This window comes from Salvelinus namaycush, chromosome 2, assembly GCF_016432855.1.
Source record: "Salvelinus namaycush isolate Seneca chromosome 2, SaNama_1.0, whole genome shotgun sequence".
NCBI lineage: Eukaryota > Metazoa > Chordata > Actinopteri > Salmoniformes > Salmonidae > Salvelinus > Salvelinus namaycush.
Window position 1 is genome coordinate 11179921 of NC_052308.1, and position 71212 is coordinate 11251132.

Here is a 71212-nt window from a genome sequence, read left to right on the forward strand (position 1 = left end):
AACTGGTTCTACTCTTTACTTAAAAGCAGGTAAACTGGTTCTACTCATTACTTAAAAGCAGTTGAGCTGGTTCTACTCATTACTTAAAAGCAGGTGAGCTGGTTCTACTCTTTACTTAAAAGCAGGTGAACTGGTTCTACTCTTTACTTAAAAGCAGTTGAACTGGTTCTACTCTTTACTTAAAAGCAGGTGAACTGGTTCTACTCTTTACTTAAAAGCAGGTGAACTGGTTCTACTCTTTACTTAAAAGCAGGTGAACTGGTTCTACTCTTTACTTAAAAGCAGGTGAGCTGGTTCTACTCTTTACTTAAAAGCAGTTGAGCTGGTTCTACTCTTTACTTAAAAGCAGGTGAGCTGGTTCTACTCTTTACTTAAAAGCAGGTGAGCTGGTTCTACTCTTTACTTAAAAGCAGGTGAGCTGGTTCTACTCTTTACTTAAAAGCAGTTGAGCTGGTTCTACTCTTTACTTAAAAGCAGGTGAGCTGGTTCTACTCTACTTATAAGCAGTTGAGCTGGTTCTACTCTTTACTTAAAAGCAGGTGAACTGGTTCTACTCTTTACTTAAAAGCAGGTGAGCTGGTTTTACTCTTTACTTAAAAGCAGGTGAGCTGGTTCTACTCTTTACTTAAAAGCAGGTGAGCTGGTTCTACTCTTTACTTAAAAGCAGGTGAACTGGTTCTACTCTTTACTTAAAAGCAGGTGAACTGGTTCTACTCTTTACTTAAAAGCAGGTGAGCTGGTTCTACTCTTTACTTAAAAGCAGGTGAGCTGGTTCTACTCTTTACTTAAAAGCAGGTGAACTGGTTCTACTCTTTACTTAAAAGCAGGTGAACTAGTTCTACTCTTTACTTAAAAGCAGGTGAGCTGGTTCTACTCTTTACTTAAAAGCAGGTGAGCTGGTTCTACTCTTTACTTAAAAGCAGGTGAGCTGGTTCTACTCTTTACTTAAAAGCAGGTGAGCTGGTTCTACTCTTTACTTAAAAGCAGGTGAACTGGTTCTACTCTTTACTTAAAAGCAGGTGAGCTGGTTCTACTCTTTACTTAAAAGCAGGTGAACTGGTTCTACTCTTTACTTAAAAGCAGTTGAGCTCGTTCTACTCTTTACTTAAAAGCAGGTGAGCTGGTTCTACTCTTTACTTAAAAGCAGGTGAGCTGGTTCTACTCTTTACTTAAAAGCAGTTGAGCTGGTTCTACTCTTTACTTAAAAGCAGGTGAGCTGGTTCTACTCTTTACTTAAAAGCAGGTGAACTGGTTGTACTCTTTACTTAAAAGCAGGTGAGCTGGTTCTACTCTTTACTTAAAAGCAGGTGAGCTGGTTCTACTCTTTACTTAAAAGCAGTTGAGCTGGATCCACTCTTTACTTAAAAGCAGGTGAGCTGGTTCTACTCTTTTTGGCCATTTTCTGTTGTTTTGTGGTGGAAAACTGAACGGATCGAGCATAAAATGTAAATCCTGTTACCATAGATAGACAGGCTAGAAACGGTTGGCTGCAATTAGATACATGCTCCACAGAGCCATCCTTCCATAATTGATGCTGTTTCTAGGATATCACTAGCAAGCAATACCGTTGCACAGTATGGTGACTGGTGTAGTATGTAGTGCCTTTAAATATCCCCTTTCCTTAATTTGGTATACTACGAAAGCAATTGGTGTTCATATCTGTTTATAAGCATGAAATTAATCTGACTGTGAGTATTGAATTAACTATGAAGGGGCTTCATAGTTACCCAACATTTATGCTAAAATATTCCTTAGTTTGAAATCACACAGTTAAAAATAAAGAATCTGTGCAGAAAGGGCTGTGAAAGCTGTAGTTTATTTCCTTGTGTTTAAATAGTGACTATGTGTTACATTAATTCCATTTGTGTACAATATGTAGAAAAGTGGTGTTCGGTCCCCAGATGTAAAAAATAACATTAGCGAATCCTTCATTCATAGCCTTTTTGAACCTCAAAGTGATACGGAACAAACCACACTTTCACTTACAACAGCGGTCACCAACCTTTTCTGAGTCAAGATCACTTTCTGAGTCAAAATGCAAGCCGAGATCAACATTAACCAATTAAAAAAAGTTATGCAGCAATGATGTTTGTGCAGTAGGCTATAGGCCTAATACATTATCACAGCATATTGGCTATGCTTGAATTGCCCTGCCAATGTTGTTCTTCTCAGACCATTTTGAAATGATATTGAAAAAAAAGTATATGATCACACTAGTAATAGATAATTTGTTGTATTACTTGTGAGGCACAGATGATGGAGCATAATAATTAGCTTTTTTTACTGGACTGATGGTCAGTCTGAGGGGTGGGATGGAGCAGCGGGTAGGCTGCCTCACCTGACCAACCATCCCTCTACTCTCCCTCCCTCCGCTGAGAAAAGGAGAGACAGCCTTCCAGCTGATGGCGAAACTCAAGTAGCACTTCATTATTTCTGCCTCATGCACCAATTCATGTTGTTACTCCTATGACATTGTCCAGAGAAAGTGACATTTTTCTCGATATTAAAAAAGACAAGCCGCTAATAATAACAACGGATGTTTATCGAAACACTTTGCTACTCATTCATTTCAGCTGCAGTGCTGTTGTAGCGTGAGTGGAACTAGGGAGAATGCACATTTTATGGCTTACAAAAGTGTTGAACAAAGTGTTGACAGTGCTGAATAACAACTTAAACATTACTTATAAAATCAGAAGCTTTTTGGTGTATTCGTTGAGTCTCTCTCTAGTCATAGTTTTTGAAATCTCAGTATCAACTTTGCTGTGCATTCAAGGCTTCTTTTTACAGTCTAGGCTTGAGGAAGCTGTGCAGACATGGTGATCTGAGCTATCTGATTGGCCAGTGGTAGGTCTATACATAGCCACGGGTGCTGAGGATGCTGCAGTACCCCCTGATAAGATATATTTTTTTCAACAAATGATTACTCCTGTATGAGCAACGAAAAATACTTGTCAGACAAAAATTATACGCAGCACCTCACAGAAGTGTTTAGTGGTCAACTAGGAATGCCTTGGAGATCCGTTTGGAGAAAGCGATTGACCGGTTGGTGACGACTAACTTACAACATTGAGAATGATTAAGTGCTATAACATTTCAAGACAATGGGACTATAAGGTTCTAACTGTAGCTATTTGAATACGTAAATGATAGACTCAGAACACATCACCAAATACATTACGACATGTATTATGATTAGATAAATGACTTACTTTATGATTACTGACAGGTTTGTTTTTTGCTGCCGTGCCATTATTGCTGGCTAGACCATACTTAGAGGGAAATGTCAAAGACGTGTTCTGATTGGTCTGTCTGTATTTGTTCAGGTTTGTGATTGGATTGCAGAAAGAACCTTACAGCGCCAAGTTCAAATGGGTTTATGCAGATAGAACTTATATATACAGTACCAGTCAAAAGTGTGGACACACCTAGTCATTCAAGGGTTTTTCTTTATTTTTACTATTTTCTACATACTAGTGAAGACATCAAAACTATGAAATAACACATATGGAATCATGTCGTAACCAAACAAAAAAGTGTTAAACAAATCAAAATATATTTTAGATTCTTCAAAGTAGCCACCCTTTGCCTTGATGACAGCTTGCAGAGTCTTGGCATTCTCTCCACCAGCTTCACCTGGAATGCCTTTTCAACAGTCTTGAAGGAGTTCCCACATATGCTGAGCACTTGTTGGCTGCTTTTCCTTCAGTCTGCGGTCCAACTCACAAACCATCTCAATTGGGTTGAGGTCGGGTGATTGTGGAGGCCAGGTCATTTGATGCAGCACTCCATCACTCTCCTTCTTGGTCAAATAGCCTTTACAGAGCCCAGAGATGTGTTTTGTCTCAGTGTCCTGTTGAAAAGCAAATGATAGTCTCACTAAGCGCAATCCAGATTGGATGGCGTATTGCTGCAGAATGCTGTGGTAGCCATGCTGGTTAAGTGTGGCTTGAATTCTAAATAATTCACTGACAGTGTCACCAGCAAAACACCTTCACACCATCACACCTCCTCCTCCATGCTACACGGTGGGAACCACACATGCAGAGATCATCCGTGCACCTACTCTGCGTCTCACAAAGACACCGCGGTTGGAACCAAAAATCTCAAATTAAGATTGATGAGACCAAAGGACAGATTTCCACCGGTCTAATGTCCATTGCTCATGTTTCTTGGCCCAAACAAGTCTCTTCTTATTATTGGTGTCCTTTAGCAGTGTTTTTTTTGCAGCATTTGACCATGAAGGCCTGATTCATGCAGTCTCCTCTGAACAGTTGATGTTGAGATGTGTTTGTTACTTGAACTCTGTGAAGCATTTATTTGGGCTGCAATTTCTGAGGCTGGTAACTCTAATGAACTTATCCTCTGCAGCAGAGGTAACTCTGGGTCTTCCTTTCCTGTGGTGGTCCTCATGAGAGCCAGTTTCATCATAGCACTTGATGGTTTTTGCGACTGCACTTCAAGAAACTTTCAAAGTTCTTGACATTTTCCGGATTGACTGACTTTCATGCCTGAAAGTAATGATGGACTGTCATTTCTCTTTGCTTATTTGAGCTATTCTTGCCATAATATGGACTTTTACCAAATAGGGCTATCTTCTGTATACCACCCCTACCTTGTCACAACACAACTGATTGGCTCAAACACATTAAGGAAAGAAATTCCACAAATTAACTTTTAACAAGGCACACCTGTTAACTGAAATGCATTCCACCTCATGAAGCTGGTTGAGAGAATACCAAGAGTGTGCAAAGCTGTCATCAAGGCAAAGGGTGGCTGGCTACTTTGAAGAAGCTTTGTTTAATACTTTCTTGGTGACAACATGATTCCATATGTGTTATTTCATAGTTTTGAAGTCTTCACTATTATTGTACAATGTAGAAAATAGTACAAATAAAGACAAACCCTGGAATGAGTAGGTGTGTCCAAACTTCTGACTGGTACTGTAACTTTTTCAAAAACCGAACTTCACAGGCACATGAAGAGCCATCTAAAGATCAATTATATGTGACTAACAATTTTTTAACCAAAATGTCAGATAGAACCTTGTATCTACAAACATCAAATTGAAACCTAATCGAATCCTCTTCACAAGCACCATAAGTATATTAAACATACACCTCTTTGTATAATTAGGGCTGGATTCCATCCGTATCGCAGAAGATCTGCATTATAACTCAATAGAAATTATAAAAAGGCAAAGTTCCCGGGATCACTGAGACTGCATTCGCGGTGAATGCTACATATGTCAGCTCAATCGGAAATTACAAATGTATACGTGGAGCTTCCGCGATACGGATTGAATCCAGACCTTAATTAAGGTAAACGTAGTGAAACGGTTCGACCAACCTTCATCAACCTGTTTTAAATCTATTTTAAAAGTATTACATTTGGAACGTCACAACTTCTAAAACCACATACAAGCACCATTTCACTTTCTCACATTAAAATAGGAAGTATTAGGAAATACTGTGCTGGCTTATAGGGAAAATTGCACCCATTAGGGTCAAAGGCTGTGGACATTTTACATAGATATCAAGTAATACATTTGATCATCATTTTAGTTTTTTGAATTCACGAGCACTGATTAAAACAAAAGCAGCAATGGATCAGAATGTGCTTTGTGGTAATTTAATCTACTGGATAGTACATTACATTATGCAGTTTGATTTAATTTGTCATTGAGGCACAAATACAATAATACATGGCTATAGCCTACATTATCTGTTGACCATTAATTTTTACCTAAATTATTGGCCTTTCACAGTTCAAAATCCCCTTTTAACAATCCTATTCTATGCTGGTTCAGTGGAGAACAGGTAGCTTTATGAGAAAATATACTGTTTTTACAACTATATAAAATATAGTTAGTCTTTTAATAATTATTCATTATCTGAATAACAAACTTCCATATCCACTTTGCTTTCCTGAGATAAAAAAATCATACTTCTTTAAAATACATGCGTGCATCACACACACACCACATTAACCCTACATCTTGTATATTGAAAAAGAAAATATATACCACATCTACCTTCAACTTTAAGTAAGGTGCACGGAATCAACAGAACTTTATCATTACTTTACATTCTTGGTCAAAATACAGCAAAAGAGTAAAACTACAGCAAATCATTAATTTAATCCATTTAAATGTACATCATTTCATTGCTACAGTATCCCCTATCCTAAAAGAGCATCATAGTCTATGTACCATACTAGCCTGCCACTGGTCGGCCGGATCCCAGTGATGGGCCAATTTTTTGGGTTGTCCTTGACTCGGCTAAGCTGAGTGACCAGCTCATGTTTGCTCTTACCCATCACCAGCACACCTACTTTCTGGGCCTGGTTGATAGCCTTGAGGGTGAGGCTCATACGCTGGTGAGGCTTGGCTGGGCTCTCGGTGAAGGCTACTAGACTGTTCCCACGTGCGTCTAGTTTGCTGCCTGGGAACAGAGAGGCAGTGTGGCCGTCGTAGCCCACTCCCAGCAGGACAAAGTGGAAGCTGGAAGCATTAACCAACTGGGTGATGTCGCTCTCATAGAGCAGCGCTCCACTATCCTCCTCCACACACAGCCGCTGGTTCATCTGCACCGGCATGGGGTGGATGTTGAAGTAGGACATCTTCACGTGTTGGAGCAGGTGGTCGTGCAGGGTGCGGAAGTTGGAGTCCAACTCTGTGAGAGGCACGCATCGCTCGTCCACCATCCACACGTGGGTGTCCCTCCAGGGGAAGGAGTAGTGGTGATGGGCCAGCCTCTGAAACAGAGCTAGGGGACTGGAGCCCCCGGAGAGGGCAAGGTGGAAGCGTCCGCCCTCCCTTACTGCGTTCTCCGCTGCGACCTGCAGGTCTGCGGCCAGCCGCACGATGAGCTCCTCGGGCCAGGCAGACACCATGTCAGCGCTGCGGTACTTCCCCTGCATCACCTGGAAGCTCTCCGTCCCAGACCCGCCCATGTGGTCCTGGGTGACCATGACCACTGCCTCATTGGCGAAGGTCACCTCCCGTCCCAACAGTTTGAAATCCAGCATGTTGCCATTGTCCGCTCCCCCGGGATACAGGCGGGTGAAGGTGTCGGCCAGGCTCTGCAGGAGAGGTGTCCAGAAACTCCAGGAGGCCAGCAGGTTCTCAGCACTGATAAAGCTGTCCTTCCGGCCTTGGAAGATGTGCAAAATGAGTTCTGCGTAAGCCTCCCTCTCCACCGTTGGCGTCAGCACGTAGTAGTCTGAGATGGGCAAACCTAATACACTGACATCTTTGTGTTCTGTTACCTCCTTCCACTCAGTGTCCATCAAGTCTGGCTTGAACAGGTTCTTACTCACGAGAATGGCTGGGTACTGCAGAGTGCCGTGGCCAAAGTAGAACACAATCTGCTTGGGCTTGCAGTGGACGCTGCTGTGGCTCTGGATACAGAAGATGTCATTCTTGAACAGAATGCGAGCGTAGCCTACGCGCTCATCCAGCATCTTCCCTGAGGTCAGAATGACTGGCACGCCCTCGTACTGGGCTAGGTCAATGTGCACCATTATACCTAAAATAGAAAAAGCAGTTTTATCACTGATTTTTTTTTTTTTTTTTTAATTATCTATGTATCACATGTAGGGCCCTGTGTTTTGGACTATCATGTCACATGACTGAGACTTTAACCTTAATTTTAAGCCGTTTCAAGAAATCAGAATTACACCAAAAATGAAAGCATTTGGCTGAGGATGGTGCTAGAACATCTGACATAAAAAGAAAGGGGGATAGTTTGATGAAAAAGCTTTAAATAAAAGGTTAACAACCAGATCATGTGACATGATTGCCCAAAACACATGGCCCTAATCATATGTTATTACTATATGACAAAACATTTCTCCTTTAATAAGCCTTTAATGCACAGGCTGAAGAGAAGAACTCCTACAGACAAACGTTCTCATGACACTTACCAGCGAAGGTGGGGGTGAGGCTGAAGTACTCCTTTGTTTTGCTCAGTTCTTCCTGTACCTCTGCATTGTAGGCCTGGTACTGACCAATGGCAGCACAGTTCCTGTCCAGGTGCTGCAAGGCACTGAAGATCTTCAGCTTGTTCTTGAGGACCTCCTTAGTGTTGCTCAGGTTGGATGGGAGCTCCATGGTCAGAAGGGTCATGACCTCAGTCAGGTGGTTCTGTATCACGTCCCTGATCACGCCATACTGTTCATAGAAGGCGATCCGACCTGTGACAAAGAGAGAATAAATCAAACAATCCAAAACTCCCTGACAGGTGATGTTACTATCCCCATCACATATTTTATAGAGGGGGTTAATACACTTGCTTTAACTATACAGTACCTTTGGCATCCAGGGTCTCCTTCAGTACAATCTCAACTCTCTCAATGTGGTGCTTGTTCCAGATAAGATCCAGATGCTTGCTGTTCTCCCTTCTGAATGGCAAAATCTTAGAGACAACCTTTTGAGTATAAAAACAAACAATAGAATAAAAACCAGTTGAGTTGACAGTCGTTTTGCACTGCTTCGCTAAGGTTTTAGTCATCAATCTTGCAAAAGGGCAGAATTGTATCAATGTAGTAGTGTCCCCCCTATGACCTTTGGCTTTCACCTCTAATTGTTTATTTATGTCTGAGAAAAAAAATACTTTTCAACCCATATGATCTAGTAGGCAATATAAGTATAATAAAACATTTACAAATATAATATGATAAAAATACAAAATTATCTCAATGGAGCCTTTTCATATTTTATAATGTCCATACAGTATAAAGTTAGAATCTGTTTATAACTATCTACCCAAAATATTTCACCTTCTTTATTACTTTACCAAACATATCATGACATTAGTGATGTTCACAAATTTAACAGATTTTGGACTGTCTAAATCAACATTTAGGCCATTTAAACAGCGTGTGTTCCTCCTGTAGACAAAGGGAGAAGGGCTATGTAAAGGGATCCATTTTGTTGTTCTGAGCATATGCTATGTGTCTGCCTCCGATGTAAAACAAATGTTTGACTTCCACACAAATGACTTCTTTTCTTTTAGGTTTAAGGAAGTGTATAGCCATGAAAGTTATGTATTTAGATCCACCTCCTCGAGACAAATTCAGCGATTGCTTTGCCATATGTGTGTGCCGTGAAGCAGTCAAGCTAGATAAATGTTTTTCTAAGGACCACCCCCCAGAAGATGTTTACATAGTCCTAGGAAACTCAGGCTGTCTTCTGACTTATAAAACGGTGGGAAATCAATAAAATAAGTCATGTCAACATTTAAAAAAATGTTAAAGTAATTCTAGTGCACGATTTCAGGAGGGTCAGCTTAATTAAACCAAAGACCTGCTTCAAATGTGAAGTATTGTGTTAAAGTGTAACCTACTATGTATGGACTGATCAAGAGGCCTACATCACCTGCTTCCCTAAATAGTGGTCGATCCTGTACATCTCGTTGTCTTTGAGGGAGGCACCCAGTTGAGTGGACAGGAGTTGGGCGCTACTGAAATCATGGCCAAATGGCTTCTCCAGCACCACCCTCAACCACGCCCCGTCGGTCGGCCTGCAGCTGTTGTTGATCTTTTCTGCAATGTCCGCATAAGCGAAGGCTGGCACTGACAGGTAGAACAGCCTGCCTGCCTCCACTATGCCCTCCTGCCTCAGCTGCTCTGTCAGGTGTTTGCCCAGGGCCTGGTAGTCCTCTGAAGTCTTCAGCTGCCGATACTCAGCCAGCCTCAGGAACTGCTCCTTCACCAGGGCACAGCGCTCCACAGACAACTCCCGAGGACAGACCACTCCCTTCAGCACTTCAAACAGGATCGGCGTGGCCTTATCGTTGGGCGACAGGCCTCCGCCATAAAAGGAGAAGCTGTAGCCGCTACTGACCTGGTTAGCGTACAGCTGGAAGAAGCCCTGCCACAGGTACTTCTTAGCCAAGTCACCTGTACCTCCCACTATGACCACTGACACGTGCCCTAGGCTCTGTGCTCCCTTGGCCTCCTTGGCATAGCCTCTCTGGACACACACGGTGGCCAGAAGCAGCAGTGCTGCCCACACAACCTTCCACATTCTCTGGTCCAACACAGATCAGCTCCTACAGGAGAGAGACAGAGCAAGAACAATCAGAGAACTTCAAAAAGGGGATTTACAGACCGGTTGTGGATTGCTAAGTATTTCCACGTTATTAACCCATAATCACAGTGGCTGAATTACCCACTTAAAACACACATTGATTACAGTCGTGGATTGGTTTTCCGCCAATGCAAGCAGGAATTCTGTGAGGCAGCCTAGCCTACTTTTATAATGTGGCATATTTGGTTTGTGGGTGCAAGGTGTCAGCTCTTAGCTATTCCATGAACTACAACATCACCCCCCAACATAATCTTCTTACATGTCTCTGTCATAGGTTCATCTATAGGTAAAAGTATTTATTTTTTGTGTCAAAGTGAGGGAACTACTCTGTCAGTAGATAACATGTCAATCCTGTGGTAAATGTTCTTCACATTGATTGTATTCAAGTGGTTGAACCCCGAGGCCTACGTTTTGGGGTGGAAAGTTAGAGACAACCGGACTGCTCAAATTGCAGAGAGAGACAATGGTTTCTAGACTGAGCCCATTGAAAAGAGTGTGGCTAAGTCAACATTTACAAGATAAACAGACGAGGCATCTACCGTAAACAGCTTGCGTAACTTTACTGTAACGTCTGAAATCATAGTCTAGTATTGAAGTTTACACAGCAAACAACAAAAGTCAATGCCGCTGAATTCTTCTGGGAATCAAATACTATTGGAATGGATGGAAACTTATTAAAACATTTACATTTTTAGCTGACAGTAAGTCAAGATTAAGGAGTGGTCCTATCCAAACAACCCAGATCACAGCTCTGACTGCAGGATGTTGATCAATAAAAAAGAGGAGTAAGGATAAACATAGGCCGGGTCATTCAGTGTGAACAAATATCCATGGCATTAAGTTCCTGAAACTTTGGGTAACCAAAACCTCCTTTACCACACTTAAGACCACACATTGTATAATGATTTCATTGACAGTGACATAAAGACTTGCTCTGTACTGTATACACATTGTAAGTTAGACTAGTGGCAAAGATATAGGAACCATCTCAATAATAATTTGAGATACCTATCCCACGTGTCTAAATCCCAATCCCCCTGAGAAAATGCCTTTGACCTTTCAGGGAAATAAAAAATTACATGGATATATAGTTGTCCCATTTTCATACAGAACGACTCATTTATGACTATGAGGGATCAACTCAGTCCCAGTAAATAGTGTACAAAATACTATAAATACATATTTTGAGTAACGATTAAGTATTAACTCATGATAAGTGCAGAACTAACAAACCATTGAATTTATAACTTCTCAAAAGTTCTATTGTGGGGGAAAAACTAGATAGCCCATAGCAGCCTGATGAATAACAACAGTGCTCACATTGTTAACCCAGTCTGCCTCTGAGGACATTAGAGAATTGCAACACAGTCCTCCAGATGATCTGAAAGGCTGGATATTGGAAAGTCAAAAATGTACCATCCTGAAATTATACAGTAGCCTACACTCAATAAATGTGGAACTTTGTAGAAACTCATAACCCACCCAGTGCAAATGTATTGAGCCTTGAAGCCTTCACTCAACTAAAAAACAGAACCAAATGGTTTAATATCCACCTTCTGTCTAGTGTGTTTATCACATTTACATCCAAATTATATGTTAAACCTTGAAAAATAAGCAATAATAGCTAGCTTTTGGATACTATTTTCTCCTACTATTAATTTCTGACTGAAATACAAAAAGGGACTAAATAACCCTGGCTAAAATATGATATATTTGTTATGAATAGTGTTCTCTCACCTATGGCCCTGCCAACACAATCTATGCCCATACAATAGGTCTGACAGTTACACCTGCTAGCTGTCTGACTTCAGCCATGCAGTAGATGGATACAATGTTACCCAACAACAGCGTTTCTGTCCATTTACAATCACAATAAATTCATTTTGTATAGCTAATCCATCTCACTCAAACTATTCAAACGAACCTAGTCTGAACATAAAAAATTATAAACTAATCCATCTCACTCAAACTATTCAAACTAACCTAGTCTGAACATAAAAAATAATAAACTAATCCAGCTCACTCAAACTATTCAAACTAACCTAGTCTAAACATTTTTAAAAAATACAAAAAAGATATACATTCTATGGAAATTAAGTTTACCTTCTCCCTCGACAGTCGAGTTCGATGAAAGATCGCATCCATCGATATTTATGTCAAAAGACACTTCCTAGAGCAGTCATGTGACATCCGAGCGCTTGAATAAATTATGCGTTTCACAGTTATGTGACCATACCAAATAGCCCGTACATTTCACCAGAGGCGTAATTGTTCAGTCAGTTACATTGGGATCCTGCATTAAACCATTAGGTCGGATGCAAATGCATTTTATTTGTGTTGCTCTAGATTTCTATGAAAATTTTACAAGAAAAAAAAGAGTGCGGTTGTTCACCTGAAACTACACAAAAGTTACGTCTGACAGTTGTTGGGAATTGAAGAAGAAAACGAAAGCCGAGCATGGCAGTAGCCTGTCGCCTAGGCTATTAGTGAAATAGTGCGTCTGAACTGACATAGTCTTGCTAATGCCAGCTTCTCTGACAATCAACATAACATGCTTTCGGCATTTGAATGTGAAAGAGGTTAATGGTATTCATATCATATGCTACAATAGTAGTCAATTATTCAATAACACTGTTTAAAATCAAACAAATAATGACAAATGTTGACCCTCTAATCTATATTATCCCATTTATTTAAAATCCCAGTTTAGTTGATACCACAGGAGGCTGGTGAAAGGAGGACGGCTCATAATAAATTATGGAATGGAGTTAATGGAATGGTATCAAACACATGGAAACTATATGTTTGATGTGTTTGATACCAGTCCATTCCAGCCATTACTATGAGCGCGTCCTCCCCAATGAAGGTGCCACCAGCCGCCTGTGGTTGACACCTCTGGCCCTTGTCTTCAGGGCTCCCATCTCTCCAACTTCTACACATGACTGCCCTCTACTGGTGTACTACAGTTATTTAGAATTTCCAACTGAGGTACTGTACTTTGTAGAGTCACTTTGGTAACACTCTACCCCCCTGCCTTTTTCTTTTGTTATAGAATAATATATACAATAAATAAAAAATAAAATAACAAGATTATAAAATATGGTAAAAATGCCTGGCCTACATTACATCATGATCATGTATTGTTAAATATTGAGAAACTAACTCAAAATTGCCATACAGTAAATTCAATATTCTTTAGGAATTAGTCTTGGCTATGCACCAGAAAAAGAATGATACAACAACCAAATAAACATTTACCACCAAAAAAATAAACATTTACCACCACATATTTTCTTTAACTAGATAATGACTCTTATAAGATATTCAAATAAATGACATATTTGGTTTTGTATCCTGAAACATTTGTTCGTACTGCATCAGCTGATCAGCCGTCTCATGCCATCATTCAGTGCCTATGGAACCAAGAGCAGGTGGAACCAAGAGCTCTTTTGGCCTTTTTTCAATACTTGCAGTCTTTACCACATGACAGATTTAGACTGTAGTCATCTTAAATCAACCTCCCTGCACAAAAACTATCAGATAAGGTCATGCAATTTTCCCTGAAAACACCATATTGACCTTCAACTACACGAAAGCTACTTATAACACTATATTAAATCTTGCCAATACACACACCACACACACTCAGCTTTAGGTCCAGTGGCCATACCCCAGAGCCCTCCCAAGTAGCCTTCCACTGTGAAATGTAAACAGTGCTTCCTGAGTATGTGTGTGTGTGTGTGTGTGTCTGTGTCTCTGTGTGTGTGTCTATGTGTGTGTGTCTGTGTGTGTCTGTGTGTATGTGTGTGTGTGTGAGAGAGAGAGAGAGAGAGAGAGAGAGAGAGAGAGAGAGAGAGAATGGGCCCATACAGAGTTTGCTAGCCCAGCTGTCCCTGCCATAACCCAAGACTTGAGAGCCGCAAGACACAGCTGGAGGGCCACTGTATTCTAACACCTCCTCCCACCAGGCCTTCTACCCAGCCCCTAGCTACCTTCCTTCCCTTTGTTCAGACTTCAGGGCAGACGTCGTCAAGCCGAGCACACAAACGAACGCATATGAATGTCTGCTCTCATCTACATTAGGCCCCCTCGGCCAACACACATCACATTTACTACGGCTATTTACCAAATTACATTTCACTTTCGTTTGTGCTCTGGCTCCCCCTCTACGTTCCACACTAGATCTGGGGGCAGGGACTGAACCTAAAAACACAAACTGCTACTCATCTTCATCTGGTAGAATGTACTGATACAAAGGACAAGTGCAAGATAAGAAAAATATGTCTCATTCAATTTGTTATTAACTTTCTTTGTAAAGTAAATACTGTAAAATGTAATTACAGTTTTTGTGATCTCAAATAAAACACTTGCCCCTTCAATTACTTCAAAACTCTCTCATTTGGATTCACTGTTATTTCAATTATTTTATCATTGCATATGTATTTGGCACCACACTACAGGAGGGGATTTTAACATGTTACCCTGGACTGACTCTTAAACTTGATAACCACCATCACTGTGTCTTTCCTAAACACAATGTGCTTTGTCTAAACAGTTCCATCAACTCATTCTAGAAGTCTTTCATTCTGCTAACCACCAATCAGCCGTGATAGGTAATATGCTGCAGTGATGCAGATGCTGGCAGTGATGATGACTGTTCAAAGAGTGAAGTCATAGTTAAACTTCTCCCTTGTGTGAGTAATTGTTTGTGTGTTTCAACTGCATACTCACATTTCTTGCATCCATAGAGTGAAAACATGTCCGAACAGGCTCTTTTCTTTGCTTCTGAACACCACCCTTAAAAAAAGTCCCTTTCAAAACACACACAAACGCCGCCCAAATTCCAGTTGTGAGAGGTGCTGAAAAGATTTGGGTTTCAGTGTGATAAACTTAAGAGTACATTGTAAGACAAACAAAGCCCCTCTCATTCTTAGATAATACATGGGGTCCTTGTTGACAGGTGTGCAACACCACTCTATACTATAGATGGAAATCTAGAGGTACTTAGCCATGGACCTAGCCCCCATTTGTTTTACTGGAGCAAGTGACTTGCGAAGAAGATTTTCTGTTAACTAGTCCTTCAGACGCTTTGTATGTAGTTTGGTCCTTCAACTTTCCCCCAAACACACACAATCTGTTTTAAGGATTATTTAAGTGATTAACAATGACTGATAGAGTATTCAGCAACCAGAACAAACTCAATAGAAATCACTGACAGAGGCGGTGGCTTAAATTTTACGTTTCATCAAACTGGCAAAGGTTCATCATTGACTAACTATGTGTCTGGGCACCCTAACCGTGAGAACTGTGCAAAACAGTAGGCGCATTTCATGTGAGCATTACACAAAAACTCCCCGGCCTTCACAATAGTGCTCCACCTCTCTGTTTGCTCAAAGCACGAGAGATGCAAGAAAAGCTGTGGGTCTGGGTGTGGGAGAGCCTGAATGACATGGCATTGATGCTGCCGCTGTTCGCTGACCCTCGAAATGCAGGCCCAGCCCCCAGTGTGAAGTGTCTTTGTGTTGGCAGATCCCAAAGTAGCAGGGAACCAGCAGAGAGGGGGGGTGGGATGGGTACCAGCCGGGGGAGGGGGGAGGGGGGAGGGGTTTAACACTCTTCTCTAGCAGGACGCATGCTCCATAGGAGGATTAGGAAGACTTTATTATAATAGATCATTTGCATACCTCCAGAGGGTGTTAACCTTTGACACCTCTCTAGCAATTGTTAGGAATTGTTAGGTTAGATTACTTGTTGGTTATTACTGCATTGTCGGAACTAGAAGCACAAGCATTTCGCTACACTCGCATTAACATCTGCTAACCATGTGTATGTGACAAATAAAATTTGATTTGATTTGGTTTGATTTGGTTTGATTTGATTTGATTTGAGCACCACTGACAAACTGACAACAGAAACCGCCTCACTCAATATCGGAACCTTTCAATACATGAAGCAGATCTTGCAGACAGAAGAGTGTAAATAACTAGAAGCCTTTTATGAATACCCAGATGCAATGTTCTCCATGTGCATGGAATGTCCACATTTTCAAGTTAATCAATATCTTCATTTTTTAAAATGATTTTGAAGCCTCTCATTGAATCATCCCATATGAAATTACACTTGTTTGAAAGAAAAAAGTGCATACAGATTTTTTAAAACATGCCATTGATGACATACACACTGATTCTCACCTCATGTTCTATCAAGTGAGCTCAACAGGACCTAGATGTGTGTTTATGGTTTGATTTTATTTTATTAGGATCTATTTTAGTCCTCATTTTGGACGAATCTTCCAAGAGTCCCTAACAAACTTGAAAATGCAATTTACATTTTCACAAATAACACACTGTTACAAACAACAGATATATCACACTGACATACTGACAAAAACAAAAATGTAATATATAAAAAAGTAGATAAGAAAAAGAGGATTGTGTCGAGGCACAGATCTGGGGAAGGGTACCAAAAACAATTCTGCAGCATTGAAGGTCCCCAAGAACACAATGGCCTCCCTCATTCTTAAATGGAGGAAGTTTGGAATCATCTTGACTCTTCCTAGAGCTGGTCGCCTGGCCAAACTGAGCAATCGGGTTAAGGGCCTTGGTCAGGGAGGTGACCAAGAACCCGATGGTCACTCTGACAGAGCTCCAGAGTTCCTCTATCGAGATGGGAGAACCTTCCAGAAGGACAACGATCTCTGCAGCACTCCACCAATCAGGCCTTTATGGTAGAGTGGCCAGACGAAAGCCACTCCTCAGTAAAAGCCATATGAAAGCCCTCTTGGAGTTTGCCAAAATGCACCTAAAGGACTCTCAGATGGTGAGAACCAAGATTGAACGCTTTGGCCTGAATGCCAAGCGTCACGTCTGAAGGAAACCTGGCACCATCCCTACGGTGAAGAATGGTGGTGGCAGCATCATGCCATAGGGATGTTTTTCAGTGGCAGGGACTGGGAGACTAGTGAGGATCGAGGGAAAGATGAACGGAGAAAAGTACAGAGAGATCCTTGATGAAAACCTGCTCCAGAGTGCTCAGGACTTCAGACTGGAGCAATGGTTCACCTTCCAACAGGACAACGGCCATAAGCACACAGCCAAGACAATGCAGGAGTGGCTTTGGGACAAGTCTCTGAATGTCCTTGAGTGGCCCAACCAGAGCCCTGACTTGAACCCGATCGAACATTTCTAGAGAGACCTGCAAATAGCTGTGCAGCAACGCTCCCCGTCCAACTTGACAGAGCTTGAGAGGATCTGCAGAGAAGAATGGGAGAAACTCCCCAAATACAGGTGTGCCAAGCTTGTAGTGTCATACCCAAAAGACTCGAGGCTGTAATCGCAGTCAAAGGTGATTCAATAAAGTACTGAGTAAAGGGTCTGAATACTTATGTAAATGTAATATTTCTGTTTATTAATTTTTTTCATTTGCAAAAAACAATCTAAAAACCTGTTATTGCTTTGTCATTATGGGGTATTGTGTGTAGATTGATGAAGGAACATTTTAATTTGATCCAATTTAGAATAAGGCTGTAACGTAACAACATTTTGAAAAAGGAAACTGGTCTGAATACTTTCCGAATGCACTGTATAGTCCAAAGCGTACTTAACTTGTTAATACATTTTTAACCAACAACGTTCCTTCCGTCTGTTGTATGATTAATGTCCATGTATGGTAACATAAGACAAGACAATGTCTGTCTTCTTCAGTAGATTTTTCTGTGTCTTTGTGAGGACGGCTGTCTATGTTTGGCTCTCAGCTCAAGGGGCTCTCCTGTCCACGTACACGCTGCCTCACAAAGAGGACTTGACACTGAAATTCCTTCAGATGAGAGTTGCTAGGTGATGCCATTGTTCATGCCTTTTTTGTGTCCCCATATTCATACCCAAATTCTAAAGTTCTTTATGAAGACCATCTCATTAGTAGTCACATATTCATACCAGCCCACTCCTCCACTTGACCCCTCCCTTTCCTAGGGTGGGAAAGACCTGTTTTAAATAAGATGGTTTGTGGAAGATGCTTCCAGCTACTTGTAAGACTGTCCAACAAGATAAGGACTCTTATCTTAACACCTCAAGATGACCACAAGTAATACCCACTGGTTTCTTCACTCTCATTTGCTCTCTTACCGAAGTAGTACTAGTAGTAGGTGAGAAGAAAATGTTTTACATTATAAATCATGTTATTACTATTGATAAGGATATAAGAATATAATACAGATATAATCAATATTCAATTAACAATTCTGGGGCAGGGGACTAGGTATGTGTGTATGTGTGAGCACGTGTGTGTGGTGTGTTGAAAAAAATGTACAAATAGACATAGTACAATATTGTATTTTTTTTCTAAAAGCTAAATTACTAGGGGGATAGCCTACAGTCGTTTCACTGAATGTACATCCGCACTGCACAGGTAGTATAATCTTATGACTTGACCCCACCTCTACCGCATACCATATATGGATTGTGCCCACATTCCAAAGGCGGAGCTCATCATGCCACCTGTTTTTCTATGGAACTTTCGGCTGAAACGAAGGGCGGTTAACACCGGTAGTGCTCACAGAAGTTCGGCGATATTCCGAGATCAGATCAGAGAGGAATTGCCGTCAAAAGGTTTTTTTTAAATGGATTTCCGTCGTGTTACTTTTTATTCTTTGTTTTTGTATCTATTTATTAACCATATATGTATTACTCTTCACGCGAAAGAACGTACGTACTCTATTTTTCGTTTTAAAATGCGATAGTAAAGAGCCTTGCTTTGTGTTTTATGAGTTGGGGGATTGGGCTGTGACATGGTATTCTTGAAGTTTTGTAATATTCTTGCAATGTTGTCTATATTACAGTGTTATACAGTCTTTCTTCCAATATTTCTATTTTCTATTCAAAGTATTTCTTTTTCTATGATAACTAACTTGTCAATATGGGGAAAGATCCCTCAAACAATTCCATGGGCTTGTTCATGTACTGTTCAGTTTCTTTTTTGATGAAAATAATTGTAAATTGTTAAATACAAAAAATAATTAGCCTATGTTGACTTAAATAAAAGAAAGGCAGTACATTGTAGGCTAACTTTGCTACTTTAAACATGCAATAATGATACTTTTCATTATTCTTAATTTATACAACTTGGTAATGGTGGTATTTGATCATGATTTAAAGGAAGGAATTTTACTTCACAATGAGGACTTGACACTGAAATTCCTTCAGATGAGAGTTGCTAGGTGATGCCATTGTTCATTCAAAGTTTTTAGTTTCAGTATTGGAGTGGACAGGGTCTTGTACTGAAGGGAGAAGGGATGGGAGTGTAGGCTGTGATTGACTTGCATGGGTTCTTAGAGATGTTCCCAACAATTTTCACTCCCTATATCATGCTATTTAAATTCCCATACTTTCCTCTGCCCTTTTCATGCAAACACGGGGGTTGAAGGACATGGTAATTCATAGTTTACTTAAATGGACATGGCTTATTTGATCAGATTTGTCATGCCAGGGCATGTCCTCTTGAAAGCCATGGATGGCGTTATATTGGGCCTATTTGGTGAATCTAGGCCTGGCAATTTCTAGCAGGCTACTTTAATAATTGTTGTCTCAGAGAAACAAAGTAACTTTGATAATCCAGTTTACTTGTAGAGTACATCGCTTATTACACATGTTCAATTTCTTATAACACATCAGAACTTATGCCTATTATTTTCTAATGAAAAGGCTCCTCATATGAACTAAGAATGTTTACTAATAGTGCTCTAAAATGATCTCTGTAGAGGTGCTGCTGGATATGAAAGCTTCAGGAGGCGAGTTGGGATGGTTGACCTGGCCATATGAAGAAGGGGTGAGTAGTTACCATACCATATAGTGAGAAAATATAAGGATTGCAGTAGTCTAACCAGATGGATGGTCTACACATGATACACCAGATGGTGTGAAACTTAGGCTAGATGTCACACAATGTAGATTCCAAGCCACATTTTGAATTGCAGATTTTTGAAAGGTCACATGCAAGACATTCTCTCCTCGCTCATTCCTTCAGAACAGTTTTCTGTGAAAGATGTAATGAGTGGCAGCTCGCAAAGTTTTGGCAAAGCTAGCCTACACTGGTTTTAGAGCAACCCTTTCATAATACAACTATGAATGTCATAAAATGTCAGCGTAAGAGCTGCATCTGAATTTACAGGACAAAAGTACATTTTCTAACTGAAAATAGCCAACAGGTTGTCATCATTCCAACAATATTCCACCAAAAACTTTTTTGTTGTTGCTGTGGTAATATAAATTTGGGAGGTTCCTGTCAGTCAAACTAGAACACAAGACTGATGGAAGGAGAAAGGAAGGGAGACTGGGTGGAGGGGGAGAGAGGCATTCCTCTATCTATAGTAGTGTGGTTGACTGTGTTAAAAAAGCAACAGGACGTGGTCAGCGTCAGTGCCCTAACTGCTTTTCTTTTGTGACCGTGAAGTTTACAGATCCTCCAATGCATTCTCTATGTATTGGGTAGGATTCCCCCTATTTTATGATGTTTTGTCTATTCTCACCAAACTTATGGAACACATTTACATTTGACTTTGGAGTGGATGTTTTAATAATGCACTTTGTTCTTGATCTATATCTATCTTCTCTTCCTTCTCACACTCTCCCTTCTCACACTTGGAATAAAGCACTCACTGTGCATGGTCCAATGAAATATGCCTTTATGGAAGCCATCTGAGGGGTTAAATGATTTCATGATGGTTATGCTTTTAAAGCCATGTGCTTAATTAATGGATTCCTTTAAATCCTGCTACCAGGCAAGCATTTCCTTATTTTCCCTCTCTTAAAACAGACTTAATCACAGCCAATATTGCTGCCATGTCTTTTCCATGAACTTATAAAAAAAACTTTAACTGCCATAATGCTTGGTATTCCACAAAAGTATTTGTTTTAGTGTTATGTCTGTGTCACACAGGCACCCACGTCAGTTCGTGGAAACCACACATGTAGTGAGCAATCCACGCGTCCAGACTAAATCCTTCCCTGGCGTGTGGAAGAAAAGTAGCAGGAAAGCTTGAGCAGTTTATAGGCTTCTCAGCAGGCAGACAGTTGTTTCATCAATAAAACAGCAACTGATCCTTGACGAGAACATAATCCCCTTAATCTTACGCTCATTCTCTTAAAACCCTCTCTCTCCTTCCTTCACTTGTTGTGTCTTGCCCTGTACATTGTGTTAAACTAAACCTCTGTTCTCTCTCTGTTTCAGTGGGAGATAGTCCAGACAGTGGTGAATGGCTCCCTCCTCTACACTTACAGTGTGTGTAACATCGACGCGGGTGAGCAGGACAACTGGCTCCGAACCACCTTCATCCAGGGGCGCCCAGGGACCACCCGCATCTCTGTGGAGCTGCACTTCGTTGTGCGGGACTGCAACACCTTCGACGGCGCCTCGCTCGCCTGCAAAGAGACCTTCAACCTGCACATGTTCGAGGCCGATGCCGACGTGGGCACCAGCTTCCATAAGGGCCAGTTCCGCAAAGTGGCCACCATCGCGTCGGACGAAATCACGCGGGGCCGCGGTGTGCTGAAGGTAAACGTGGAGACACGGACAATGGGCCCTCTATCCAGGAAGGGCTTCTACCTGGCCTTCCAGGACATGGGAGCGTGTGTGGCACTGCTCTCTGTGAGGGTGTACTACAAGACTTGTCCGTCCACCGTGCAGAGCCTGGCCGCCTTCCCAGAGACGGTAACAGATGCCCTGAGGGAGGTGGAGGGAACATGTGTGCAGAACGCCATGAGCCAGGCCACCCCACGCATCTACTGCACCGCTGAGGGAGAGTGGGTGGTGCCCGTGGGACAGTGCCAATGCCGCGGAGGCTATGAAGTTGTTGGAGACTCCTGCCAAGGTAAGACTACAGCCAGGCTTCACGTAATGCATCTCCCTGCACACCCCAACACCCTACCTGTTGTAATGTTAGGTGTTCGTTTTCAACAGCAGCTGTATTTACAGAAGTGCAAGGCCTAACCACCACCCTGGCTGGGTTTTAGAAATGACTGCACACTGTGCACAAGAATGTTAATTGTGATTTAAGACACCTCACAGACATGAATGTTAATTTTGATTTCAAACATCTCACAAACAAAAATAAAAGCAGGTCAGGTGTAGAATGATTTACAGGAATGAATGTAGACAAAACAGTGAAAGGTATTTGGACATGTTTTTGTTTGTTTTGACAGCAATACCAAGAGATGTTTAGGATTGTAACACTATTTCCAAACATAATATGGGAAAGGGACTGCATGTGGGAGAATGTGGCAGAGGTACAAGGCATAAGGGAATTTTGGGGAAGTTTTGACTGCTGTAAAGAGCACTCCTGGTCATGAATCATTCTACCTGTTAGTGTTGGCCAACATTTTCTTTCCACTGTGTTTGTCTCTCAGGACTTAGAAATGGGGTGGGGTGAGGAGGATACTGTTTTATGGACAATGAAAAATGTACGAGGGAAATCTGTTGTAGACTATAGGGGCATGAGGCGTAAAAGTTTGTAGTTTAAGTAGGAATGTTGTTTAAGAATGTTTGAATGCATATAATCCGGATACATCTGTTTGTTTGAGGCAAGGGGACTGGTAGAGGCATTTGTTTTTTTTATGTTGTAGTTGAGAAACACTGAGAGTACGCCTAGATGGAACACATTGCAGTAATGAATTGAAATGTAAATGATTTTTTGCTCACATTGTTTGTATGAAAGTTGCCATGTCTTTGGTATTCCAGGGTGTGGTGTGTTGAGCTATCAGGAGGAAACTGGAAAGGAGGGGGGGGCAGGGAGGGAGGAACATTACATTACTTTACGCTCAGTGAACTGGGGATTTCTGAAAGGAATTTGTTCACCCTCACGTTCCCTCCCGTACTGATTGGCTAAGGAGAGCCATGTGACTTGATGTGCCAGCTGAAGAGTACCTTTAGCAGTGTGTCTTCTCCACACAGCTATTTGTGTGCGTCCATAGCCCTGGCTGAGGCGAACCACAGATTACAGGGACTGTGCCATCACGCCCATCTCAGTCAGGAAGGTTATACTGAGTCAGTCTGTGGTTTATGACGGGTCAAGAGGCTCCCTTGTTGAAGCCAGAGATCCCAGTCACCTTGGGTGGTATAATTACTTGGATTGTATCCCTTTGACTCCCTATTACAGTAAAATATAGCCAATAGGCTAGGCAACCAGGTTAGCTCATAGATCAGGGATCATCAACTAACTGAACAAAAATATAAACGTAACATGTAAAGTGTTGCTACTATGTTTCATGAACTGAAATAAAAGATCCCAGAAATGTTCTATATGCACAAAAAGCTTATTTCTCTAAAATTTTGAGCGCAAATTTGTTAACATCCCTGTTAGTGAGCATTTCTCCTTTGCCAAGATAATCCATCCACCTGACAGGTGTGGCATATCAAGAAGCTGATTAAACAGCAAGATTAATACACAGGTGCACCTTGTACTGGGGACAATAAAAGAACACTCTAAAATGTGAATTTTTGTCACACAACACAATGCCATATATGTCTCAAGTTTTGAGGGAGTGTGGATTTGGCATACTGAGTACAGGAATGTCCACCAGAGCTGTTGCCAGAGAATTTAATGTTAATTTCTCTACCATAAGCCGCCTCCAACGTCGTTTTAGAGAATTTAATGACCCCAAGCATACAGCCAATGCAATGCTGGAATGGTTTCAGAACAAGAATGTGAAAGTCCCTTTGTGGCCCAGCCAAAGCCAAGACTAGAATTGAAAATCTGTGGAAAGACTTGAAGATTACGGTTCACCGCCGTTCCCCATCTAACTTATGAGAGCTTGATCAAATATGCAAGGAAGAATGGGAGAAAAAACCCAAATCCAGATGTGTCTCTTGTGGATACAGACATACCCAAGACAACTCAAAGCTGTAATCGCCGACAAAGGTGCTTCTACAATGTATTGACTCAGGGGTGTGAATACTTATGTAAATGAGACATTTCTGTATTTCATTTTCAAAAACATTTCTAAAATGTCTAAAAACTGAGGGCCAAACCCGGGCCGCAGGCCGCCAGTTAGGGAACCCTGTCATAGATTGTTATGTTGTTACCGTACTACATTAAAGAGACATTTATCTTAACATTGAGAAAGTATTCCACCATACCATAGCTCCAAGCCTGAGGAAGGGTACCCCGAAGGGTCTGATAGTTCCAGCCGAAGGGGGAAGGCCAAGCTCAGGAATGTACCATGTCCAGAACTGTTGGCAGAGGCATCTGTCAGTGCTGCTGTGAATCGCATCACAAGAGACATGCCAAACAGAAGATGTATTAAAAAAATACATTAATGATGCAATTTCAATGCTGTTTGAGTTTCTTTGTGGATCACCACATTTGCTTGAGATGATTTTACTGCAACACTGCTCACTGCATCCAAGTTTTTTGACATAGGCGTTTCAAAGAGCTGTCAGTCAAGGCGAGCTCATGAATATAAGTTCTCCGCCACTCAGCCTGTCTTTTCAAACTTCCTGGTAGTAAGCCATGAGAGAGAAATGCCATTTTCCCTCAAAAATTTCAGCATTTCTACCCCCCAAAAATATTATGGGTGATATTTTAGTCACTCAAAAGGCCATTTTACATGGGAGGCTACCCGAAACAAACGTTTCGGGTAGCCTTCCACAAGCTTCCCACAATAAGTTGGGTGAATTTTGGCTCATTCCTCCTGACAGAGCTGGTGTAACTGAGCCAGGTTTGTAGGCCTCCTTGCTCGCACACGCTTTTTCAGTTCTGCCCACAAATTTTCTATGGGATTGAGGTCAGGGCTTTGTGATGGCCACTCCAATACCTTGACTTTGTTGTCCTTAAGCCATTTTGCCACAACTTTGGAAGTATGCTTGGCGTCATTGTCCATTTGGAAGACTTCCTGACTGATGTCTTGAGATGTTGCTTCAATATATCCACATAATTGTCCTCCCTCATGATGCCATCTATTTTGTGAAGTGCACCAGTCCCTCCTGTAGCAAAGCACCCCCACAACATTATGCTGCCACCCCTGTGCTTCATGGTTGGGATAGTGTTCTTCGGCTTGCAAGCCTCCCCCTTTTTCCTCCAAACATAATGATGGTTATTATGGCCAAACAGTTCTATTTTTGTTTCATCAGACCAGAGGACATTTCTCCAAAAAGTACTATCTTTGTCCCCATGTGCAGATGCGAACCATAGTCTGGCTTTTTTATGGCAGTTTTGGAGCAGTGTCTTCTTCCTTGCTGAGCGGCCTTTCAGGTTATGTCGATATAGGACTCGTTTTTACTGTGGATATAGATACTTTTGTACCTGTTTCCTCCAGCATGTTCACAAGGTCCTTTGCTGTTGTTCTGGGATTGATTTGCACTTTTCGCACCAAAGTACATTCATGTCTAGGAGACAGGACGCGTCTCCTTCTGAGTGGTATGACGGCTTCGTGGTCCCATGGTGTTTATACTTGCGTACTATTGTTTGTACAGATGAACGTGGTACCTTCAGGCGTTTGGAAATTGCTCCCAAGGATGAACCGGACTTGTGGAGGTCTATAATCTTTTGATTTTCCCATGAAGTCAAGCAAAGAGGCACTGAGTTTGAAGGTAGGCCTTGAAATACATCCACAGGTACACCTCCAATTGACTCAAATGATGTCAATTAGGTCATCAGAAGCTTCTAAAGCCATTACATAATTTTCTGGAATTTTACAAGCTGTTTAAAGGCACAGTCAACTTAGTGTATGTAAACTTCTGACCCACTGGAATTGTGATACAGTGAATTATAAGTGAAATAATCTGTCTGTAAACAATTGTTGGAAAAATTACTTGTATCATGCACAAAGTAGATGTCCTAACCGACTTGCCAAAACTATAGTTTGTTAACAAGAAATTTGTGGAGTGGTTGAAAAACTAGTTTTAAATACTTCAACCTAAGTGTATGTAAACTTCCAACTTCAACTGTATATATATATTAAAAGATGATAAAGCCAGAAAAGACCCAAACAGGGTTGCCATGACAAACTTGTTCAGTTCATTATTATACTCATTTATAATACTGAGTCATACCCTAATTCTCTGTACAGTCAAGCAGAAACACATTCCTGTCAATGGCAAGGGATTTATGTCTCTAAAGGTCCAGAGAACATCTTCTGGGAACGAGGAAGTAAAGGGGAAGGTTGGGCCAGGATGACTCAAATAAGATGGCTGTTCGTGACTCAGTATGAAGTCATTAGGGAGGGTAGTTGGTGGTTAGTGAACAGTTGGCGGGCACATGAGAGGTTGGTCAGTTAGATGTGTGGAACTGCCAGGAACTTAGTTAAGTTAGGCAAGGGGCGGTAGGTAGCATAGTGGTTAGAGCGTTGGACTAGTAACCGAAAGGTTGCAAAATCAAATCCCCAAGGTAAAAATCTGGCGTTCTACCCCTGAACAAGGCAGTTAACCCACTATTCCTAGGCCATCATTGAGAATAAGAATATTTGTTCTTAACTGACTTGCCTAGTTAAATAAAGTTTAAAAAAATGTTATCAAGAGGATTAGTGTGGAGCAAAAGGACAGCTGTTTGTGAATGATATGCCCAACTTCACTCCTCTTTGCTCTTTCATCCGGTTGTTAACACACGCAATGAGCTCTCTAAACCTTGTTCCCACTCATTAGAACAATGGGCCTACACAGAGATCAAAACATAGATGAAATTAACAGATACATTACTGCCTCCACCACTCCATTCATTCATAAAGAGCACTGCCGTGTCCAAAGGGACTGAACAGGATAATGTGAGGCATTATTTCAGTTACCACTTTGTCAGATATTTTTTTTTCTTTCTTTAGTTTTGTAAGAAAATCTATTTTTTTTACTCTTAATGCAATTCATCAATAACAAACAACCACATTAATATGTAATAATTCTGTCAAATTCCTTTTTTAGTCTTGTAAAGTTTCACTCACTGAGATTCAAACATTCTCAGAGTGATCTTGAAAGAATGCTGTCACTGATATATGCAGCGCACATGCCACCATTTTAGGGCTCTAATGAATAAACACAACATATTTATGGAACCACTCAATCCAATCCCAGTCACAATAGATGAATAGGGGTAGGGGTGCTTTGATACATGGCAGGAGTCCTGCTGCTCCTTCTCCAGATGAAACAGGCTAGCCCCCTTTTCTTATGCGTTCGGAGCACTATACACCCCTACACTCCCAGAGTGATTCCCCAGAGAGAACTTCTGTTAGTACTTGAGACCCTAAACCATCCCCCATCCATCTATTCTTCTCAATCCCCCCTACTCAAACTCAAAACTCATATCCATTGTTCTATTGTGGGGCTGGTTGTTACGCAGCGGTCCTTCTGCCATGGTGGTTAAGTCACCGGCAGATCCCTCTTGTCCATCACAGGTCACCCTCTTCACTATAGAGGCCTGATGAAAGACTTATCCCCTGGGGAGACATTAGAATAAAGGGTGAGAGAGAGGAGATCGCTTCTTAAAGTAAACATTCACATCGATTCTCCTAAAAAATGTGTATTGATTTAGGCTCCAACAACACGGTCGGTCAACAACATCTCCCCTTTACCAGTTCTACTTCCTCCAGACTTCCTCTCCCTTGCTCCATCCTAGCATGTTGTCACCGGAGGAAGGAAGGAGGTACAGTTTCAGACTTGCAATCCTTGCATCCTGGTTTCTGTCCAACACACACACACACACACACACACACACACACACACACACACACACACACACACACACACACACACACACACACACACACACACACACACACACACACACACACACACACACACACACACACACACACACACACACACACCCTCTTTATATCCTACACAGGTCAATTGAATATCTTCAGCAGTAACCATTTTGCTATTTCCGTTAGGCTCCTCAAACAATACCCACACCAGCATTCACAGTGCTGATTTTGCAGTTCAAAAGGGAACGGTTGTACAGAGTGAACATCTGCTATGTTGAGTGTTTCCGTGGCATCCGGTTGACTGTCAGTGCAACTTGAGAATGGAACTTGAGGCGCAAAGGACAAGTGGAGGCAAATCGTCCGGAAAATCCCATTCCATTCTGTTTAAATACAAAGCCTCAGTGATTACAGTTTAACCACAGCCTGAGTTTCCTGTCAAGCCCCAGGGGACTGACAGAGATATCGTTTTAATGTATTGTAACTCAATCACACACTCTTTCCCTTGTGTACGTGTGGATACTAATAATACTATAACTAATAAGCATCCTCCTGTTTCTTTCAGCATGTACGCCAGGCTCCTTTAAAGACTCTATGTCCAGTGAGTCCTGTGAGGTTTGTCCTGAGAATACTGAGCCATCCACAGCCGGCGCCCTCCTGTGTCCATGTATGGAGGGATTCTACCGCTCCCCATCAGACCCTCTTATGTCAGCCTGCTCTGGTAAGAACAATGGCCAGATAGTCAGCTACAGCCAGGCCTATCACTAACAAAGGATTAGCCAATTCTACAGCCATTCCTTATTTTATCCTGTGTCCTCATAGGCTATACTGTCTTTATGTCATCATCATTGTTGATAGAGGGATCTGAGCGTTCTTCATCTGGTGTATTAACATTTGGAATGTCTCATAATAACTATTGTCTACTTTCTGCCTCCTCCTTTAGCCCCACCCAGCGCCCCTCGTGACCTGGCCTCCACCACTCTGTCAGCGGACGGCAGGCTGCAGCTGTCCTGGAGCCCCCCACTGGTGACAGGAGGCCGCCGGGACATCTGCTACAGCGTGGTGTGTGAGCGCTGCACCGGGGCCCTGTGTGTGCCCTGTGGGGAGAAGGTCCGCTTCCAGCCCGACCCCACGGACCTCCAGGACACTGTGGTGACTGTCAGCCAGTTGGAGCCCCACCTCAACTACACGTTCACTGTAGAGGCCCGCAGCGGAGTGTCTCAGTACAGCAGCCAGAGACCCAGCAGCACCATCACCACCTCTCTGCACTTCACTGATCCCCCCAAGGTGACATCCATCCGTCTGGACGAGCGGAGCCCCACCAGCCTGTCTCTGTCCTGGGCTTTGTCCAGCCGAGCACCATCCCATATCACCCACCGCTACGAACTCATGTACCGCAGGAAGGCAAGACAGACAACTACACTCCTCCCTCTCTCTTCTCTCCATGTCAGTCACACATTAAACACAACATATATATAATAGTATTAGTATATCTCTATAGTGAATCCCCTCTCAGTGCTCCTCTCTCTCCCTGTCCCGTGCAGGAGGACGACAGTGAGCGTGATGTCACTGCATACACAGTCCTGGTTTTGGACAAGAGTACGGTGCAGATCAGTGACCTCTCCCCTGACACGGCCTACGTGTTCAGAGTCCAGGCTCTCAGCCCTGAGGGAAACCCAGGGGGATACAGTATGAAGCATGAGTTCAAAACCTTGCCCATTGGTAAGTGTGGCCCTAGAGACACCACACTGTTTGTCTCTAATATCCAGACAAGACGTTTAAAAATGTGAGTGTATTGTGATCTCACTGTGTTGTCTGTGGTTGTGTTTCAGCAGAGTCTCAGGTCCAGAACTACACAGGGGTTATGGGAGCTGTAGTAGGAGGAGGAATCATGCTGCTCGTCGTTGTAGTCCTTCTACTGCTGCACAAACGGTTAGAACACACTAATCCTATCATATCCCTCTGTCCTAAGATGTAGTTCACATTTGGTATTTCATTACATTTCCATTTCAGTAATTTAGCAGATGCTCTTATCCAAAGCGACTTAGCGACAGTTAGTGCATTCATCTTAAGATAACTATGTGGGACAACCACATACTGTATCTCAGTCATAGTGAGTAAATGTTTTTCTTAATAAGCTGATTGAGAATGTAATGCCATGTCATCTCGAAGAGGGTTTTTATCAGTAACAGCCAGAGTAGCTGTTAAAAACTGTAACTGTAGCTGACTGGGTCTGTGGCTGAAGATGATGCTGCCCTTACTGATAGGGCAGCCTGTCTGTATATACGAGTATAGGACGAGTCAACAACATTATCTGGATATGAGTTAACAGAATATTTCACCGGGCAGTTTAATGATACCTTACATAATAAGAATGTCTTAACATTGCATATTGTCTGGCCAATCATAATAGTGACTGTGCTTCCTAACAGGAGAATGAACTACCGTCATAGACAGGGATCAGAGGACCCCTACTTCTTCAGCACAGGTAGGAATCACAGCATCCAAGAAATACACTACATGACCAAAAGTATGTGGACACCGGCTCGTCGAACATCTCATTCCAAAATCATGGGCATTAATATGGAGTTGGTCCCCCCTTTGCTGCTATATCAGCCTATACTCTTCTGGGAAGGCTTTCCACTAGATGTTGGAACATTGCTGCTGGGACTTGCTTCCAATCTGCCACAAGAGCATTATTGAGTTCGGGCACTGATGTTGGGCGATTTGGCCTGGCTCGCAGTCGGCGTTCCAATTCATCCGAAAGGTGTTCGATGGGGTTGAGGTCAGGGCTTTGAGCAGGCCAGTCAAGTTTCACACCGATCTCAACAAATAATTTTTGTATGGACCTCGCTTTGTGTACGGGGGCATTGTCATGCTGAAACAGGAAATGGCTTTCCCCAAACTGTTGCAACAAAGTTGGAAGCACAGAATCGTCTAGAATGTATGCTGTAGCGTTAAAATGTCCCTTCACTGGAACTAAGTGGACTAGCCTTGTTAACTCGAAATGACACAACGACAAGGTTCCAGTTTAACAAAGTTTACTCTACTATATGAACACACTACAAGGTAGCCATTACACTCCAGGCTAGGTCCAACAACGACAAGACTTCCTGCGCATGCTCACTCTTGACTGAGTGATAGCCCCGTAATAACAGAAATATAGGGATACTTAAAACATGAACTTAACAATCTCCCCCTTTTCTTTAAAGACAAATAAAACATCAACAACATAGTTAAATGTCCAAGTATTATTCAAGATCCCCATTACAAATGGGTTGTGTGACAGTTCTTATTTGTATTACTCAAGCTGCCACTTTCCATTACTGAGAGCCTGTAGGAGCGAGAGCCTGTAGGAGCACAAGACCGGATGCTCCTTTTTTAGTCAGACAGTCAGCAAGCTGTTCCTTTGTGGTCGACCACAGAATCCGCTGGATTCTCTGTGCTTGAATAAATTCCTTGATGCTGCTAATCTCAAAGTCTTTTCTCTGTGACAGACTTGGTTGACTTCACAGCATCAACTAATGAGTAGTTGTCAGTGACACAAACTACAGGTAGGAAGTGCCGTTTTGTCCCACCAGTGATAACCTAGCGAAGCATCATGGAAGACAACTAGTTTCAAAGAGTCATCTTTTCCAACATGCTGAAACTTAAAAGTCACTTGTTGTGATTTCAGTTTACGAACAACTTTGTTTGCCTCATGAATGGTTTGTACAGTAGCGTGTTTTGTGTTAGATGCCAAGTTGCAACCATCAAACCAGGTCTACTCTGTCTCGCAGCCCATAAAATTTGTCCCATCTTTGACCTCAATTGACCAGCTTCAATTCCACAGAGGGGAATTCCTTTGTACGGCTCTTGAAGAATCCATGTGGATAGGTTGAAGATTCTTGATATAGCTCTCCTGTTGCATCAGTATTTTTCCATCAACTGTAATAAACTCTATGCCAACATAACAAAAATGATCATGCTCCTCACGGCCAACCTAGAAAACAGCTTTGAGGTGTGGAATCACAGTTGAATCAAAGGTCTGTGAGCCACCCCAGATAAAGTCATCAACATGACAGGCAAGTACTCCAGTCACATTGCAGTCTTGATCAAGCCAATAGAAGACTGCAGGATCCACTTGTGACATTTTTCCACCTGTATTCAGCATTGTTGCCTTGACTTTGTTGTACCAGTAGAGTGATCCATCTGCCAGTCCATACACACACTTTTTTATTTTCCACAGTGTTCCTTCGCTTTTAGCTTCGGGCGGAGGTCGGATGTGAATGTCCCTTGACAGCTCTGTTCCCTGCAAAAATCCAGATTTGATGTCTATGGAATTAAGTTTCCATTTTTTCTGGCAGATCACTGACATCAGCAATCTGAGTGACTCTGAGGCGCATGTCGGTGAGTCTTTTGGGAGTTCTTTAGCAGCCAGCTCCTCAAAACCTCTAGCCACTAGACGTGCTTTGGGCACTATTCCAGTTAAGGATTCTTTAAGGGTACACACCCACCTTGTTGAGACGCACTTTTGGCCAATGTCTTTGACTTCCTCAAACACTCCATTTTTCCTCCAATTACTGAGCTCATCTAGCTTAGCTGAGTCAAATGACACGTCCTTTGTTTCAAGTACATCATCATTTTGAATGTCATTCTGTTTTTCTCGATTTTCCATTGGTTCAATTCTGATATTATCTACAAGTGGCAGGTCAGCTGACCCTGTTGTACCAGAAAGTGTAGCTGGTTCAGAGTACTGCAAGTTGTACCAGTTCTTGTGTTTTGCTTGTCCTGCTCGTCCAATGACGGTTGCTGTATGTGGAATACCACTTTCTCTGTCCGTGTATTTAACAGTTTGTCCAGTTTTCAGATTGGAACAACCATGTTCTCTTAACACATGTGGCTGTTGAATGTTTTCCTCATTTGAACGCTCAACAGTATTACCTGTGGCATGGTTGAAGGTCTCTGCTCCATTTCCTGTGTTAGTTTCGGTGTCCATATCATCGGATGCGACATCTGGTAGGTTTGTGTCTGTTACTGTGTCCTTTTTGTCATTTTCATTAGGAGACTGATTCTCAGCAACAGCCCCTCTATCTTGTTGATCATTTACTTTCCGCAATCTTGAGTGATGCACCCTGACAATCATGCCTCCGTGCCTCACAAATATCACCACACCATCTTGACCAATGACTACTCCCGGTCCTTTCCACTCTTGACAGTCAACTCGTTTGTAGTACACTTTGTTTCCAGTTTCGTACTTCTCATCATCATTATTCCCTGAACTGCTGAGTAACTTCTGATGTCTGTTAACTGTATCATGTCCAAACTGTTTGTAAAGCTTTAACAATACTTTGTGTTTTTCTTTAGTGCTCATGTTCTCTGTGACTGTCAGAATCTTCATGTGCTCTGTGTCAGTCAGAATCTCATTTTTGCATGGACTCTGTGTGATGTCTTTGTCTAAAATGTTTACACAATAGTGGCCTGAGGTAGTAAGTTCAAGAGTCACTGGTTGTTTAAACATCACTGCCTTGTCATTTTTTATGTCTAGTACAGCCTCTGCCTTCTTGAGGGAAGCTTTGCTTAATAGTAAGGGGATATCTGTAGGGACCACCTCTGTTTCAATGTGACACTTAGTCTGACCAATTTTTGCTGGTATCTTAACTCTCTTGGTAGAATGGACAATTCTCCCGTCTCCAAATTTGAAAGCTCTGTTGCTTGGTGTGTCAATCATATTTTGTACTTCTTTCATATTTAGTTCACTGACATAGCTATCAAGCCATTTTGCACCACACACTGTCCGTGTACATGCAGTATCAATCACAGCAGATCCTAAGGATTCAACTATAAAAATCTCAGTATCAGAAGCAGATTCATTTGAAAACAGTGTAATGTTACACTGCTCTATCTCTGTGTTTACATTTTCCTCTGTTAGTTTAACTTGTTCATTTTTATGAGGACAGTCTTTAACCCAATGGTAAGTGCTTTGACAAATTGCACATTTCGATCTCCTTCCATATTTGTCCAGTGGATTTGTGCCGGGAAATGGCGCCCTCTTCTGGTTGTCTTGAGAATGTGACTTGTTGGCGCCTTTTCTGTGCTGCTCGGTGTAATATGCTGCGTCACTCACTTGCATTCCATCTGTTATTGGCGCGACAGACGTCTTCTCACCAAATATTCTTTTTAGTGCCGACTTCATAGATGCAAAAGTCAGCACAGTACAAGCAGTCAAAGCCAACTGTTTCTCCCTACCATCTAGACAAGCAGTGTCTAGCAACTTGAAAGCTAACACTGCATCTGGGAGAACCATGTTGTACTTGCGCATTCTATTGTACCTCTGTTCGAAATCAATGATGTAGTCTGCCATTGCAACCGAAATATCTCTCGTAACACTGTCAAAGTTTGAATATGCCTCGTAGGCACGGTCATTCTCTTCTTTGAGAAATACAGAATCCAGTGCTGTGATCAAAGTTCCCATACCGTCATCCTTGTTCAAATCCTCAACGGATATTTCCAGTGCTGTATCTCTCGCTCTTCCCTCGAGCGATAATACCACCGCAAGTGCTTGCTTTTTCGCGTCCAGATTAGTAACGCGTGTCCAGATTCCCAGTTCATTTTTCCAACTTTCGTACGACCTCTTCTCGTCGAAGCGAGGTGGCACGTTGTAGTTAGAAACCATCCTCTGCTACCAATGTTAACTCGAAATGACACAACGACAAGGTTCCAGTTTAACAAAGTTTACTCTACTATATGAACACACTACAAGGTAGCCATTACACTCCAGGCTAGGTCCAACAACGACAAGACTTCCTGCGCATGCTCACTCTTGACTGAGTGATAGCCCCGTAATAACAGAAATATAGGGATACTTAAAACATGAACTTAACAAGCCTGAACCATGAAAAATAGCCCCAGGCCATTATTCCTTCTCCACCAAACTTTACAGTTGGCACTTTGCATTGGGGCAGGTAGCGTTCTCCTGGCATCCGCTAAACGCAGATTCGTCCGTCGGACTGCCAGATGATTCATCACTCCAGAGAACGAGTTTCCACTGCTCCAGAGTCCAATGAAGGCAGAGAAATTTGACTAACTGACTTGTTGGAAAGGTGGTATCCTATGACAGTGCCACATTGAAAGTCACTGAGCTCTTCAGTAAGGCCATTCTACTGCCAATGTTTGTCTATGGAGATTGAATGGCTGTGTGCTCGATTTTATGCACCTGTCAGCAACGAGTGTGGCGGAAATAGCAAAATCCACTAATTTTAAGGGGTGTCCACATACTTTTGTATATATAGTCAAAGTCCCTCTATTGGAACAGCGATGTGCATTACCAAAGAGATTATCTCCCATCTTCAATCTCCTCCTTGACTAATTGTCTTTCACACTTCTTCAGATCAACTGAAGCCCCTGAAGACCTACGTTGACCCACACATGTACGAGGACCCCAACACGGCTATCCTGAAGTTTGCCAGCGAGATTCATCCCAGTCTTGTCACTAAGCAAAAAGCCATCGGAGCAGGTAAATGTCAAACTAGTTTACAGTAATATTTTGAACAAATCTCACTGATCCCCTCCCCCAAGAAGAATGTTATGAATTCATATTATTCTCTGTGTGTTTCTGTTTCACAGGAGAGTTTGGGGAAGTGTACCGTGGTGTGATGAAGGCTCCAAGGAGAGGAGAGGTAGCGGTAGCCATCAAGACATTGAAGCCAGGCTACACAGAGAAGCAGAAGCAGGATTTCCTGAGTGAAGCTAGCATCATGGGCCAGTTCTCCCACCAGAACATCATCCGCCTGGAGGGAGTCATCACCAAGTGTGAGTTCCTGCTCTCAGACACTGTCTGCGTCTCAAATGGCAGCCTCTACTGATTCACTGAATAGTCATTTATTGTCAGGTGTGTGCGTACTGGTAGCGAAGTCAGGTGCAGGAGAGCAGAGAGTTGTGAACAGGCACTTTATTGAGGCAGGAGAAACCAACAGACGGACGGAACTGCGTCAAAACCTCCAGCCCATAGGCAAAAGTGCAAAACGCGCAAAACAGTCACAATAATTTATGTTTAACAATAAACATCTTCGTGAACAACACGGTATAAGCAAACCAGTCTGGCGCGTCAACAATTAACACGTAACACAAACAATTTCACATAAAGACATGAGGGGGAACAGAAGAATAAATACATGCAGTGTGATTGGGGAATGGAAACCAGGTGTGCAGGGAACAAGACAAAACAAATGGATACATGAAAAATGGAGCGGCGATGGCTAGAAAGCCGATGACGTCGACTGCCGAACGCCGCCCGAACAAGGAGAGGAGCCGACTTCGGCAGAAGTCGTGACATTTATTAGTTATTATTAAGTTATTTACTTTATCTAGTAACATCCCCTATTTCCCATCTCCACCATACTGTGCCTCTTTTGTAGACATGAAGTACTACATTGGTACCTTTTTATAATTTTCTTCTAGCAGTCAAGCATGCCATGATTGTGACAGAATACATGGAGAATGGAGCGCTTGACAACTATCTAAAGGACCATGATGGGGAGATGTCATCGTACCAGCTGGTGGGCATGCTGCGTGGCATCGCGGCCGGCATGAAGTACCTCTCTGACATGAGCTATGTTCACCGAGACCTGGCTGCCCGCAACGTTCTGGTCAACAGCAACCTGGAGTGCAAGGTGTCTGACTTCGGCCTGTCCCGCGTGCTGGAAGACGATCCTGAGGGCACCTACACCACCAGTGTGAGTCAAACATCCATAGTACTGATATTAATGTATGGAAACAGTGGGGGTATAACAATCTACTTTGTGCTATGCACTTAGTAGCCTTCCCATGTCTTTACTTATAATTGGTTACAAATGATTGGTGATGTTGACAGACACTCACTCCGCCTCCTAAACCTTTACATTAGTAATAGCCATGCCTCCAGTGAATACATTCCCTTCAGTCTCATTCTTATGATTAGTTATTGTTGCTGTTCCTTCAGGGAGGGAAGATCCCCATCCGCTGGACCGCCCCAGAGGCTATCGCCTACAGGAAGTTCACCTCGGCCAGCGACGTGTGGAGCTTCGGCATAGTCATGTGGGAAGTCATGGCCTTCGGAGAACGACCCTACTGGGACATGAGCAACCATGAGGTAGGCCCTACTGGGACATGAGCAACAATGAGGTAGACCCTACTGGGACATGAGAAACCATGAGGTAGACCCTACTGGGACATGAGCAACAATGAGGTAGACCCTACTGGGACATGAGCAACCATGAGGTAGACCCTACTGGGACATGAGCAACCATGAGGTAGACCCTACTGGGACATGAGCAACCATGAGGTAGACCCTACTGGGACATGAGCAACCATGAGGTAGATCCTACTGGGACATGAGCAACCATGAGATAGACCCTACTGGGACATGAGAAACCATGAGGTAGGCCCTACTGGGACATAAGCAACCATGAGGTAGACCCTACTGGGACATGAGCAAACATGAGGTAGGCCCTACTGGGACATGAGCAACCATGAGGTAGACCCTACTGGGACATGAGCAACAATGAGGTAGACCCTACTGGGACATGAGCAACCATGAGGTAGGCCCTACTGGGACATGAGAAACCATGAGGTAGGCCATACTGGGACATGAGCAACCATGAGGTAGACCCTACTGGGACATGTGCAAACATGAGGTAGACCCTACTGGGACATGAGAAACCATGAGGTAGACCCTACTGGGACATGAGCAACCATGAGGTAGACTCTACTGGGACATGAGCAACCATGAGGTAGACCCTACTGGGACATGAGAAACCATGAGGTAGACTCTACTGGGACATGAGCAACAATGAGGTAGACCCTACTGGGACATGAGCAAACATGAGGTAGACCCTACTGGGACATGAGCAAACATGAGGTAGACCCTACTGGGACATGTGCAAACATGAGGTAGACCCTACTGGGACATGAGAAACCATGAGGTAGACCCTACTGGGACATGAGCAACCATGAGGTAGACTCTACTGGGACATGAGCAACCATGAGGTAGACCCTACTGGGACATGAGCAAACATGAGGTAGACCCTACTGGGACATGAGCAACCATGAGGTAGACTCTACTGGGACATGAGCAACCATGAGGTAGACCCTACTGGGACATGAGCAAACATGAGGTAGACCCTACTGGGACATGAGCAACCATGAGGTAGACTCTACTGGGACATGAGCAACCATGAGGTAGACCCTACTGGGACATGAGCAAACATGAGGTAGACCCTACTGGGACATGAGCAAACATGAGGTAGACCCTACTGGGACATGAGCAAACATGAGGTAGACCTTACACTTAATCCGTCACATTTCCTTCACTCCCTTCCCTGTTTTATGGAAATAACAGAGCGCTGTAGATCTGGGTAAACACAAGGCCTCTGTGATGCATCATCTCTGGGTATTTATCCTGGGTGGAGTGTTTAAAACAACCCACTAAGGGCCTCTAAGTCAAAATAGTTCCCACAGTCCTCTTCACATAAAACTGTTAGTGCCCACATGCATTAACACAACACATAATCTTACAGTCTGTTGGTCTAGATCACAAACACTAGCTCTGTGAGACATGGTCTAAACCCCGCTTCTTCCTCAGGTGATGAAGGCCATTAACGAGGCCTTCCGGCTGCCTGCACCCATGGACTGTCCATCCACCGTTTACCAGCTGATGCTGCAGTGTTGGCTGCAGGACCGCTCCAAACGACCTCGCTTCCCAGACATCGTCAACATCCTGGACAAACTTCTCCGGAGCCCAGAATCTCTGAAAACCATTGCTCACTTTGATCCCCGGTAAGATGCGAATGAATGAAGCTGATTTCCCCTGGACTTGACAGTTGATTTTTTTCAATCACATACTGTGAATATAGCATTTACTTACCAATCTATTTCCCCGTTTTTTCCACACAGTGTGTCCATCCGCCTCCCCAGCACCAGTGGCTGTGACGGCTCCCCCTTCAGGTCTGTGCCGGAATGGCTGGAGTCCATCAAGATGAGCCAGTACACTGAGAGCTTTGCCTGCGCTGGAATCACAACCATGGATCAGGTGCTATCCATGAGTCATGAGTAAGTACTACACACATACAGTAACCATGCACCAGCCTCACCACATTACATGAGCTAAGTAGGGACACTGCCACGTTTGAAAAATACAGTAAGAGTATTCAGATCTTTGTTAAGCATTTGTTGTCCGGTATGCCACACTCATCTATGGAATGCAACACTCTCATTCATGCTGCACTCATCAAATGCCCCTCCCCATACCATTCCTCACTGCCCCACCCTATATAGCACCACTGGCTGTATCATGTCCGAGTAGGAAGTTTCAAATGCAATCATATTTTATCATGTGCTACCTATTGGTTTGAATGTGAAACATTTTCCTAACAGCTCCTGTCTCTAACTTTCTTCTCTCTCAGGGACATCAGGAACATTGGCGTGCGGTTACCAGGTCACATGAAGAGAATCGCCTACAGCATCGTTGGACTTAAAGACCAGACCAGCTCACTCAGTGTTTGCAGTACAGTGTTTGCAGTGTGAGACCCCCAACCTGAGATTCCCCAAAATAGGACTGCACTGACCACCTTATTTCACTGTCACATTGAATAGGGAAATGGAACAAGTTGGGTTGAACATGTACTAATAATGGCTGAGCCACGCTGCTTTAGACTGGTCAGTGGCATGACTGAAGAGGACCTTGCCTGCCAGCCACTCAGAAAAGACTGGCATGTAAAACCTCCATGAAGAACATGTCAGTTACATGTCAGTCCTCCATGAAGATCTCCATGACAAGAGACGCTGAGAGATGGTTAAAGGAGAAGTAATGCATCATATATAAATAACTTTTTATATTATCAAGTATGGAAATATAATGGCAGATAGGAAACGACAGGCTTTGGAGGAAGCTGTATGAGACCTGAGACTTTTTTTCTCAAATGGAAGTCTGAAAAACAAAAGACATTCAAGCTAAGGCACTCCAGGACTGGGTCTACCTCCTCCTCAAGCACTCACTTATTCCTCTAGTCACTTCTTTACTTATTCGTTTCATAAAGATTTGAGGCTTTGACGTAACAGATAGATAGATGAGAATGCCAGTCTACTCAAATGACAGGTTTATTGGTCTTCTGAATTATTCCACTCAGGTCAAGAGATCAAATACCTTTTCTTTCTTTTTGATTTTGTAGGTTCCATCCTGTCTGCAATCCACCTCATATACTTTTCTCTCATACATTTTGAAATAGTATTTTTCTTTAGTTTACAGTTCATCTCCATCTACTCTTAGTGGTTCTTCCATTATTTAATATTTATTTTAGATTTTATATTTATTGTATTTTTTAAATTAAAGACACTGCTCTGGCACATTTTTAGAAATATAGTTTTCTGTTTCAATAAAATCATTGTTTCCTTGTAGCAATCACTTGTCTGAATTCAATCAACCAGCAGAAAATAATATCAACTACTGTACATTACATTGTAGTTATACTATTTATACACTGGATTCTCGACATAGCTCACTGTAATATCTACTGCTGTACATATCATTCTAGGTATATATATTTTGTGTAAATATGCATAGATTGCATTAGGATTACTAATTTAATGTTATTTGGGTTCACTGGATTCGTTCTGATATTTATGATTTCTTGTTTCTGATGATTATTTGTGTGCTTGTTTGACTTTTTGCATTGTTAAGGAGCTAGAAACAAGCATTTCAGCACATGAAACATTTCGATTTGATAAAAAATACAGGCAAGAAAAAATCATGTTTGATTGAAATCAACATTTTGGGGGGTATTTCCTTGACAACCACCCTCCAGTTGGCGATAAGCACAGTCAGCTTTGATGTCAGTTAGTGACTACCATTGCAGTCTGGAATGTTCCATCTCTACTCTACTTCATCACATATGTATCATCTGTTACTGAGCCCCTGCTAAATTCATTCTCGCTGTATCTAGGACTCAATATTAATTTCTCTTCAATTAATTGTTCACTTGCAATTTTGAGTGGGACAGTTATTACAATGTCTCTAAATGTAATATTGACACGTTAATCTACACTGAATAAAAATATAAACGCAACATGTAATGTGTAAGTTCCATGTTTCAAAAGCTGAAATAAAAACCAAAAAGCTTATTTCTCTCACAATGTGCACAAATTTGTTTACATTCCTGTTAGTGAGCATTTATCCTTTGTCAAGATAATCCAACCACTTGTCAGGTGTGGCATATCAAGAAGTGGATTAAACAGCATGATCATTACACAGGTGCACCTTGTGCTGGGGACAATAAAAGGCCACTAAAATGTGCAGTTGTGTCATAACACAATGCCAGATGTCTCAAGTTGAGGGAGCATGCAATTGCCATGCTGACTGCAGGAATGTCCACCAGAGCTGTTGCCAGAGAATTGAATGTTAATTTCTCTACCATAAGCTGCCTCCGTCATTTTAGAGAATTTGGCAGTACGTCCAACCGGCCTCACAACCGCAGACCACGTGTAACCACACCAGCCCAGGACAGCCACATCCGGCTTCTTCATGTGCATGATCGTCAGATGGGGAGGGCAGGGTGACGAAATAATGAAATGTTATCTTTGCACAGATATATGTATGTGTTGCTCCTCCACATATACGTTCTCCTCTCAGTCCTTGTATGATTGTACAGTGAGATCAATGGAAGGTTGAGACCATTGCTGCACCTCTGCCCAGTCATGCGAAATCCATAGATTTCGGCCAAATGAATTTCAAGTGACCGATTTCTAATATTAACTCAGGAACATCTTTGAAATTGTTGCATTTTGATTTTTGCTCAGTTTACATGTCCTGATGTGCATTTGTGTACGTGTAACGGATGTGAAATGGCTAGCTAGTTAGCGGTGGTGCGCGCTGATAGCCTTTCAATCGGTGACGTCACTTGCTCTGAGACCTTGAAGTAGTGGTTCCCCTTGCTCTGCAAGGGCCGAGGCTTTTGTGGAGCGATGGGTAACGATGCTTCGTGGGTGTCAGTTGTGTGCAGAGGGTCCCTGGTTCGAGCCCGGGTATGGGCGAGGGGACGGACGTAAAGTTATGTTACATTGATGCTGTTGACCCGGATCACTGGTTGCTGCGGAAAAGGAGGCGGACTAAAGTTGTTACATACGTACAGTTGAAGTCAGAAGTTTACATACACCATAGCCAAATACATTTAAACTCAGTTTCACATTTCATGACATTTAATCAGAGTAAAAATTCCCTTAGGTCAGTTAGGATCACCACTTTATTTTAAGAATGTGAAATGTCAGAATAGGAGATTGATTTCAGCTTTTATTCCTTTCATCACATTCCCAGAGGGTCAGAAGTTTACATAGTCAAATAATATTTGCTAGCATTACCTTTAAATTGTTTAACTTGGATCAAACGTTTCAGGTAGTTTTCCACAAGCGTCCCACAATAAGTTGAGGAATGGGGAAAAATTCACCCCTGACAGAGCTGATGTAACCGAGTCAGGTTTGTCGACCTCCTTGCTCACACGCTTTTCCAGTTCTGCCCACATTTTCTATAGGATTGAGGTCAGGGCTTTGTGATGGCCACTCCAATACCTTGACTTTGTCCTTAAAGCCATTTTGCCACAACTTTGGAAATATGCTTGGGGTCATTGTCCATTTGGAAGACGCATTTGCGACCAAGCTTTAACTTTGTGACTGAGGTCTTGAGATGTTGCTTCAATATATCCACATAATTTTCCCTCCTCATGCCATCTATTTTGTGAAGTGCACTAGTCCCAAGGATGAACCAGATTTGTGGAGGTCTATTTTTTTCAGAGGTCTTTTGATTTCCCCGTGATGTCAAGCAAAGAGGCACTGAGTTTGAAGGTAAGCCTTGAAATACATCCACAGGTATACCTCCAATAAGCTAATTGACATTTGAATCAGAAGCTTCTAAAGCCATGAAATCATTTTCTGGAATTTTCCAAGCTGTTTAAATGCAGTCAACTTAGTGTATGTAAACTTGACCCACTGGAATTGTGATAGAATTTCACTTTTAATTCACTGTCTAAACAATTGTTGGAAAAATTACTTGTCATGCACAAAGTAGATGTCCTAACCGACTTGCCAAAACCATCGTTTGTGAAGAAATTTGTGGAGTGGTAGAAAAACGAGTTTTAATGACTCCAATTCTAAGTGTATGTAAACTTCCGACTAACTGTACCTGTTGCCATTGGGGGAAACCTGGAATGAGCTTCTGTATTTTATTGCTGTAAGAGTGGGTTAGCTTAGCACGCTCCAATTGTAATGTTCACATTAGCTACCTGCTAATTCAGGCATTGCCACGCTAACTGACATTTATTCTGTACTGAGGGCGTTATAGTTATAACCATGCTGCTCAAAATGTAACTATAGAAACGTACAAGCGATTTCAGCAGGAAAAGGGTTCAACAGGGACATTTTAAAATATGACAGTTTATTTATCATGCATAAAATTCACATAATTTAAAACTGAAGTTTCCTAAACTAATTGTGAGCTGGTAACTAATCTGTCCAAGTCATCCATGTACGAACAAGAGCTGTGGTCCATCGAAAATAACCAATATAGTGCTATACAACCCCCCCAAAAAGTGCAAATAGGAAAACTAAGTGCCAAATATACACAAAGTGAATAAGATGCAAGTACATGTAATCCAGTAACAAATTAAAACTGTCGCATCAACTTGCACAATATCAGAAGCTGAAACGTGTCTAAAAACAAACTTAACACTTTTCCAATACAGTAACACTGACAGGCAACTAAAACTGCTGCTCTTCCAGAGAACCATTGACTAATAACACATCAGAAACTCTATACAGTACAGTACTTCACAGGTCCTTCATACATGTCCCCACTGACAGAGGACAGAGCCTTCATCCAGGCGTCTTTGTCTGACCTGTAAACACATGCATATGGAGTCATTGTGTGAATTAGATGTGAGGGGACAAAGGCATTTCTAACCAACTTCTTACCTGGTAGTGGTATGTGGGGCGAGTATGAAAGCAGTGGCATGCCCAGTGTGGTTCTGGGAGAGGCGCAGCACGAAGGACTCTAGGGGCAGACCAAGGGCCTCTGTTTTCAGCTGCTCAGTGTGCACGTGGGTGGGGAACACCGCATGATCCAGCACTCTGAAACGCATCTCTCTGATGGTTTGAGAAGACCAAAGGGAAGTTGGGTGACAGGAATACAAAGAGAAAGTGGTACTTTGTATTTAACAAGCACAGTGCTTGGATGTAGTGCTTGGAAATATTGTTCATAGATGCATGTATGAAGATGTGGAAGCATACTTTTTCAATGAGATGAGCAACAGGTCATTGAAAAGGTGCAGGTAAACATCCATGTAGGAAATCCTGGATCCTGGCACGTAGCCCTCTGGAGTAAGCTGTCTCAAGGGGCCTTCATGCACCAGAAAGCGGACACTTGTGATCAGAGGAATGGACTGGAGAGAAACAATGAGGTAAATGGTGAATCGCAATGTTGAGGCACCACTGCCACCTATAGGTTAAACAGGGAGAACAAGCAGGCTGTTGTGATTGACCTTGTTAAAATAGAAGGGATACAACGATGTAGTAACTAACACAAGAGTTACTGAAATAACGAGAGACTGCAATGATGTCAGACCTTAACATTGACGAAATCCATGTGCTTGTCCAGGTACACCAGTTTCTCAATCTGCTTCATCCGCTGAACCCCCCCATCACACTCCATCACTATCTGGTCTCATTGGAGGAGATAAAAATAGCAGTGTTGTAGCCTAACCAGTCAACAGTTAAACCCAAAACTTTATTCAATTGTGTAAATAGTGACCTCTACCTTGTGTATGGCTTCAATGGCATGTTTTAGACAAGGTATCGATTTAGAGTCTTGCCCGGTCAGCTTCAGGATGCTCTGCAATGACCATAGAAAGTCCCAGCATTAACCTCCACCAGCATTAACCTCCACAAGCATGAAGTCTGTTGCATGGAATCCTGTATACCGAACCCTAATCAGTCGAGTAAGGGACACCACCCAATACTGCTCTCCCCCTGTAGACTTACATCTGAGGCCTGCCTACCTCCATGATGATTTTCAGACGTGTGATCCTCTGGAAGGGGAGGACAAGGAAGTATTTCAGGGTCTGTCGCCGACATATTGGATCACTCTCCAGTTTCTTCACTGCTAACAGAAACTCTCGGTTCTCCTGCCTGGGAATAGGGGAAAGAGCAAGACTGAAGTAAAAATGAAGACAAGACAGTAACAGAAGCATAATGAGGGGAAAACCCACAGCAGTAGCGTGACCAGGGCCTCCTGGTACATCATGTTGGTCACATATGGCACGTAGAGGGATCGGAACATGAGGCAGTGACGCAGCACAATGTCGCCAACCTGAGAGATCACGACACTCTCCCCCAGACGCACCTCCAGGTCCAGCAGAAACCTGTAGGTATCAGAGCAGTCACAGCCTGCAGCCTTATAACACACAAGTTGGTATGGAATGTCAAATAAACAAAAATGGAGACTGAGGATTTTAGTCCTGTCATTTTAGCAAGACTGGGTCACTGTTGTTGAATGACAGACACACCCCAAGGGCAGCAGGTAGCCTAGCCGTTAGAGTGTTGAGCCAGTGACTGAAAGGTCGCTGTTGGAATACCCAAGCTGACAAATATGTAATTGTCCAAGGCACTTAACCCTAATTTGCTCCAGGGGAGCCATACTATGACTGACCCTGTAAAATACCACATTTCACTGCACCTATATGACAAAAAACAAATGCCAGTCTGGTCAGTCATGTAAAGACTAGTCCATTGGCAGTCCTTACCCCTCACTGGCTGCCATCACACTGCGCAGGTTGGAAAACAGAATGTGATGCTCCATGCGATGGAGGGTCTGTTTCAGTGTCTTCGATGCAAAGAAGTGATTCACAGCTACCCCCAGGCTTCTCAGGTAGGAGGCCTCAGAACCAATCATCTCAAACATAGCCTTCAGAGCAAAACAGATCACTTCATCTCTATTCCTCACTACACTTCAAGTCATACCAGAGATGTTCACTATTGTATGGAATGACAAACACCAAACACAGCAGAAAACATTCTTGGTACTACCCACCCACCTCCTGTAGACGGATCTCGCCGAGGGAGAGTATTTTAAGTAGGCCACTCTCCTTCACCTCAGACAAGTCCTGCCAAAAGCTGCATGGGTTTACTGTGAGAGGAGACAGTGGTGGGGGAGAGGTGACCACGCGGAAGACAGGTGGGGACTGTAGGCCAGGTAGACACTGGGCGGTCACCAGTTCAGACAGACTGTTGTTGTTTATCCTGTTTAGGTCAGCTTTTACAGATTGCAGGCAGTAGTACTGATACAGAGGAACTGGAGAAAGGAGGCAAATATTACACTTTATCAATGCACTTAGACAACTGGTGATTGAGACTAAATATGTGGGGTCAATTATCCCTAAAAAGTACACAATTGAGAGAAACTTACAAACATGAGTGTACTTAGACGCAAACAATTCCTTCAAAGTGAGGTCTTGAGTTTCCTCTTTATTGGCATCTGCTGCCCTACAGGAACAAGACAGGGACTTTTAATCTAGAATACAAAACCTGCAAAAGAAAATAAATTAAAGCCTCTGCACACTCACCCTTCGTCATCATCATCCTTATAGCGTGATAATGGAGAGGCTGTAGCCTCCCTGTCATCCTGCCCTGGAACAGAAAATAACTTGGGCACAGATCGCTGCACTTGGCCTCCAAGACTCCATGAATGTAAAGTGGCCACAGACATGAGAGTTGCTGCTATGCCTCCAGAACTAAGGAAAAATAGAAGGCATTATATTAGTTACACAGGACAGTCATGGTTTGAAGAATAAGAACTTAACAGTGGGGTACTGTACTTAAGTATTTTTTTTTGTTTTTGGGGGGGGGGGGGGGGGGGGGGGTCTGTACTTTACTCCACTACATTCCTTAAGAATATGTACTTCACTCCCATACATTTACCCTGATACCCAAAAGTAATCGTTACATTTCAAATGCACAGGTAGGACAACAGTGTAGTCCAATTCACGCTTCTACCAATATAAAGCATTGTTATCCCTAACACCTCTGATCTGGCTGACTCACTAAACACAAATACAGTATTTGTAAATGTCTGTGTGCCCCTGGCTGTCGGTAAATAAATACATCTTGCTGTCTGGTTTAATTAATAAGGAATCTGATGTATAGCATTTACTTTTACTCAAGTATGACAATCAAGTACTTTTTACACCAGTGTAAAATAGTCACATACCCAAAGAGATCCTCCAGTTGGTTCTGATCTTCTGTCACACCACCTACAGTGTTTCCACTCATCCCTGACCTGTTACTCTCCTCAGTCCCACCAGGTTGGTCTGAGCACTCTACCGATGATGGCATCTGTTCCATAAGATCAGTCTCAAGGTGGTCCAAAATCCCCACGCAAGGATATGTGTGGTGAAATGACTCACTCCTTAAGTGAACTACCAAGTCAGGCAGCTGAGCCATTGTGCTCTAGTAATCAATCGGTGGACAGATTCTGATAGTTAGTGTATTGTTGGACTCAAAAACACCTGTACAGAGTCATACTATGCAGTGGTAATAGTTTGAGTTGGAGTGTGAAAACAAATCAAGGTACAATCACAAATGTTAAAAGGTAGTCTAAGCCTACCATGAACCTGCTTCAACACAGGATGTTCCAGTTTATTGGTTTCAGCTGGGCATTATCACCCTAACAATCCCAAAGCAACTAGTTACAGGTGTGCATTATGTGGGTTCTGTCACACTGGTTATTGTTGCTAGTATGAATAAATGCTGGACTGCGCTTCTGCCACCATTGAATTGCTTGCTACAGACAATTGTGTCACTACGGCTTCATTTACACAGACAGCCTTATTCTGATCTTTGGCCACTTGGTTGGTCTTTTGACCCATCAGATCAGATATTTTGCCATTAATTGGACAAATAGAATATAGAATTGGGTTGCCCGTGTAAACGCAGCTTAACACTATGTCATTAAATGAGGCTACATCAGTGCAATTCAGGGATAGATGACAAAATAAATTATTCTGTGCTGCAATGAAAGTTAGGTCAGCAGCACTTTTCATACCTACTATCCTGTGCCTACTGTGCACAAGCCTCTTGAGGTAGCATTTACCCAGGCAGCCCAATTCTGATATTTTCCCCCTAATTAGTCTTTTGGCCAATCAGATCTTTTGCCAATAATTGGGCAAAAGATCAGAATTGGGGTGCCTGTGTAAACACAGTCTATCAAATCAAAGTCTACATGTGATGCCGTCTGCCCCCATTTAATTTCCCTGTTCATGACACTTCTGGACATTAATAATCAGTTTACCCTTAAAGGCTTTGCATGGTGTCGTGGCAGAATCAGATTTAGCTAAGTAACATAGATAGATAAGATGTTATTTTCATCATATGCTTGTGAGATACTTGTCATTAGAATGGGGCCAGAGAGGGGAGAGGTCAGGCTTGTCTTCATATGTCAATGTATATGTTAAACCATGTGACGGGATGGAGTTATTAATTGGTGAACCAGTTAGTTATCTCATACAATGTCTGTACGCCAGTCACTCCCTACTTTTCTCATAGGGGGAAGGAGTTTGGCCGTGTTTGGAACCATTGTATGTCCCCTCTGAGGTTGCCCTTATCTTGACCTAGTATTTGACCTAAGGGGCTCACTGTCTGATTTTGAGTTTGTCCAGGTTTGGGAATATCTAGAAATGACAATTGATATATGCCATTGGATGAGGTAATGGTTGGTAGACAGCGAAGTACCAAGCATGAGATTTAAACCTTGTCTTGGGAGATCAAACTGAACGATGATTTATAGCTGATGCTGTCTAGCGATAGGATACTCCTCTTTCGGGTAAAGGATTCTTTGTAAGTTGAGAGGGGTGTATCTTGGCTATAAATGAAACTAAGAATTGTTTTGTAAGCACTCTCAGAGAATTCATTTATAGACACTGAATTGATCTGAGTCAAAAAAGGACTTTGATGAAGCTTGTATATATATTAAAAATGGAATATATAATTTAACTCTGACTTGTGTGTGGTTGGCTCTCTCTCTCTCTTGAGTAATACAGGAAATTACCACGACAATGGTCAAGCCACGTCTGCAGTTTCCGTACAGCATTTACTGTGATACAGCCTCTGCCGCAGTCAGGGTATTCATACTTGTTGCGCTTCAAGGAGCAGAGCTGCTGTCAAGGAAGTGAGTGAGTGTTTATACAGGATCTCCCGCCGCCACCTACCCTCAAACAATCATGTCTATGCAGAACTATACGGCGCCCTCCTTATTGTTACAACATTTGGGAGGGGCACGTCAATGCAGTACGGCGGTCGATTTGGCCTCTGGATCGCATTGTCGGAGCAAGCAGAAATTGGCCTTAAGGATAGAGCTGCCATAAAACATGTTCTTTTACTCCACTAATATATACATACACACAAATATGTTTGCATATTATGCTAAAGCAACTATAAGAGCAAGGAATAAAAGACAGATTAGAAAAACATAGCTTTAATTACAATCCTTAACACCCATTCCCTAGAAATATCCCAAACCCCACACATACACTAGAAAGAACCAGTTTTACCTTACAGTTTAAAATTGAGTACAAGATAACTAAATAATTGAACTTGCCTCGATGTTGTTGGTATATGAATATGACCCAAATAATACAATTTAAATATATAATGGTTACATGAATGACTGAGCAAATAAATCAGTCAGCTGGATAGGGTAGACTTGGACTGTGGGAGAGATTACCAGTTGATGGGGGATGGAGTAATTCTAATGCATGATAGATATCTGAAACAAACCAAGGTAAACTGAACAGGAAATTCCAAAACCCTTTTATAACTTAGAAACCACATTTCCAGACATCCCCATTACACGTGCTGTTATATTTGAAGACCTCTTTATCCTTCACAATCACACACTGACATTTTTCAGAAAAATTCAACGTGTGGCTTATAACTTTGCTGAATATGTCCTCATCTATTTTGACGTTCATCTATAAATCAAAGGAATGAGGAAAATAAAAGGGTCATTTGAAAAATAGTGCTGCTTGATTTTTTTCTTCTTCGTGCAAGACGTTTAAAAATTAAAACCACCAAGTTCCTCAGGATTGGCAATAATTACTTGACTGAATGTCATATTACAACATGATAACATTGGCAGAAGAAGGCAAAGAACACCAGTTAGCAATGCTTCTTAAAATGGAGCTATTTCCAGTGCAGTAAGTTGACGGTATGGTGGGTTTTATTAGCAGAATCTGAGATGAGTTAAAAAAAAAATCTAACATTATTTTAAAACCATTTAATTGTTTGGCGCATCAATGACACTCCTCACAAACCTGACATTTTAACTCATCTTCAGCCCTTTATAAAATGATATTTCACACACACAACTGTAAACATTAACCTAAATCATTGGGGCAATTCAATAGTGTTTATAATGAAATATGTATATACGGAGTTGGGGGGGGTGAAGGAAATCAATCTACTAAATCTCATCTATAAAATACATAAAAACAGGTTTCTTCTGAGGCACCACCAACTGCTGCACACACACACACCTCAGATCATATCGGCTAAATCTAGGAACAAATAACAGTTGGTTGTATGGTCTGTGAGAAACCAAGAGATTGACAGCATTTCCCCTTCAGCATGTGAGGCCAGGGAATTCAGATGTCACCATCAACAATAAGAAAAGAGCACAAATAAAACCCATGTTGACAAAGGCTAGGACTCTTACATGATTGCAATGTTGTGAGTGTCTAGGTGGGCACAGTGATCTTGCGGGCCAGTAGTGCCAGCAGAGCCAGCTCCACACTGCCCTGGGCCTGTTCCAGTGCCTCCGCAGCCTCCCTGGCAGAGAAGCCAGCTGCCTGGATCCTTTGGATGTGATCATCGGTAAAGAGACGTGGAGCAGACATGAGAGGGGCTGAGGAGGAGGGGTGGTTCGGGGCCTGAGGAAGAGGTGAAGTGCGGGGCGAAACGCCAGACTCCTCCCCAGGTGAGCCAGCAGCCATGGACAGGGGGCTCTGCTGTGTTGTGTCAGGTTGGAGGTTGAGTGTGTTTGGGTTGTCATTGCCAGAGGCTCTCCCGTCTGCCACACCCCTCCCCTGCTGCCCCTCAGGGGGCTCCCTGAACACCAGGTCTGCTTGAAGTGAAGAGGGGCCTTTGGCTTCAGACACAGCCCCTTTGCTTTTACTGTTATCTAGCCCATACCCATCTGCCCTCCTTTCCCACCAGGAGCTCTTTGGACACTGTGGTTCTGGTTCCCCGTGTCCCTCTCCTGGTTCAGCCTCGGTCCTGGTCTCCAGGCTCTGCTCAGAGGAGCCTGGCAGGACACAGTCAGGAGGATGGTTGGCTTTGGCATCACATGGTTCTGCACCAGCTGTAATGGCAGTAGAGGGGGAGGGTTGGGTGGTGTTTTCAGGTGTCAGGACTCGGGGCTCTACGGTGGGGTTGTGGTTGTCCTCCAGTCCGTCAGCGTTCTGTCTGTGTGAGGGGGAGCAGGAGGCACTGCGGTCCTGAGGGGACAGGCTACGCCTGTTAGACACCAGCAGCTCATGGAGCTCCAGCAGGGCCTGGGCCAGAGATGGGATCTGGTCTGAGTAGGAACAGCGCTTCCCCTCTGGCTGGTCCCTCTCTGATGGCACAGTGTTCTGGGAGGAGGCAGAGGGAGACTTGATCTCTGTAGAGGTGGATCCAAAAGGACAGGGTTCTAGTGTGAGTGATGGGGGATTAGAGACGGGCTGGTGGGGATATTGGGAACCCCCTTCACTCTGCTGAGGTGGGGAACTCAGACAGGTCCAGTGATCTGTAATGGTGTCTGACATGTCCTCCTCCTGCTCCATGGGCTGAGTGGTAAGGCTTTCCTCTGGGTGGGGGAACACTGAGCTGTTCCCTGCCTTCTCAGAGGCACACCCAATCTCTGTGGCTGAAGGGATCTGACTGGCTGAACCTCCCAAGGTGGGAGTCCCAGTCACCATCTTGTCTGCAGGAAGGGAGCATGTGGACAGAGCCGGGGGAGTGGTGATGGTGGAAAGGAGGGGCTGGGTGGGGTTGGTAGGGCTGGGGCCTGAGAGAGGAGACTGTTGGGCTGTAGGTGCTGTGTTCTGGGCCTGGGATGAGGGTCCAGGGATGGGGAGACCCTGGAAGCCAGGCTCTGTTTGGCTCTGGCTCGGTCCTGGTGTTGGGGCCCCAGCCTGGCGCATGTAGGCTGGAGCAGACTGGGAGCGGTCCAGGAAAAGGCTCCGGGGATGGCCGGGGGAAGGGGACAGGGGCATGTTGTTCAGGGGTTTGGGCGTTGGGAATGGTGGGGATTCCGGTGAGGTAGTTTGTCCATCTGCAGTGTCTGATGGTAGAGATCAGTTCGAGAGTTAAACAGTACTGTACAACAATTGAAACACGCTACGGACCAAAACACTCATGCACACAACATGCATCGTTTTTGTCCATGCCAGCTTCTGAAATTAAACATGAAATGCAGAGATCTTAGTGATTGCATCTTCTACTTTTTAAAATAAGTGGGAAAACATGGTAAATACAATTGACTAATATATATATCAACAAAAAATATATATATTATCATACCAATCTTTATCATTGGTTTTTCAACAAGCAAAACTGATTTTGTTACAAAATCCCCAAAAAGAATATGGGTGATGACCGTGGCATTGATTCTCTGTAAGTTTGCAGTACCTGGTTGGTAGGGTTGACTCCAGCTGTCTCTCCAAATGCATCAGTGCTGTCCTGCTCATGGTTAGGCCACACACCACACATCATGCAAAGGGACGCAGAGCGTTAGCACTCACACACAAAGCATGCGCCACACTGTCAGATTGTTCACCTAGTGGTGAAGAGAGTCAGCCAAGACAACTTTATTTCACCTACGACTCCAGATCCAAATTGGGCCGCAGAGGGACTTGTGCATTTTGAACTTAGAGAACTATTAAATCAAATGCATTTACAGAACCAAACTTCCAAGACGTTTTTTAAATTCGTATTTATTTTATTTTTACGCCCCTTTTTACGCCCCTTAGCCTAATTTCATATCTAGTCAAATTCAGGGTTCATACACATTTCAACAGACGGAATTTCATAACTTCTCCATGACTTCTAACCAGATTTCCATGACCAACAATGTGGACACTGGGCGACTGCTCACTGATCCCATGTACCATCACCTGTCGTTGTGCAGGGCACAAAATTGTTGCATATATATTTTTGTTCAGTGTAGCTAAACAATTAACTTGAGGGTACAAGATATGTTTTGAATTGGCCACCTAGTTATTGGTCTGTTCTCTATCATATGGTAGACTACATAGGCATACCTGCTGCTACAATGTCCGACAGTCTCCCTCTCCTTGAGCAACGGCCCACTCATCTCGCACATATGTAAACAGCCCATCCAACTACCTCATCCCCATACTGTATTTATTTATTTTGCTCCTTTGCAACCCAGTATCTCTACTTGCACATTCATCACTCCAGTGTTAATTGGTATATTGTAATTACTTCGCCACCATGGCCTATTTATTGCCTTCGCTCCCTTATCTTACCTCATTTGCACACACTGTATATAGACTTTTTCTACTGTATGTTTGTTTATTCCATGTGTAACTCCATTGTTGTATGTGTCGAACTGCTTTGCTTTATCTTGGCCAGGTCGCAGTTGTAAATGAGAACTTGTTCTTAACTAGCCTACCTGGTTAAATAAAAGGTGAAATAAATAAATATGCAGGTGCAATCCTGGCTGATATGTATTTGATTGATAAAATATTTAAGAACTGTGCCTAAATAAATTACATAAAACAAAAACGTTTAAATAAATTACCATGAAACTATTCGGGGCCTGGAAAACACAATTTTAAAACTCTAAGACTAAGGACTTTCATGACGGCAAGAACCCTGCTGATTATAAAGCTTATTTTTCATTTTCTGAGGTGATGAAATGCAGTGATCATGTGACTGAGAAGGCAGATGAGTACAGAAACAGGGCTCAGGAGTAAAGCAGCTAAAAAAAGACCCATGCAAAAGTGCTTCTGGGTCATGTCTCTGCTGTGCTGCAAAAATCTCCACTGCTTTAGTGTGCAGACAGAGAGCTGAGGAATCCCCATAGCACTCTCTCCCAGACCGTGTTCCTTACCGCTCTCCTGAACAGATCTCTGAAGTGCCTCCGCCAGCTCTCTGTCTGCGATCTCGTCTGGCTGGGCGTCCTCTCGGCCCTCCGGCCCGTACGCCAGTCGTGCACACTCTGGCAGCTCCGCCTCGGGCAGAAAGCGGGTCTCAGTGCCCGTCGTCCCGATCAGTAGCGTGTTCTTCTTCAGGTCAATAGAACACTGAAGTAGCAGGATATAGAGAGAACAGCCATTTACACACAGGGGTATTTTTAAAGACCTACTTTTCCAAAGGATGTCATTGTGTAGTAGTTAGTGTGCATGGATTTGGAGGGACAGGTATCTGACCTGATGTCTCTTGAGCATGTCCAGTCCAAGCAACATATCCATAGGCTGGTCCTCCAAGATGGAAAAGGAGCAAGGCAGGAAGTCCCCTTCTATCTGGACCTGAGCTGGGTAGGGAAATACACACAGATGATACCACCAACACTTGCTTTCAGGTTTGGATATCTTTGCTTTCGACAAATTTGATAAAACAAGGAAAACATCTCATGAGCATCTAGTCTACAGGAACACAATGTTGTGCATCCTTAAGAAAGCGGATCTCTGAGACATGATTGATACCCACCCAAGTGGACTCTGCCAATGATCTTCTGGGTGCCCACTCCCTTGGCGATGCCGGCCCAGCGTCGGTCCACCAGGCGCATGATGTTACAGCGCTTAGCACACGCCTGACTCATGATGGTCATCTGGGCCCCTGGAAGAGGGGAAGCAGGCAATGGGAGAGAGGGTGAGAGGAGCAGAACAAAGACAATGAAGGGGGGATAAATACAGGACAGGAGAAGTAGGGAAGGGAAGAACAGATGGGGGGCTGTATGAAGTACGGGCAAGCAAGTTGGAAGACATTTTTTTAAATCAAGAGATGTCAGAAGTGGTGTAGAGAGAATATATGCAGGTGGAAAGCGAAGTAAAAAACTAGCCAAGACACACTGAATACTAGTGGATATAGCATCATGAGAGCAAAGCCATGTCAAAACTAGCCAAGACACACTATACTGGACACCACAAAACAGACAAACCCTGAACTGAAGAGTCTCCCTACTGCCCTAGTCAAAAATGCTTATGCTTTTGCACTGAGGGAGAAAATTATAGGATACAATACCTGAGTCAACAAAAGCTTTCACATGGTACCCGTTCACTATACAGTCGATGTAGAGCATAACCACCTGGCCAAAGCTCTCTGGGGCCTCCTCCATCGCAATGGTCATGTTTTCCTCAACATTGTGCTGCCTGAAGTACAAATTGTGTGTGATTATGTATTGAAGCACATGTACACTTAATACTCTCAAATATTAAGTGTATTAGGTGTACATAAGTCAATATGTAAACTAGCACGTTTTTAATTGATTTCAGAAGAGACCCTGACTAAAGCCGTCTTTGACTCCAACCCAACCCCTTTCCTTTCCCCTCTTGGATGTGTGACATTAGGTGTGTGTACCTGATGTCCTCTTCTATCTTGGCCTGGGCCTCCATGTCAAATGGGTCGGCAGTCAGAAGCCGGATCCTCTCTTGCTCTCTGCGAGCTCGATCCTGCTGCTGCTCCAACAGCACTTTGGTGAAACGCTCTATGGGAAGGGAGGCAGTCAGAAACATGGTTAGAGCTCCTAGCTGATCACTTAAGACCCATTAGCCGTTATAATGACAAGATATTCAACTCAGAGATAGGGGTTGATGCTATCCCGCTAACACCACTTCTACTCACCCAGGTCTCCACTCAACAGGGCCTCAGCCAATGGTGGATTGCGCTCCTTGAGCAGCGACAGTTCGTGTGGATTGGCCAAGAGCATCTGCTGCAGTAAGGCAGGGTCATCCAGCCCCGGAGGAGAGGAAGTGGAGCCCAGTAGGGATGGGGGTGCAGCAGGGGGTGGAGGGCACTGCTGCTGTGGGGTTGGGGCCTGTTGCTGCTGTCTACGGGTCGACCGTTGACTGGAACCAGAAGAGGTGCCAGGGACTGCAATGGAACTGAAGTCAATACGGGGCAGACCTGGAGGAGAAAGGGGAGACAGGGAGGGTAGGAGAGAGAGTAAGCATGACTGAGGGTTGAGTGACATCATGCCAGGTAGACATTTGGGATGAGCTATTAAAATGGAAAGCCATTACTGACTGAGGAACAATAGAACCAACAGAATGAAGCGCTTTAGTGAAGGGTTACCACTGAACTCTTACTAGAGCAGCCAGACTGTAGATTTCTCACTTGTTCTGTCTTACCCACTGGCACTAACTTTACCTGGGAAGACTGGTTGTGCTGGCGGTTGCCGTCTTTCTACCTGTCTGAGCACCACCACATCGCCATCCTTCAGACCATAAGTCCCTAAAGCACAGGTCAGATCTTTTAGGGGCTGCTCTGCATATGTGATCTGAAGAGGGGGAAGGGCCACAGGAGGAAAAACAATGATGCAAAATAAGAAGCATTCCCTTTTCACACTTGAAGAAAAGTAAGAGGACAAATTAAAATGCTGCCTGGTGGTCAAATCAACTTAACTTATTAGCTAGGTGGTTAATCAAAACGTGGCAAGCAAACCAATGGACAGCTAGCCAGGTAACGTTACATGAGTCAGTAGAAGTTGTTGTTGTTCTGTTCTGACTGTTGACACATGCTATGTTAGCTCAACTTACTAGTAAGATGGCTAGCGTAACTAGCTAATTAGACAGTAGTTAAATCAACTAACGTTACCTAGCTAGCGACCAATGACAAAGTTAATTCTGACTGTTAATTCAGTAGGTGTAGCTAGTTCTGTCAAGTAGGACAATATCTATATATTTTTTTTTAATGATCTAGCTGATATAAACAATGAGATGTAGCTAGCCAACTTAGCTGCTAACACGTTTATGCTAAGCTAACTAGCTAGTAGTTCACCTGAATTTCACCAGCAGGGATTCCTGATTCTAGTTCACACAGAGCAACAAAATCTCTGAGTTCAAGCTCTGGAGAGACATCGAGTGCAAATGTGATTTCCGAATGGTCATTGGGGCAGCAGAAAACGGTTACCAGCATCGCGCTTTTGTGCAGAGTTACTTGAACCCGTTAACGTAAAGTCACTCTGTTTGTTGACACTACTACTAGCGAGCTAACGTTAGCGTGCTAACTAGCAACGTTAGCTAATTTCAGTATCGTTGTGAGCACGCAAACTTCTGTTTCAACAAAACTCAATAAAGATAATCTAACATCAAATATTCACGGCCACTAGCTACCTAGATAAATGTATGACGTTTCGTCTCCTCAAATACTACTAAATGGGTACTCTGGTTATTTTATGTATCCTAAACCAGGGCTGCGTGCATTACGTTTTTACGTTCTGGAACGTTCAATTGCTCTTTAAATACGTAACTTCAAGTCACACCCACCAAACGGGAGCAACACTTTTTACAGTCATTAGCTAAGGGTTCCATCCAATTGGTGACAGATTTTCATGCGAATATTCTAAAATCCACATAAATATTTAATGAGATGTGTTTATCAAATGTACTTGTTGTGGATAAAAGGCTGTGCGTGATGACGTAGTGCACATAAAAATACCCTTTGTGATTAAATTCCCATGTACCTAATAAAAAATACAAAGTTTAATGGGGTTCCATTGCATTTTCAACTCAATTGATGGTTCTCACAACTGTTTTAGCATTATATGTTATATAGCGATTGTGCCCATATGCGCTCTAGCCAACAGCTTGCAGATACAGTGCAGGGCAGTAGAGCTGCTGAGGGGAGGACGGCTCATGATAATGGCTGGAACAGAGCAAATACATCAAACCATGTGTTTGATGTATTTGATACCATTCCACAATTCTGCTCCAGCCATTATCACGAGCCTGTTCTCCCCAATTAAGGTGCCACCATCCTCCTGTGGTGCAGGTTCTCTGCTGCCAATGACTGGAACGAACTACAAAAATCTCTAAAATTGGAAACACTTATCTCCCTCACTAGCTTTAAGCACCAGCTGTCAGAGCAGCTCACAGATTACTGCACCTGTACATAGCCCATCTATAATTTAGCCCAAACAACTATCTCTCCCCCTACTGTATTTATTTATTTATTTTGCTCCTTTGCACCCCATTATTTCTAGCTCTACTTTGCACATTCTTCCACTGCAAATCTACCATTCCAGTGTTTTTACTTGCTATATTGTATTTACTTCGCCACCATGGCCTTTTTTTTTGCCTTTACCTCCCTTATCTCACCTCATTTGCTCACATTGTATATAGACTAATTTTTCTACTGTATTATTGACTGTATGTTAGTTTTACTCCATGTGTAACTCTGTGTTGTTGTACGTGTCGAACTGCTTTGCCTTATCTTGGCCAGGTCGCAGTTGTAAATGAGAACTTGTTCTCAACTTGCCTACCTGGTTAAATAAAGGTGAAATAAAAAAATTAAATAAAAAGGTATAGCCTACCAGGTATAGCCCACCTGCACGATGAGATTATTATGGACAAAAGAGTGAGATTATTTTTATTTGTCAAATGGCAGCCATGCATCGATCATCATGTCATCAGTATAAGACCCCTGATATTTACTGGAAAGGAGCATCAAGCTCATCACCTTGCACTTTTACTGCCCTGTGAAGTTCATCTTCATTTATTTTATATGTTGCCCAATAAACCTCATGCTTTCCCGAGGAGATGTAGTGAGAGGATCACACACAATATCATAGTGTCTCCAAGTTTACATCAATATGATGGTTATTATATCAATATTTGCGCATAAAAACGTCCCCACCTACATTTCTAGCATAATTAATTTTACAGACACAAAAAGGTCCCACCTTGTCTCGTGTATTTTGTTTTGTGACATTTGGACATGTACTTTACTCACATAAAAAAAGTTGGATGGAAACCTGGTTAGTAGCTAAAATCCGCATAAAGAAAATATGTGCATTTTCCCACCAATAGCTAGGTTTCCATCAATTGGCGACAGATTTTCATGTGAATATTCTAAAATATGCATAAAAAATATGCACATTTTCCCACCAGTGGTGTGTTTCCACCAAACGTACTTGTTGTGTATAGAAATCACACAAAATGTACATTTTCGCTTAAGTTTTCATGTATCGAATAAAAATATAAATTCAATGTGTCTCCATCTCCTTTTCAACTCTACCAATAGTTTTGTCACAAAAACTGTTGCGTTAAATAGTAAATGTGCCTACTCTGGTTTTGGTATATGCACTCTAGCCAATGGCTCGCAGATACAGTGTGGGTAGGCTGGGCAGGTAGGCTACTCTACATGATGAGATTATTATGGAGAATATTTTTGTAGTCAAGCATCAATCATCATGTCACCAGAATTAGACCCATATTGTAAAGGTGCATCAAGATTTCAGTGCACTTAATGCCGATGCTGGCACTAAGACAACATCCAATAGTCAAAGGTATACAAATGGTATAGAGAGAAATAGTCGACACGTCATAATTCCTATAATAACTACAACCTAAAACTTCTTAACCAGGAATATTGAAGAACTGGGAATATTGAACCACCAGCTTTCATATGTTCTCATCGTCTTGTGCCATGTAAAAAAGCTAAAGTTGAAGTTCCTTGCTCAGAACGAGCAAGGAACTTCAACTTTAGCTTTTTTAGATGGCACATATTGCACTTTTACTTTCTTCTCCAACACTGTGTTTTTGCATTATTTAAACCAAATTGAACATGTTTAATTATTTATTTGAGACAAAATAGATTTTATTTATGTATTATATTAAGTTAAATTAAAAGGGTTCATTCAGTATTGTTGTAATTGTCATTATTACAAATATATATAAAAATTGTCCGATTAATCGGTATCGGCTTTTTTTGGCCCACCAATAATCGGTATCGGCGTTGAAAAATCATAATCGGTCGACCTCTAGTCCAAGCACACCAAGACAGTCGTGAAGAGGGCACGACAAAACCTATTCCCCCTCAGGAGACTGAAAATATTTGGCATGGGTCCTCAGATCCTCAAAAGCTTCTACAGCTGCGCCATCGAGAGCATCCTGACTGGTTGCATCACTGCCTGGTATGGCAACTGCTCGGCCTCCGACCGGAAGGCACTGCAGAAGGTAGTGCGAAGGGCCCAGTACTTCACTGGGGCCAGGCTTCCTGCCATCCAGGACCTCTATACCAGGCGGTGTCAGAGGAAGGCCCTAATTATTGTCAAAGACTCCAGCCACCCTATTCATAGACTGTTCTCTCTGCTACCGCACAACAAGCAGTACCGGAGCGCCAAGTATAGGTCCAAGAGGCTTCTAAACAGCTTCTACCCCCAAGCCATAAGATTCCTGCACATCTAATCAAATGGCTACCCCTTTTACACCGCTTCTACTCTCTGTTATTATCTATGCATAGTCACTTTAAAACTCTACCTAGATGTACATATTACCTCAATTACCTCGACTAACTGGTGCCTCCGCACATTGACTCTGTACCAGTACGCCCTGTATATAGTCCTACTATTGTTATTTTGCTGCTGCTCTTTAACTACTTTTTACTTTTATTTCTTATTATTTGTCATTTTTAAACTGCATTGTTGGTTAGGGGTTTGTAAGTAAGCATTTCACTGTAAGGTCTACCTACACCTGTTGTATTCGGCGCATGTGACTAATAAAATGTGATTTGATTTGACTTTCACCACCCTGTGAAGTTCACCATTTTATTTAATCTGTATCCTAATAAACTGCATGGTTTCCAGATTGTAGTGGGAGGACCACACATAATATCATCACGTGACTCCAAGTTTACTTCGATATGATGGTTATTATATAAATATTTGTGCATAAAGGTGTTTCAACCGCCATTACTAGCATAATTCCTTTTACAGACGCAAAAAGACCACGTAGAAAGGAAAAATTCTGTTGGCATTTATAAAATTGTACCAAAACTTCATGTTTCCATCACAGCTGTCTTGTTTTTATTTATTTATATATAGCCTATATACACAGTGCATTCAGAAAGTATTCAGACCCCTTGACTTTTAAATTGTTTTGCTACATTATAGCCTTATTCTAAAATAGATTAAATAGTGTTTTTCCTCATCAAACTACACACAATACCCCATAATGACAAAGCAAAAACTGGTTTTTAGAAGTTTTTAAACATTTATAAAAAAAATACATATCTGAAATATCACATTTACATAAGTATTCAGACCCTTTACTCAGTACTTTGTTGAAGCACCTTTGGCAGCGGTTACAGGCTTGAGTCTTCTTTGGTATGACGCTACAAGCTTGGCACACCTGTATTTGGGGAGTTTCTCCCATTCTTCTCTGCAGATTCTCTCAAGCTCTGTCAGGTTGGATGGGGAGCGTTGCTGCACAGCTATTTTCAGGTCTCTCCGGAGATGTGTGATCGGGTTCAAGTCCGGGCCAGTCAAGGACATTCACACACTTGTCCCGAAGCCACTCCTGCGTTGTCTTGGCTGTGTGCTTAGGGTCGTTGTCCTGTTGGAAGGTGAACCTTTGCCCCAGTTTGAAATCCTGAGCTCTCTGCAGCAGGTTTTCATCAAGGATCTCTCTGTACTTTGCTCCGATCATCTTTGCCTCGATCCTGACTAGTCTCCCAGTCCCTGCAGATGAAAAACATCCCCACAGCATGATGCTGCCACCACCATGCTTCACCATAGGGATGGTGCCAGGTTTCCTCCAAACGTGACACTTGGCATTCAGGCCAAAGAGTTCAATCTGGTTTCATCAGACCAATCCTGTTTCTCATGGTCTGAGATTCTTACTGTGCCTTTTAGCAAACTCCAAGAGGGCTGTCAAGTTCTTTTTACTGAGGAGTGTCTTCCGTCTGGCCACTCTACCATAAAGGTCTGACTGGTGGAGTGCTCTAGAGATGGTTGTCCTTCTGGAAGGTTCTCCCATCTCCACAGAGGAACTCTAGAGCTCTGTCAGAGTGACCATCGGGTTCTTGGTCACCTCCCTGACCAAGGCCCTTCTCCCCCGATTGCTCAGTTTGGCCAGGTGGTTTTTGACTTGGTTGTTGTTCTGACATGCACTGTCAACTGTGAGACCTTATATAGACAGGTGTGTGCGTTTCCAAATAATTTTCAATCAATTGAATTTACCACAGGTGGACTCCAATTAAGTTGTAGAAACATCTCAAGGATCATCAATGGAAACAGGATGCACCTGAGCTCAATTTCAAGTCTCATAGTAAAGGGTCTGAATACCTATGTAAATAAGGTATTTCTATTTTTTAATTTGAATACATTTGCAAAAATGTCTAAAAACCTGTCATTACAGGGTATTGTGTGTAGATTGCTGAGGATTTTATTTATTTAATCCATTTTAAATTAAGGATGTAAAGTAATAAAATCTGCAAAAAGTAAAGGGGTCTGAATACTTTACGAAGGCATTGTATATATGGTATGACTTTAGTCACGTAAAAACTGTGAATGGAAAAGTGGTTTATGGAGCAAACGTACCTCAAAATCTGTTCAAGAACATATTGGGGAAACGTGTCTTTCAGTAGGCCGACAAACCATTCTGCAACATAGCAAAGCATCAAGCGAACTGAATGCAACTCAGTTTCTCATTGCATATTCCAGGAGCTGTGTTCTCACAATCAAATAGGCACATTTTAAATAAAAAACACTTGATCTAATAAACAACTAGAAAAAGCATAAATAAATAATAATTACAATTATTAACAATAAAAAAATCGACCTTCAATCAAACAAATGACAGCAGTGCACATAAAAGTACATTCTTATGATATATTCTCTATTGCCTTAGGAACAATTGTATCACCTTATGCAAACTATCTAATGCAAAAATACACAAGGCCTACATCTTGTGCTTTATGGCTGCACTAATAAGGCAATGTATTTTATGACTGTCCATTGAGATATAATGGGATTGAAGGTGTACTTTGTTCACTCGAATGACAACAGAAACAAACTACCTACAACCTTGCATTTTGCTTTTTGATAGGATAAGCCAGCTGTAAATGCATATGGCATTTACAATATAGGTATGTTTATATGTTATAACTATTGATTTGTATTCAATCAATTTGAATTCATAAGTATTTATCAAGAGTCAATGGGTAGTTTTCAATTGAAATGACTATGGCACTGCAGCGGGAAATAAACACATTTTTAAACATTTTAATCACAAGGATATACTGTATAGGCCCACACCTCTGTTTCTACTTTTTGTTCATTTCATTTTGTTTGTAGCTTTTGAGGTGAGAAATTAAGATGTTAAAACACAAAATTACAATTCTCTATATTTTGGTGCCATGTTTTATTTGAGATTTTCCTGCATGGATGTTAGATTAATTGCATAAATGTGCTCTATCTGCTGCTAATCGTAGATTAACATCATACATGTAACAATGGCTGGCAGATGATAGGGAGAGGAAACCAAAACATTGTTGACTGTTCTCCCTCCCCAGAGGAAGTTGCGTGGTTGTAACCTATCTTGCAAATTAGCAAGAGATGTGTTTCTATCTGTAATAGCAATCAAAGTACCGACACCACCTGAACTTCTTAGTGGCAAAACATGTTTAAACAGTTTCTGTTAATAGGCCCAAAGTCCCTGGCATTTATTTCTGCAGAAGCCATCTCCTTGTCTTTAAAAAATAAATAAATGTTTTCAACAATTAGGGAAAAACATAAAAAAAGGGCCTGCTAAGGGGTCACATGGTGATGAAATGTGTCAAAGAGAGAGCCAGGCAGAGCACATTACGCATCTGAAGAGATAGAAAGTAGGCTAAAAGTACCTAACCTAACCCTAAAATTCTACTACATTTTACTTACAGCAGTAACCCGAACCCTAGCCATAACCCTAACCCTAGATTCATGTCCACAGCCAGGTCTAACCCTAGCCACAACACTAATCTTGGCATAACTTTTACCATAGCTTTATGTTAATTCCTGGCTTAACCTTTACCCTAACACCTCCAAATTGGGCTCTACCACCTCCGAGTTCCCAATTTAACCCCTTGTAATAACTCTTTCCAAATACTTTGGTAATAATAATGATAACTTTCTGACATACGCTACTCCACCTCTCCGGAGACATACTGTATATATTTTTTACTTGAGAGCCTCATCATAAAGAGCCTTATAAACTGGGTGGTTCGAGCCTGAATGCTGATTGGTTGACAGCCGAGGTATTTGAGACCGTATACCACAGGTATGACAAAATGTTAATTTTTACTGCTCTAGTTACATTGGTAACCAGTTTATAATAGCAATAAGGAACTTCTGGGGTTTGTGGTATATGGCCAATATAGCACAGCTAAGGGCTGTATCCAGGCACTCCGAGTTGCATCGTGCAGAAGAACAGCCCTTAGCCGTGGTATATTAGCCATATATCACACCCCCTTGTGCCTTTTTGCTTAATTATATCACCATGCAACAATGTTAAAATAAATGTGAACATCTCTCCCTTCTAGTCATACCAGATAACATTGTATTATCGGGACTCAAGATGTATCGCTTTGATCAGCCCATTACTTTACACAATGATGATACCACAGTACTTCTGTGTGAAAAAAAGTATTTGTCTCTCCGTGAGTCTGTTCGATGTGGTATAGAATACATAGGAACCCCATGCAGATAGTAATCCTACTCAATGCATACATCACCACGCAGTTGAATCGTCATGGAGTGTTTTGCAGAGAGTAGAAAAGGAATGATGTAAAATAGATTTCTGAAGATGTAATTTTTCTGGTTGTTTTTCATGCCAAAATGTCAACTATAGCACATATGATATAGAATAGTGAACAACAATGAGTCATCACAAAACAATATATAAGTTTCACTTTTAGTGGACCTAATGAGAAGATAACATAGTAGAGAAGGTGATATACTATGCAAGAACAATAAAATACTTTCTTATCCGCAAAAACAATATATTATGTTGTCGGTAAAACACAATACATTCTATTTCTACATCTCAACTAATCTTGAATGTTGAACGCTTTACACATTAAGGCAAGGAAACTCTGTCACAACCGATAAATCCACTATAATTGAGAATTTCAATAAGAATTTTTCTACGGCTGGCCATGCTATCCACCTGGCTACCCCTACCCTGGTCAACAGCCCTGCACCCCCCACAGCAACTCGCCCAAGCCTCCCCCATTTCTCCTTCTCCCAAATCCAGATAGCTGATGTTCTGAAAGAGCTCAAAATCTGGACCCCTACAAATCAGCCGGGCTAGACAATCTGGACCCTTTCTTTCTAAAATTATCTGCCGAGATTGTTGCAACCCCTATTACTAGCCTGTTCAACCTCTCTTTCGTGTCGTCTGAGATTCCCAAAGATTGGAAAGCATCTGCGGTCATCCCCCTCTTCAAAGGGGGGGACACTCTTGACCCAAACTGCTACAGACCTATATTTATCCTACCCTGCCTTTCTAAGGTCTTCGAAAGACAAGTTAACAAACAGATTACCGACGATTTCGAATCCCACCGTACCTTCTCCGCTATGCAATCTGGTTTCAGAGCTGGTCATGGGTGCACCTCAGCCACGCTCAAGGTCCTAAACGATATCATAACCACCATCGATAAGAGACAATACTGTGCATGAAATGATTGCCTCGCCTGGTTCACCAACTACTTCTCAGGCAGAGTTCAGTGTGTCAAATCGGAGGGCCTGTTGTCCTGGCATCTGGCAGTCTCTATGGTGGTGCCACAGGGTTCAATTGTTGGGCCGACTCTCTTCTCTGTATACATCAATGATGTTGCTCTTGCTGCTGGTGAGTCTCTGATCCACCTCTATGCAGACGACACCATTCTGTATACTTCTGGCCCTTCTCTGGACACAGTGTTAACTACCCTCCAGACGAGCTTCAATGCCATACAACTCTCCTTCCGTGGCCTCCAACTGCTCTTAAATGCAAGTAAAACGAAATGCTTGCTCTTCAACCGATTGCTGCCTGCACCTCCCTGGCCGTCCAGCATCACTACTCTGGACGGTTCTGACTTAGAATATGTGGACAACTACAAATACCTAGGTGTCTGGTTAGACTGTAAACTCTCCTTCCAGACTCACATCAAACATCTCCAATCCAAAATTAAATCTAGAATTGGCTTCCTATTTCGCAACAAAGCATCCTTCACTCATGCTGCCAAAACATACCCTCGTAAAACTAACCATCCTACCGATCCTCGACTTCGGCGATGTCATTTCCAAAATAGCCTCCAACACTCTACTCAACAAATTGGATGCAGTCTATCCCAGTGCCATCCGTTTTGTCACCAAAGCCCCATATACTACCCACCACTGGGACCTGTACGCTCTCGTTGGCTGGCCCTCGCTTCATACTCGTCGCCAAACCCACTGGCTCCAGGTCATCTACAAGACCCTGCTAGCTAAAGCCCTGCCTTATCGCAGCTCGCTGGTCACCATAGCAGCACCCACCAGTAGCACGCGCTCCAGCAGGTATATCTCACTGGTCACCCCCAAAGCCAATTCCTCCTTTGGCCGCCTCTCCTTCCAGTTCTCTGCTGCCAATGACTGGAACGAACTACAAAAATCACTGAAACTGGAGACACTTATCTCCCTCACTAGCTTTAAGCACCAGCTGTCAGAGCAGCTCACAGATCACTGCACCGGTACATAGCCCATCTGTAAATAGCCCAAACAACTACCTCATCCCCTACTGTATTTATTTATCTTGCTCCTTTGCACCCCAGTATTTCTACTTTGCACATTCATCTACTGCACATCTACCATTCCAGTGTTTAATTGCTATATTGTATTTACTACGCCACCATGGCCTATTTATTGCCTTACCTCCCTTATCTCACCTCATTTGCACACATTGTATATAGACTTTTTTTTCTACTGTATTATTGACTGTATGTTTGTTTTACTCCGTGTGTAACTCTGTGTTGTTGTATGTGTCGAACTGCTTTGCTTTATCTTTGCCAGGTCGCAGTTGTAAATGAGAACTTGTTCTCAACTTGCCTACCTGGTTAAATAAAGGTGAAATAAAATAAATTAACAAAAAAGGAGAAGGTGGGAGTTACACTGGGGTTTAGTACACATAGAATGTCCTACCTACTGTACCTCTCAGAAACAAAAGGAAACAGCATTAATATGAGTGGAAGTGATCAGTTTATTTGGGGTGTTATGTCAAGGAAATATAATAAACCTTGAAGGACAGAGTATTTTCAGTTGAAAAGAATGAGGATTATAATTTATTTACCACTCTTGGGGCGGGGATAACTAAAGAGGAACAGGAAATCATATGATTCATCACACTATCTTAAACGTGCACATGGTACAGCTGAACTACACCACATCAATATATATATGTCACCTAAGCTGTAGATCATATATAAGTGAGGTTTCAACACCATAGTATTTTTCATATTGTCACGCTCGTCGTCCTCCTCATCTGAGGAGGAGAAGTTTGAATGATCGGATGACCAATATGCAGCGTGGTAAGTGTTCATCTTGATATTTATTAACACAGAGAACACTTAACGAAACTACACAAAAATAACAAAACAACGAACGTGAAGCTAATGAATAATAGTGCTGACACAAAAACACTACACTTAGACAATCACCCACAACCCACAATGACAAAACAGGCTACCTAAATATGGTTCCCAATCAGAGACAACGACTAACACCTGCCTCTGATTGAGAACCATATCAGGCCAAACACAGAAACAGACAAACTAGACATACAACATAGAATGCCCACTCAGATCACACCCTGACCAAACAAAACATAAACATACAAAGCAAACTATGGTCAGGGCGTGACAGTACCCCCCCCCCCCCCCCCCCCCCAAGGTGCGGACTCCGGCCGCAAAACCTAAACCTATAGGGGAGGGTCTGGGTGGGCATCTATCCGCGGTGGCGGCTCTGGCGCGGGACGTGGACCCCACTCCACCATAGTCATTACCCGCTTCAGTGGCCTCTTAGGAACGGCGACCCTCGCCGCCAACCTTGGACTGGCAACCCTACTAAAGGGCCCCACTGGACTGAGGAGCGCCTCCGGACTGAGGGGCGGTTCCGGACTGAGGGGCGGCTCCGGACTGAGGGGCGGCTCCGGACTGAGGGGCGGCTCCGGACTGAGGGGCGGCTCCGGACTGAAGGGCGGCTCCGGACTGAGGGGCGGCTCCTGACTGAAGGGCGGCTCAGGACTGACGGGCGGCTCCGGCGGCTCCGGCGGCTCAGGACTGACGGGCGGCTCCGGCGGCTCAGGACAGACGGGCGGCTCCGGCGGCTCAGGACAGACGGGCGGCTCCGGCGGCTCAAGACAGACGGGCGGCTCCGACGGCTCAGGACAGACGGGCGGCTCCGGCGGCTCAGGACAGACGGGCGGCTCCGGCGGCTCAAGACAGACGGGCGGCTCCGGCGGCTCAAGACAGACGGGCGGCTCCGGCGGCTCAGGACAGACGGGCGGCTCCGACGGCTCAGGACAGACGGGCGGCTCCGACGGCTCAGGACAGACGGGCGGCTCCGACGGCGCTGGACAGACGGGCGGCGCTGGACAGACGGGCGGCGCTGGACAGACGGGCGGCGCTGGACAGACGGGCGGCGCTGGACAGACGGGCGGCGCTGGACAGACGGGCAGCTCAGGCGGCGCTGGACAGATGGGCAGCTCAGACGGCGCTGGACAGACGGGCGCACCTGTAGGGAGGAGAGGGAGAGACAGCCTGGTGCGTGGGGCTGACACAGGACCCACCAGGCTGGGGAGACCTCCAGGAGTCTTGGTGTTAGGAGGAGGCACCTGAAGGACCGGGCTGTGGGGGAGCACTGGAGCTCTGGTGCGCAGCCTTGGCACCACTCCCCCAGGCTGGATAACTACTCTAGCCCGGACCCTCCAGAGTGCAGGCACAGGTTGAACCGGGCTGTGGGTAAGCACTGGAGATCTAGTGCCTACTACGCGCACCTCTCTCTTAGGCTCCACTTCCACATTTGCCCGGCACGAGCGGAGCGCAGGCATAGGACGCACTGCACCCTCCCAGCGCCCCGGAGACACAGCACGCAGAGCCTGCGCAGGATACCCTGGACCGAAACGGCGTACCGGAGACCAGACACGCTGAGCAGGCACCATACGCCCTGGCTGGATGCCCACACTCGCATGACACTTTCGGGGGGCTGCCCTATAGCGCACCGGGCTATGGGCACGTACTGGCGACACCGTGCGCTTAACCGCATAACACAGTGCCTGACCAGTAACGCGCTGCTTATAATAAGCACGAGGAGTGAGCTCAGGTCTGCTACCTGGCTTAGCCACACTCCCCGTGTGCCCCAAAAACGCTGCCTCTCGTACCTGTCGCGCTGCCGTGCTGCCTCCTCATATCGCCGCCGCTCAGCTTTCGCTGCCTCCAGCTCTGCTTTGGGGCGGCGATATTCCCCAGCCTGTGCCCAGGGTCCTTCTCCGTTTAAAATCTCCTCCCATGTCCAGGAGTCCTGACATTTCGGCCGCTGCTGCTGCTGCCCGCTACCACGCTGCTTGGTCCGGTTGTGGTGGGTGATTCTGTCACTGTTGTCTTCGTCCTCCTCATCTGACGAGGAGAAGTTTGAAGGATCGGAGGACTAATATGCAGCGTGGTAAGTGTTCATCTTGATATTTATTAACACAGAGAACACTTAACGAAACTACACAAAAATAACAAAACAACGAACGTGAAGCTAATGAATAATAGTGCTGACACAAAAACACTACACTTAGACAATCACCCACAACCCACAATGACAAAACAGGCTACCTAAATATGGTTCCCAATCAGAGACAACGACTAACACCTGCCTCTGATTGAGAACCATATCAGGCCAAACACAGAAACAGACAAACTAGACATACAACATAGAATGCCCACTCAGATCACACCCTGACCAAACAAAACATATAAACATACAAAGCAAACTATGGTCAGGGCGTGACACATATAGTCTTAAATCCCCCCTGTACAGGTTCACAGACAGCCGTGCTCTTTTCTATAGCGAAAGTTATATGATGATCCTGTCTAGATTCTGGGTGCTCATCTATTTATGTGTAATCACTTGTAAAGGATTTTTGAAATGCAGTGGAGGCAACTTTCTAATGCAAAAAAGGTAAAGTATGAGTTATTCATTATTAGGTGCTATTGTGTGAGTTATACTCTAATGTACAATGGATGTAGATATATCTTGAATACTTTTTCTTTACCATTGATACTATTAAAGTTACTTCTTAATGTGAAATGAGTCCAATGTTAACAACAATTACAGTACAAGGAAAATAATGTGAATGATGTTATCAAGGTGAGATGATAAGTAGACGGAAAGGAAGATTTTGTGACCCATGCCCTGAAAGGCAATACCAGGCAGGACCAAATCGCTCTCAGCAATGTGAACCCTGCACCTTCTGCCTTGAGAGTAAGTTATAATCATGTAGTAAGAAGTTACAATCAGTTTTAATACATGATGTAAACACATGACCTGTTGACAGAAAATAGTATCTGTATAATGATCCCACACCAAATCTTGAATTGAATACTATGAACATTTGAACATCTTGGCCATGTTCTGTTATAATCTCCACCCGGCACAGCCAGAAGAGGACTGGCCACCCCTCATAGCCTGGTTCCTCTCTAGGTTTCTTCCTAGGTTCTGGCCTTTCTAGGGAGTTTTTCCTAGCCACCGTGCTTCTACACCTGCATTGCTTGCTGTTTGGGGTTTTAGGCTGGGTTTCTGTACAGCACTTTGAGATATCAGCTGATGTAAGAAGGGCTTTATAAATTCATTTGATTTGAATACAAATAGCCATACAATATGCCAGTGTAACCCACAGACACGTTTGTTTGTTTGTATCAATAAACTATAATATCTTTGTGTATTATTCAGACAGTGAATTGATATCAGAGTGCACAAAGACTTCCAATGCTATATGTCAGTGTCATACAGGATTCATTAGAAGGAATTATGAGTCTTCGATATGCAAGTGTGCCAAGGGGTCTGAGCAGGATACATCAGGTAAAGCTGGAGCATGTAATACTGATGCTTTTTAATGGATTGATTAGTAAATGTAAATAACTGGAATTATATCATTTCTCACCTCAGGATTAATATGCTGTGAATGTAAGGAGGGATCCTTTACCACCAAAATGGACTCTAAATGTGTGAAATGGCGAGAGTATGTAAATGAACTAGCATTTGTCCAATTTTTGCTATTTGCTAAAGTATCAAGCAATCTCCTTACATTTACAATATAATGTTGGACTTTTTGTCATCCTTTGCAATTGATTTCAAAGCATTTTTAAGGCAGTCTGACTCATGGCTGTGTATCTGCTTGTGTCTTAGGTGTAGGAG

The 71212-nt window shown here is 43.0% G+C and overlaps 5 protein-coding genes across 7 annotated transcripts in view; 2 read left to right on the forward strand and 3 right to left on the reverse strand.

Annotated features, from left to right (window-relative positions):
• Positions 1–5612: 5612 nt before the first annotated feature.
• Positions 5613–12246, reverse strand: h6pd (hexose-6-phosphate dehydrogenase (glucose 1-dehydrogenase)). Its single transcript, XM_039007668.1, has 5 exons — positions 12194–12246; positions 9377–10052; positions 8309–8426; positions 7924–8193; positions 5613–7526 (listed from the first exon to the last, which is right to left on the reverse strand). Exons 2-5 carry the CDS (start codon positions 10025–10027, stop codon positions 6178–6180), a joined length of 2388 nt encoding a protein of 795 aa, XP_038863596.1. The 5' UTR covers positions 10028–10052; positions 12194–12246; the 3' UTR covers positions 5613–6177.
• A 6388-nt stretch (positions 12247–18634) lies between these two features.
• Positions 18635–40869, forward strand: LOC120058928 (ephrin type-A receptor 2-like). 2 transcript variants are annotated; one of them, XM_039007679.1, is made up of 15 exons: positions 18635–18792; positions 19845–19912; positions 21314–21953; positions 28334–28489; positions 28712–29214; positions 29313–29490; positions 29601–29700; positions 30201–30256; positions 35138–35263; positions 35374–35559; positions 36208–36482; positions 36728–36877; positions 38369–38562; positions 38680–38835; positions 39189–40869. In XM_039007679.1, exons 1-15 carry the CDS (start codon positions 18708–18710, stop codon positions 39307–39309), a joined length of 2994 nt encoding a protein of 997 aa, XP_038863607.1. In that variant the 5' UTR covers positions 18635–18707; the 3' UTR covers positions 39310–40869. The 2 variants fall into 2 exon arrangements, with proteins under 2 accessions (XP_038863607.1, XP_038863614.1); XM_039007686.1 differs by having other exon boundaries at positions 36211–36482.
• A 2327-nt stretch (positions 40870–43196) lies between these two features.
• si:ch73-15b2.5 (rho guanine nucleotide exchange factor 19) lies at positions 43197–46646 on the reverse strand. Its single transcript, XM_038968657.1, has 10 exons — positions 46386–46646; positions 46229–46305; positions 45858–46114; positions 45567–45727; positions 45033–45185; positions 44823–44952; positions 44582–44656; positions 44390–44482; positions 44056–44207; positions 43197–43911 (listed from the first exon to the last, which is right to left on the reverse strand). Exons 1-10 carry the CDS (start codon positions 46526–46528, stop codon positions 43737–43739), a joined length of 1416 nt encoding a protein of 471 aa, XP_038824585.1. The 5' UTR covers positions 46529–46646; the 3' UTR covers positions 43197–43736.
• Positions 46647–52080: 5434 nt separating this feature from the next.
• On the reverse strand, positions 52081–57272 carry LOC120058944 (protein DDI1 homolog 2-like). Of its 2 annotated transcripts, XM_039007704.1 has the most exons (10): positions 56821–57272; positions 56191–56320; positions 55666–55947; positions 55402–55528; positions 55066–55193; positions 54532–54660; positions 54252–54355; positions 53933–54125; positions 52486–52536; positions 52081–52138 (listed from the first exon to the last, which is right to left on the reverse strand). In XM_039007704.1, the coding sequence occupies exons 1-9, from the start codon at positions 56956–56958 to the stop codon at positions 52526–52528; spliced, it is 1242 nt and encodes a 413-aa protein (XP_038863632.1). In that variant the 5' UTR covers positions 56959–57272; the 3' UTR covers positions 52081–52138; positions 52486–52525. The 2 variants fall into 2 exon arrangements, with proteins under 2 accessions (XP_038863632.1, XP_038863625.1); XM_039007697.1 differs by lacking the exons at positions 52081–52138; positions 52486–52536 and having other exon boundaries at positions 53428–54125.
• A 12603-nt stretch (positions 57273–69875) lies between these two features.
• LOC120028135 (tumor necrosis factor receptor superfamily member 10C-like) overlaps positions 69876–71212 on the forward strand; it is a 2070-nt gene continuing 733 nt past the window's right edge. Inside the window, 6 exon segments of the mRNA XM_038973337.1 lie at positions 69876–69941; positions 69943–69976; positions 70166–70279; positions 70748–70876; positions 70964–71036; positions 71204–71212. The exon segment at positions 71204–71212 is cut by the window's right edge and continues 242 nt beyond it. Of these exon segments, the coding sequence (XP_038829265.1) occupies positions 69876–69941; positions 69943–69976; positions 70166–70279; positions 70748–70876; positions 70964–71036; positions 71204–71212 (425 nt within the window).

Bases quoted from the DNA above. Each gene is read 5' to 3' on its own strand.
- si:ch73-15b2.5 (XM_038968657.1), bottom strand. From the start codon at position 46,528: ATGTCTGTGGCCACTTTACATTCATGGAGTCTTGGAGGCCAAGTGCAG. The intron at 45,186-45,566 runs GTAAGGACTGCC...TGATACCTACAG, and splicing joins GTGATGGCAGCCAGTGAGGG to GTTTCTGCTGGACCTGGAGG. The intron at 44,208-44,389 runs GTCTGACATCAT...GTTTCTCTCCAG, and splicing joins TGGATTTCGTCAATGTTAAG to TCCATTCCTCTGATCACAAG.
- h6pd (XM_039007668.1), bottom strand. From the start codon at position 10,027: ATGTGGAAGGTTGTGTGGGCAGCACTGCTGCTTCTGGCCACCGTGTGT. The intron at 8,427-9,376 runs GTGATGTAGGCC...TATACTCAAAAG, and splicing joins ACCACTATTTAGGGAAGCAG to GTTGTCTCTAAGATTTTGCC. The intron at 7,527-7,923 runs GTAAGTGTCATG...TTTCTATTTTAG, and splicing joins CCTCACCCCCACCTTCGCTG to GTATAATGGTGCACATTGAC.
- LOC120058928 (XM_039007679.1), top strand. From the start codon at position 18,708: ATGGATTTCCGTCGTGTTACTTTTTATTCTTTGTTTTTGTATCTATTT. The intron at 19,913-21,313 runs GTGAGTAGTTAC...TCTCTGTTTCAG, and splicing joins CCTGGCCATATGAAGAAGGG to TGGGAGATAGTCCAGACAGT. The intron at 36,878-38,368 runs GTAGGCCCTACT...CTTCTTCCTCAG, and splicing joins GGGACATGAGCAACCATGAG to GTGATGAAGGCCATTAACGA.
- LOC120058944 (XM_039007697.1), bottom strand. From the start codon at position 56,958: ATGCTGGTAACCGTTTTCTGCTGCCCCAATGACCATTCGGAAATCACA. The intron at 55,948-56,190 runs GTAAAGTTAGTG...TTTCTCCTCCAG, and splicing joins AGCACAACCAGTCTTCCCAG to GTCTGCCCCGTATTGACTTC. The intron at 55,529-55,665 runs GTGAGTAGAAGT...CCCTTCCCATAG, and splicing joins CCTGTTGAGTGGAGACCTGG to AGCGTTTCACCAAAGTGCTG.